The sequence below is a fragment of the Protomyctophum parallelum genome (assembly GCF_964188405.1).
Source record: "Protomyctophum parallelum genome assembly, chromosome: 14".
Lineage (NCBI taxonomy): Eukaryota > Metazoa > Chordata > Actinopteri > Myctophiformes > Myctophidae > Protomyctophum > Protomyctophum parallelum.
Genome location: NC_139709.1, coordinates 27,730,911 through 27,795,910, shown reverse-complemented (window position 1 = coordinate 27,795,910; position 65,000 = coordinate 27,730,911). Strand labels below are relative to the sequence as shown.

The following is a 65,000-nucleotide window of genomic DNA, read 5'->3' as shown; positions in this document are numbered from 1 at the left end:
AGGGTACCGCCGTCCAAAATTCAGAAAAGGTAACCGAGGGTCCCGAAAGGGGCTACTGTTAGCCTAATTTATCCTCTGTACTTCCAGAGCCTTCAGGTGCTTTCCTGGTTTAACCACATCCACAGCCACTCCTGTGGATGTGTATACACTCCCTATATTCCCCCCAGATGAATGATGTTTCATTGGAATAAAAGCATCAACCTGTATGAGCAAAGTATCAACTCTATATGAATAGGGCATTATCGGATGGTTTATTTGTCACGCTCCACACAGTGTGTAAAGACCTACTGTGTACAGGTTCAATAAAAGTCTTGACACAGCAGTTGATTTAAAAGAAATGAATGATAGACGGGGTGGTTTGTGTCATCATTTTGCTCAAACTCACCCCACATAAATAAAACTGAGCTTATAGTCGCTTTGTGACAACGCATTTCTGACACTGGTTTCGACACTGTCAACTCTGAAAAACGTTTCCCTTGAAAGTCCAAGGACATACAAACTGCCGTTTTGTGGCACACACCATACAAATGATGCTTGTGACCGTCTAGCAAGCTCGCCGAACAGGAAGGGAGGGGTTGTGAAAGGCCCTGGAAGGTCAGGGGTCACTGATGTCATGCAGACTACCTCAGGGAGCGATGGAGAGTGACGGGGAGTGAGCGGGAGAGGCAGAGAGCAGCGGTGAGCCCACGGGTGAGAAGGAGGTCAGTGGCCACAGGAAGCTGTGGAAAAACGCCCGGAGCCACTATCCTTTAATGAGAGCACAAACCCTGGGGTATATTTCCCAGCAGCCCCTAACCGCCACATGAAAACCTCTATCCAATCCATATAGACTGCTGCAGGCATGAGCAGCCATTTTCATGGTCCATTCCCTAAGCCAGGAGCCATCTTAGGAGGTAAACAAACCCATGTCGGCTACAAAGATTTTTGTCGCTGTCGGGCAGAAACCTTGTATCTCCATATTTATTTCCCCCCCCCCATAAATTAATGCCCCATTTTATAGTTTTTCGTATATGACCGTGACACTCAAAAGTACCAAAGATAGCCTATCTATATCACGATGCAACACAATTTGAGCTTGTAGATTGGCTTCCCCCCCCCTTCTAATTGTTTGTGTTAAAGATTAACAGCCAGGTTTGACGTGGCTAAGTCCGTCTGTGGGTTTTATAAATATTTAAACGATTAAAAGTATTAACAAGAGCTTTAAATAATTCAATTGGAATTGAAAGGTAATGGTTTTGGACATACAGACAGTACAGGTTTCTGCCCGACTGTGACGATTTGCACCTTGAAATGCTGCCCTGTGTTATCTCACATTATGAAGACAAGGGTCTTCCGTTTGACAGATCATGAATCCTTGTGTACGGTAGCTAGTCCCAGTGGAAGCCTCGCCAATGCAATCATAATTGTTTTATTAATAAAGGCTGTGTGCTGTCGAAAAACATTAAGCAAATAAATAAATAAATGTAAGGTGCACGGGGGGTGAGTGGGAGAAACACATTTGAAAATAAACTTTCAGTTACTCATTAGGTTAAGAAAATTATAAGAATAATAACCCTGAGCACTGCCTGGGGAAGGAAATCTCATTAACAGGTTTTTCGATTCCTTCTTTCAATACATTTGTTAGAAGTGCCAGGGAGCGTTCAATTATCACCCGCCCTCTCACCTCCGAGACATGGGGTGACAAGAAGCCCCGGAGGGCCCTGCAGGGCCAGGCAGGGGCCACACTCTGTATGCACATATGCACATACAAACACAAACAAACACGCACACACACATACACATACGCACTCTAAATTCGCCCCCCATGAGATATGGGCTTTCTGACCATTTGTTTAATACTGTCAACAAACAAGGGAAGAGCTTGAGGGCTACTCAGGAAAAGCAATCTTGCTTTCACACATGAGCGCACCCAAACTCACATGAAGACACATGTACGCTGACACGCACACGTGTACATGTTCATGTGCTCAAAAAGCTTTTGGTTTGGCATTGCTTATTATTGGCAGATATAGCTTTAACAGATCTATCTATAAACATTTAATATGATTCGGTTCTATGAGAATTGTGTTCAGAAGACTGGGTTTCATAAAAGGTTGCTATTTTCGCCGGTGCCTTATTATCGCTTATCCCTAAACTTCTTTGCCTTAGCCGATCTACAAGCTCACAACGTGTCGGTGTAAATCGGCTAGTTGGACAATTTTACAATATTTTTCAAAATGGTGAAAAGGAAAGGCAAAGACGTTTAGGGATAAAGGCACTGGCGAAAATAGGCCCCCAAGGATACAGTTCCTGCCGCTCAACCCCCCCCCCCCCACACACACCACCACCACCCATCTCCTATCTTCAGCCCTTCCCCTCTCTTATTTTCTTTCTTTCATCTGTTTCCAATCCACCGATTGGGTATGGCCTTTAGGCTACAACCTTAAGGCAAGAGTTTTGAAAGGCTGTGTTTGTTCTGGAACAGATCACTAGGGTCTCCTCCTTCTCAAGACATGACACACAGTGCCAGGGGGGGGGGGGGGGGTGTATGGCTTGGCCCACCTGCAGAGCCTTGTCTCCATGCATTGCCCCCTGGTGACAGGCGCAGGACTGTGCAGCCCTGCAGGCCTCCAACTAATGCTTAATTTATGCTCCAATGGTGTTTTGCGAAAGGAAAATGGCCGATCTATAAGCTCACAATGCCTTGAGGATACGATGTGTTGTGAGCTCTGTAGATCAGCTATTTTCGGTCTCTGACGTCATCGTACAACAAACTAACAAAATAGAAATCCAGCTTAAAGCAACTCCTATAGGAATGACATCACCTCTCTGGAGACCCAGTATTAGAGACCCAAGTTTAGAGAATGGAAATGCTGTAGTGTGCCTCAGTACGTACAAAATGGACCACACTATATTGCTGCTATTGCCATCCAGAAACTATTTTGATTTTTGTAATTTTTGTAGCCCTGCTAGCGGCAAGGCCGCAATAATGGCAATGCTGGTCAGTCTGTACGTCTGCCTAATAACTTGGTCCCAAAAAAGATAACTCGTAGCCTAGTGGCTGGATATCCATGGATTTTACTCTGCACCTTCATGCTTTTCAGATGAACCCTACGGTTTTGATAACCTGGTGGCGTTTCCTATAAAAACCAACCGTAGGCCAGAATTTCCACAATCACAAGGTATAGCCAAATCTGATGGGCAGATTGAAAGGAAATGCTTCCCAAAAGTTTAACCGTTACAGTGACGCTGTATTCTTTCTATAGTCTCGTGCCATGATCAGGCCAAAATGTTAAATTAGCATACATGAAATCTTAACCTAATTGCAGATTGCGTGAAGAACTACAACACGCTTTGCAGTTGTTAGGGGTGACCAGTGGACGCAGGGATTGTGGGGACTAAGATTTGGGTGCTCCATCAAACACAAATACTCCTTTGTTTTCACATAAACTCCTCACAAAAATTTGATTATTTCTCTCCTTCAATAATAGAAATTGGTATTGCCATGTGTTTTAAATATGTTTTTATTGTTGATTAGTCACCTTTACAACTTGTAAGGTCACACACACACACACACACACACACACACACACACACACACACACACACACACACACTTGCAGGTAGGTGTGTGCCAGTCGAGTTTCAAGCCTCAGCACTAACCCCTTGAAAGATGCCACATAGGGCAAGTGGAAGAAGCTGGTGTTCAGTTATGCAGAGTTGGAGCAATGCATTATTTGGTGTCAGCCCTGATACCATTTCCAAACATATTAGGACCCAATTAAGACTTGTTCCTCACCCTTGATTCATTGAGGATTCTGAGGAACCATGGGTATTCTTCCAGAGATTTACATGCAAGATTTGCACAATCGTACCACAGACAGACCATGTTTTTTTGTTCTTGCTTACTGTAAATCGCTCTGGATTAAACGTCTGCTAAACGACTAAATTGCACAGATGCCAAACATGCAGGACCCAATGCTCAGGTGCCAGTCACACACCTGTGCTGGCTGGTCGCTCAAAACAAGAGCGATTACCAACAGAAGCATATTGGGGGATTTTGGCAGATTCTTTGGGTCCGCTAAACACACGTTTAGCTGTGTTGCTCATTCCACGATTCCATAATCCTTACAAGTTATGTCGTTCTAAAGGTGACTATAATCAACCATCAAAATGATAGTTTGTTTCCTAGCCGGCTGAGATGGCCACACAGTCATGGACGAATACCACCTGGCAATACTCAAATGAATAATGATGGTCAAGTGCAATATGTTTGCAGTAGGGTAGTAGGATAAATGTGTACTATTATTATAGTTTGACTATTGAATGCTATGCCTTCCAATGTGATTGGGCTGGACCATAGATTGATGTCCATTGGAAGCTGCTAAGGATATGGTTACATTGTTAGTGTGAATAAGTTATATTTACTGTACATACCTGTAGTTCATGGATTTCTTTTTAATATATTTGTTCTAACTTCTGCCTTTATTGATAGTAGATAGTGGAGATAGACGTAAAGAGAGAGACGGGGAGTGACACAGAACAAGGGTCTTTTCATTAGAGCCTGTGGTATGTGCCTGGCTTGCTAGACCAGCGGGCGCCTGTTCATGGAGGTTTTTAATATAATTTAGGGTTAAAGCTATATGTATTTGTGTATTCTTTAATATAAATGCAGACATGGAGTCCAGACTAATTGCATCCAGCTGAGTATAAAATGTGCAGCATGGTGATAGGACACGAGAGCTGCATGGACACCACCATATCACTCCTGTCTTTTTGTCCTTATTTCATTTGTGTCATGGTGAAATAGAAATACACCTTCTGGGGTGCACCCTACCATTCCCCTGTAATAAGTCCAGCCTGATGGGCCATTGAAACATTGGCACTTTGTGTTTCTGCAAACAACTCAATTCATTGAATAACTACATTTCTGGGAGAAAAAAAGGTTTCACTTAACATTTCTTAATGTCAGGAATACCGACATATTGCGTCAGTTTGTAGAGGAGTTTATTATGCCTGAAGGTAATCAGGCAACCCAAGAAAGCTTAGGTAAAACCCCCTATCCAGATCTCCAAACTGAACATTAGAAGGAATAGGAAAGTGGACGATAAAGAAGATGACCATATGTGATCACAGATGTATGGCTTTTAAGTGCATTTCCATGGTCATGGAGTGACTTGTAGCCAAAACTCGAACTTGAGCATATCTCATTACCAGATTCAAATCTGCCATCTTTGAACTTCCAGTCCTGAAAAGAAACCGGAAACTACTGCTATTGCCTGCAACCGCCTTCACTTGGTAGAACCAGTAACATACCCACATTATGTCTGAGTCATAATGATCAAGATGTATTCACTGGCTATGTTTATATGGAGAGTCCCCTTTCCATTCAGAATAAAAGTTCAATCCTATTAAAGTTGTCATGTAAACACGACTACGTTTTATTTTATTTCTAATTCTATTCAGATTTTTTATGGGCCCTTGCAGGCAACCTTTCTATTTTGACACTGCTTTGGCCTTATTCTGGGAGATCTTGATCACAATGTGACTTTCTGGTTAACTACAGTATATATAATACACGTCTCATTAAGACCTGAGTCCTTCTAAATCAGTGGTTCTCAACCAGTGGTTCATGGACCACCAGTGGTCCTTGAGGGGGTTCCAGGTGGTCAGTTAAACGTAAATGATGGGAGAGTTTGTAACCAAATGGACCCTTATAGAACTTTAACTCTTGAGAGCGTAACATACCCTTATTCTTGGGTCATTTTGGTTTAATTTATTGTTAAACATCTTCATTACTTAATTTGCAAGAAGTCTACACAACTAGAGAATGTAGAAGAATTGTTATTTTGATCAATGTTTGCCTGTTATCTCTCCTATGGTAGGCGACGTACCACATCAACGTTTTTGGTCTGAGAGGCTAAATGTCATAAAATGGTGGTCCGTGGCTTAAATGCAGAATAAATAATGGACCTTGAAATGAAAACTCCCTGAGACTGACACTAGTATACTGGTGCTCTTTAAAATCCTCCGGTAGCCACGCCCCTCCCCCCTCCATACACACCTGATGCAAACAAACACGAGCTCCTTGTGTTTGGTAGTAAAAAGAGTGAAATAAATAACAATGTATGTTACACCTCATGGAAGTTGAGTGGAGTAGTCTGGGTTGTTAGGAAGTGAAAGCTGCTCCGTCACAAGTGTGTGTCAGTTTGAAAGAGAAGTTAATTTCATAACAAACTGCTTGGGCGATTTGTTTTTATTCTGCAGGTGAGTTGGCTACCTATGCTATGCATTAACATGTGCGTGTGCGCGTGTGTGAGTGAGAGGGAGGGAGGGTGAAGGTGAATGAACAAACATAGGTGCTGTGTGCATGGATCCTACGATTCCTACAGTAGGCTATATACATTTATAAAATCAATATAGTCTACAGACAATGTTTTGTTTGGGGTCTCACTCACAGCACCAAATTCTTGTATGAAACTTCATTCTTAACTGATGGTTTGATTGAAAGTGATATTGAACCAAGTGTTACAACCTGAATTTCACATCTAGATTTCTATCTCTCAAATTATTTTCAAGGCATACCCTAGTCCAGGCCAGGGCATGTCCAAAGTCCACCCAGCTTCCTTCCTAACATGTATTATCCAGTGGGGTAGTGGGGCACCATCCCTGTGACAGGACAGGGTACAGTAGGCCTACAGTGTACAGTAGTGGCTCTTGGTTAGCTCACTTTTTGAGTGGTACAACCACTCCTATAGACAGCTATGTGGGTCCCTGGGTCTGTCCCTGGCTGGCTGGTCTTTTGCTTGGTTTTCACAACCACTGTTGCACAGCCTATAACACACACACACACACACACACACACACACACACACACACACACACACACACACACACACACACACACACACACACACACACACACACAGTATATATGATGATTTCGGGTGTGACAGTACAGTACAGTATAGGGACACCCTGGTGATCCCCACACGGTAACTGTAATTTCTCAACCATTTCGGACACGGGGTGGCTCACTGGAACCGGGCCGGCCCCCTGGCCGCGTTCTTGGGGGTCTGGATGTTCCGGGGACCCCCACACGGTAACTCTGTCATTTCACGACCGTTTCGGACGCGGGGCGGCTCGCCTGGAATCGGGCCGGCACCCTGGCCGCGTTCCTCTGGGTCTGGAACTTCCGGGGACCCCCCGGAGACCCCCACACAGAGTTGCACCACTCATTTCACACAGGTGTGATTTTTCTTTCTACCTTACTTACTTATACTCAAAGCTGATGGTGTCTCTCTCAACCTGCTCCACAGGTACATGAACCAGAGTGATGACCCAGCCCAGAGTAGACCCCCAAGCCCCTCAGCTTCTTCTCAGCCCTGAGTCCATTCTCCAGTGACATGCTGTGAATGCCGGACCCTAGAGCCTGCCCTAAATCCCTGACCACTGCACTACACCAGAATGTGCAGTACTAAACATCCAAGGCTGAGTGAGAAGACGGCAGCCAGGAGAATGAGGCTGGTCCGTGCCATTGATACTGGGAGGAAAGTACTGGCCAGCTGGGGCAGATGTATGGAGGATGGAGACACCGCTGGAGGGCTCATCATGAACTAGAGAGAGAGCAGTCAAGTAGAAGACGGCTCAAGGTAGGAACTTTGTTTTTTGGTTATTTTTCTTCTTTTGCGGTTTGTGTTGTATGCTGTGTGTGTAGGCCTACTGTGTATATAACGGTGTGAATCAAGCTGTCATTTTGGGACCCAATGACTGGGTGGCAATGAAACATGTTACAGTGAGGACAATGGGTGGAGCCTGCCTTTATACCACCAAGCTGGAGGGGGTGGTCAAGGCTCCCATTGGTCCCAAACCCAGTCAATCATTTGCCTGTGAGTGTATAATGTAATGCTTCTGTGATTATGACGAAGTCAGAATCTCCTAAAGCCAGTTTCCTTGGGAGTCTAAATTATAATAAACTGTTTGTGGCTCTGGAATTGAATGCTGATGGGAATGTTGTGTTGTATCTGCCGTTGATGGTATGCTAGTTGTAACAGGGAGTGTATGTGGCTCTTGATCACTTCAATCCTATGAGTGAATTTGCTTTCGGTTCGAGGCTCGAGCTAGAGGTTTCGGGCTTTGACATAACAGCCAACATTTCCAAATGTTCATTTTCAATTGAAGACTGATAAACAGTAGGTTATGTCACGTGTGTTGTGTTGTGGTTGCTGAGGTTCGGTGTGAGTTATATAACTCACAGTGACAGGGTGGCTGTTGGTTCATGACTGGCATGGTGGCAAAGAATGTCTATGTAGGCCTATTCTTCTTTCTTTCTTTCTCACGTTCTTTCTTTCTCACTTTCTTTCTTTCTTTCTTTCTTTCTTTCTTTCTTTCTTTCTTTCTTTCTTTCTTTCTTTCTTTCTTTCTTTCTTTCTTTCTTTCTTTCTTTGTCCCGTTTGGTCCAGGGAAAAATACTTTCAAAAATAGTTGATGCATTCAAATGTGGCTGTATCCAACAAAAATGTTGTGCCTTTGAAAACTATAGATTTTTAATCTATTTTAAAAGGAAGAAACCCCCACCACTATTGTGCCGGTAGGTCTATGATGGACTCACCCGACAATGATGGACCCACCCGACACAATAGTGGTTGTGCCGAGGTTTCTCTAGTCAGTATGGTCAAAATCAGTTGAAAACCCCTGTTCTAAATCAACACTTTCAAGAGTTTTCATGAGCTTGCATATCTGCTATTTTTGAATAGTCAAAATTCAAATAGCAAAAAATGTAAATGCCACGGATGCTTTCCCGGTTTGAATGGGTTCATGGCCCATGTGTCACTTGTACAAGAGATCTTTGATCCAAATGTGACTTCCTGGTTAAATAAGGTTATAAGGTCATACTATACCATAACCTATTCTTATGTAAATAAATAAATAAAACATCAATTTGCATTTTATAGATAGGTAAAATGGATACACAATATCTATCTTGGCTGAAGGCAAAATAGTAGTAATTTCATTTCTAGCCCTGTAGCCACGAACCTGGCCTCATTTCCATTTATCTGTTCTCGCCTGTTGAAACTAAAGCATCCGTTTGGTCGGTTTCACTTTATATCCACTGGATTGGCTTTTAGAGTGAGATTGCGGAAAACATCAATTTATTAAAAATGGGTTTGTATTCTTTGATTTAGGTTGAAAGAAGATGCATGTTAAAGCGAACTGTGCCTCACATAGTTTCAAAGAGATTGTGAAATGCATGCAATGTGAAATTATCCCCCAACTGAGAAAATGGATTTGTTTTTAAGAAAATAATCTAACAAGCCAAGAGAGAGACACAGTGGTATAATTTCAGAAATTCTGCACCGGTAATTTGATGTGCTGCCACGCACGCACCCCTTTATGCACACACAGTGTACACGATGCACACATATGTGCACACTCATACACATCCACACGCACAGTCAAAGTTTTATAGTGCTTAGTTTTGATTCAGCTCTTCATTAGCCACAGGGCCCAACTCCGGTTAGCTCCAGTATTAGGCTCAATTAGAACAAGATCCAATTAGAGGGCTGCTTTCCCCTGGGGCAAGGAGAGGCAGGAAATGGAGACTGAGAAATGTATAAGTCGACAACATGCGGACATAGCCAACGTAAACAAACTTACTTTGTTGATCTCTCTGCTGTTGCTACGCAGGAGTCCTCTGGGAGTTGAAGCCCTGCTAGTCTAAGCTATGAGATAAAACAAAATAGGAAAAAAATAAAAAGCCCTGCAGCAAAACATGAACTCTGTGAACACAAGGGCTCCGACACCATGAAGGGAACGTCTGGGCCCAGAAAATGAAAAGCCCACAGGCGTTTTCCATTTACAGCTAAAAATCCAGCACTAGCTCCTAGCCAGGGTTAGTATCAGACTCTCAAAATGAACACTTACACTACGGGGGGAACAAATGAGTAGCTCTCTATTGTCGCTCTATTAAATCTATCAGTTAATAGACACATACCTTATACTGACAGAAATCAATAATGTTCTATAATCCAAAGGAAATAGTGGAGGGGGAATGAGGGACAAATGAAGAAAGAAAGAAAGAAAGAAAGGAAACCATATTTAGCTGTAATGGTGTGATTGTGTGGTGCATGGTCCTCCCATCCTAACGTCCGTGTGGTTAGAGGTGGCGATGGCCGCCATGTTGAGTGAGCTGTTTGGGCTTGCCCTTGCCTCAGGCCTCCAGTGTTCCTCCCCCAGGCAGTGCATGAGGGAAATGGTGTGTGGTGCGAGGGTAAACCTTGACCTGACTGCCAGGAGGCTGCACACAGAATGAAATGAGCACAAACAAAGCAGGGGTGGGGTGGGCTGGGGGTGGGACTGGCAGACAGCAATGGAGGTGGTATGGCTTCTCCAGCATCACCTAAAGCCTGATTTTATACCTCATCATATGGTGGTGTTGTGCGCCAACAATAGCCGATCTACAAGCTCACGCTGAGTCGTGCATGTGGCATGTTGTGAGCTTGCAGATCTGTTATTTTTGACGAGCGGCAACGAACGGCGGAGCATAAATTTAGCATAACCCCTTTGTTTTGTTCTGATCTGACAGGCAGAATACACATCTCATATCTGTGCCAGGGCATGCATCTCACTGTGGTTGGGAGGGCTCAGGTGTTGTGGGCGGCATCTCTGTGCATAGTGACCGAGAGATTTGCTCCTGGAGGTGGAATGTGGAAATGTTGCGTTTTCCCTTCATGCTTTGCCAAGCCCTGTTTAAGGAAGAGATGGAAATCCCATTACACTGTATGTCATATGTTGAACTTGGCCCCCTGATCTCTGCAGAATTGATTTCAGATCTTAATGAACAGCAAACAGTGGTGGAAAGTAACTAAGTATATTTACTTAATTACTTACTTAAGTTCATGTTTTGAAGTACTTTTACTTTACTTGCTATCGAATACTGCATACTTCTACTCCACTACATCTCAGAGGCAATTATTGTACAATGTATGTACTGGACAAAATATAACATTTTATACTTTTGGGATATCCAAAAATAGCTGATCTGAGTATGATCTACAAGTCAAGCTCATAAAGTTTCACAATGTGAAGCAGTGTGACTGTGAGCTTGTAGATCAGTCTAGACCTTTTGTACTTTTACTTGAGTCAAATGTTGAATGCAGGACTTTTTAGCACAATATTTGCCAATCCCGTGCTTTCTCGGGTTTAAACCTTGAATCCTCCTTTGCCAACCTGAGAAATCTTGTGTTTCTTTAATGTGATTTAATCCAGAATTAATGGTATTTCATTTACCGTCTGTTAGCTATTTTTAGCATCCATCGCTAGCCTCCGGCAGCTCCCATGGTGTGACGTCATCGAATATCCAAAATCTCCATGCACGCGCACGTGATCTAAAGCATTTATAGGGCTCAGATTGAGCTAATGGACGATGTTTAGAGCTTAATAAATCTTTAATCTGACCTCGCGAGTACTCAACCATTGTTTACACTGAGAAAGACGGCACAGACTGAAGCTATGACTCATCACACAAACACTTCCGGTTCAACGAACTAAATTGTAAATTGTAACGAAAGAGTTCACATGCAGATGTCAAAGTTTTGTAGTTTTCTTCAGAATTCTGGCAACACCACCGAGTTTAGCCACGTAATGTAATCGATTAAAATAAAATGTAAGAGGAATTATTAGCTAATAGGTCAGTGATCAGTGGGATGAGTATTGGTCCTGATGCTGTGTAAGGCAAGCTATCTATGCTGGAAATAAGCAGTTAACAATACACATTTTTTTTTATTCCTGGTTCAATTCAATTGATTTCCAGCCAATTAAACTCCAGTCAACTGGACTCCACACAGTGTATTCACCCCTAACAGAAATACAGAATCGATGATGGCATAAGAAAGCAATTCCGTTGTCTCACAATGAGATGTACGTAAAGGAGATAATTGACGAATGACAGATGATTCCCCCAGATGTTTGTACGTCATCTCACGCCACTCACCTGTAAAAAGGAAATAATAATAAATAAATAAAAATAAAGCCCAGTCTAATCCATTACATACTTTGGAGACGACTCGTAAATGGAATAATTAGCACAGCATGCTCTCCACTCGGCTGGAAGTCTCTCTCGATAATGAACAAAAGGAAGGAAATTAGCTTTTGTCTCATAAAGTCACAACTTCAAACATCCCCGCCATTGCATTAATACAGCCACAGCCTGCAGCAGCATGAGGAGAATAAAGCAAGCTCTCTCTCAGGCCTCATTCCATTCAAGGTCTTTCTCAGGACAAACACTGAGCGTTGCTCTCACGGACCACATGCACAAACCAGACCAGATAAGTGATTGACATTGACCGAGAGAGAAAAAATTGCAATTTGCAAATAAACACAAGCCAACTCGAGTGAAAGCTGTCCAGGGTTTCTCCATAGATGGTTTTCTATAGTTGTCTCCACCAGGCCGAAGGCATGTGGGGAGAGTATGTTTTGCACTCCGTCCGTCCGTGTGTCCGTCCGTGTGTCCGTGTGTCCGTGTGTCCGTGTGTCCGTGTGTCCGTGAACAGCTAATCTCGGCCACCGTTAACCCGGTCGATGCCATATTTTGCACACACACTCCCTGGATGCCAACGATGAACCTCTGCCCCAAACTTTCCAGAACGGCCTGTTATAGCGCCACCAGGAGGCCGCTTTGTGCAAAACAAGTTTTTGCACAGTACACCTACAGATTTTGTCCAAACATCACGCAAATTGGTACACAGTCTCTCTAGAGCCATTCAACGAAACGGGTCTTTCAGATTTATCAGACTCCATCCTGATTGGTTAAGATTGGCTTCCAAAGTTCACAGGAGTGCTCAGTTTCAAACAAAATGCTGCAAATCATGAACACATCGCGTGATTCCCGTGAAATTGTGCACCCACATTCCCACTAGGCCCAGGACAAAATGCCACATGAACAATTTCAACTCAGCCTCAAGGTGGCGCTATAACTGGCCGAAAAGTGTTTTTACCTCTAACTGCACGGATCTGTGGATAACCTGGTGGAGACCTGTGCCCGGAAGGGCACTTTTTCTAGTTTTTTCTAAAATCTAAAGAAAAATATGGTTTACATTAGCAGAACTCCTTTTCCAGGTGTGATACCATTACCCATCCTCCATACAGCTGGATTTACTCTTAATCACATCAGGTCGACAGACTGGCCCGGGGGGTTCCCAGCTGTAGCCCAGACTGGGAGACCCGGCCGTCTGCCCTAACCACGGTTCCTGGCAACTGCCCTTTGGAGCCTTGGGAACAGTAATGTTAAGCCATATTTATTGCGAGTTGTTATACAAGTTGTGGGCTTGTAGATCAGCTATTTTCAGTGACATCAATGATATCAGCGGAACTTCCGACACTGGGTAGTTTTAGGTCTTTTTAACATACAACAATGCAGCTGTACGAGGATGGGTGACCCAGCACCAGATCAGTATAATATCAAATGTATGCTCTATCATAGTACCGTACGAAGGTGTCACAAGCCCAATATATACAACCTCAAAATGGGTCTCATCTGCAATACGCTCAGATTGCTCTCAGTATACTCCAAGTGTCTTGTATCCGGTCTGTGTCCTCATATTGTGTATCCCAGATGTGTTTCAAATATGAAAATCTTAGGGAAAATGTTTGTTTTGGAAGTAATGAGTACACAGACCGGATATAAGACACTTGGCGTATACTGTGAGAGTTGTGTTGGAGTTTATGAATTCCTCATTCACTAAGGAAGAAACAAATAAATCTCCATTATTTCCAAGGCTTCGCGGGGTGCAGTAATTGTCAAACGGTCATTGTGGGGGTGAGGTATTCCTTTTAAGAAGTTCTTATGGCACTGTGATTAACAAAAAATGTTCTCATTCAGAAAACCACGGCATTGAATCAGAATCATACAAAGTGCCTTAAATAACAATACTTAAATCATAATCATTATTCTCCTCCTATTTATCATCATCATTATGTCGTCAACTCATCATCATTATCATCATCATCAATCATCATTATCAATGAGTAATGGCACAATCAACTAACAACGAACCAGCCAAGGCGGCACACAGTAAAATCTTCAGTGTTGAATTAAATCAATTTGTAACTCCGAGAGTGTACAAAAAATATAACCAAATGAACCCTTGCGGGTCCATTTGGTTACATTTGTACACTCTCCGAGCCAAATGAACACTACTCCGGATTTTGCCGTGCATTGGGCTGAGCGATTGTGTCCCTGCTTATGTATCTAGTCCTCTATCTATCTGCCAGGATCAGTTTGTTAGTGTGCTGGCAGGTTTCCTGTGCTGTCCTCTGGAGAGAGGTGGCTCTCAGCTGGAGAGAGGAGCCACAGGCGATGCACTGTCTCCATTGTGTGGAGGGACACTCTGAGGACACGGGAGACTTGGTGCAGGTGCATAGAGGCAGAGTGTGAGAGGGAGCTCACCTGAGGGAGGGAGGGGGGGGGGGGGGCTCTTTTTCCCAGCCCCTCACAAAACTATTTTGAGGGGTCTTTTTTTTTAGTGCAGACATTTCTTTGTCAGTGGCCAGTCTAGCTGGAGCCACACCTTTCTGGAGGACAGATCTGTGGAAATGATCCTTGTTTTTCAACCTTCTTTATTTTTAAATAGCCATTTTTATCGTGCGTCCTGGGATGTGCGTTGGCCTGTGGTGTAGTGTACCTTAGCAGCTGCTTCCTGGGAGAAGGTCCTCCCACACAGACAGGTCTGACTGAGGCAAGCCAATGACCTCACCGCAGACGCGGAGGTCTCCTGTGAAAGTGATCCTTTCACCAACTGTTTGTTTAAAAGCTGACAGGGTACAAGAGTCTCCGTGACAGCGCCTATTCATCTCAGAGTGTCAGACAGAGAGAACGAGAGAACGGAGGGAAGGAGAGAAGGAAGAGAGAGAAAGAAAGAAAGGGAGGGAGGGAGGGAGGGGGGTGAAGGGAGGTAACGAGGGAGGAGCTGAGGAAGAGATTTGTAACCCATAGTACAACAGTGTCGAGGCTGATCTACAAGCTCACGTGTTGTGCACTTGTGGGGGGGGGGGGGACACCTTACTATGGCAAAGAATATATCCTGTTTAAAGAAGAGATTGCAGTGCTTCTTTAACAATAGGATAGGCTTACCTTTAGCTTTGAAACATTAACACGCCATCTCCCAAATGCAATTTTCAGAAATGCGTCCAGCGAGCAGCTGATGTTTTCATCATTGTGGTTTTAATTATATGTCTCACTCAGCACTGCCTCCCCCTCCATTCGCCTAATTTAGATTGAGATCCTTCCAGGCTTGCCCCGTATCTTTCATTTCTCTCCTTCTCTGCATCCCATCAGCCCCTTTGTAGGAAAAAAAAGGGGGAAAAAAGAAAAACCCTTCATGTCTGTGACTTTCTTGCCCTCCAGCGCATGAAGCCCTCTTTTATTTTCATCATCGCAAGCACAATGGATTCATGCCATTCTAGCAACTTTATTCAGTATCAGCTCAAATTTACATACTACTTAACAAGTTTGTGCGTGACTGTTGATGCCTCTCTGATCAAAGCGCTTTTGGAAATCTTTCTCATCTGATTTATTTTTCCCTTCCTCCTCCATTCCAGATGCAGACATGCATCTTTTAACTGTGGGGCAAAGAAAGGTAACCTTAGTGCTGCACATGCCTAAATGTCATCCAACAAGGAGGGTTCATGTCCTGAGGATAAAGATAATGTAATCTAAGCAGTATACCGTGTGTGTGTGTGTGTGTGTGTGTGTGTGTGTGTGTGTGGGAGGGGGGGGGTGTTATCCTCAGTGTTTGTTGGAGGCTGTCTGTTCACTGCAGGCTTTGGGGGCGGAGAGACGGGGATGACAAAAGTCAAAGCAGTCATGTGTCATTTTTGGGTGCTGAAGGGCTGGGACCTGCCCTCGGGGCTGTCCTCTCTGTCAGACACACTCAGATATCTGTGCTGAACACACTCACTTGCTCTCTCTCTCTCTTTCTTTCTCACTCCCTCTTTTGCTGTCGCTCCTGCCGTCTCACGCACACTCAATGCCACACACACACACACACACACAGCATCTCTAACTCCAGGCAGTGAAACATTAAATGCAATAACAGAATAGCAACCATTTGTATACAAAGGAAGCAAATTTGAGACCACAACTGTCTGCTTTCGTGTAAACAGCCACAGCCTGTGATTCACTTCAAACAGTTCATTTTGACCACAGGTTTGGCAAAGGGGCGTATGACTGGAAGGTACAAGGTGACTGGTCTGGTTCCATTCAACCCACATTATCATGATGTGAGGGCATGTGTGGGAGTGGGGGGTAAGAGATTTCTGACATCAGCATCAGGTTTTATATCAAGATATCAGAGGCCACACTATGAACCAATGGCCCTTAAAATTCCCATCGGGGAGCGGAGGAGAGGGCTGCGCTGCGTGGAAACTGCCACGGCCGATTGTATAATAAACACAGTAGCCCACATTTGCTGTAATGCATTCATGACTATGCATGGTTACCAGAGCACACAACATGACTGAAAACATTAAATAACGGAGAAGGAAGGAAAAATGGATTCTGGAAATACAATGAAAAGAGGGTGTGGGTGGAAAGGGAGGAATCGTGGGAATGCAAGATTGCACCTCCCTCGGGCAATCAAATTATCCTATGGGCCGATGGTTCCTCCTTATGAGTCGGCTGACATTTTCCTGTAACCCCATCCTGTGTAATGCTATGTGATGTGTGTGACTGGCTTCTGCCACGGCCCCCAAGGGCCACAGAGCCTCAGGGTCATTTGTTACTCACCCCACAGCATCCCGAGGATTGTTTATTTTAGCTTTGTCTGCCCCCCCCCCCACTCTCGCTTTTTTTTAAATACATTTCCCTACTTCCATATTTTTTAGGTCTCCTGCTGTTCTATGCATCGTGGCCTAGTAGTATCCCCTTTCAATTAGAAGAGGATGCACTTGTATTCATCTGAGACAAAACCCCTGACAGGTGACTCCTTGAGGGGTAACAGAAAACCAGCCCTTTAGTCTCTTTACACAAACTGTTAGTATTCCACCTCCATTCAACAGACACAAAGGCAAAACGGCAACCAGTGCTGTTGGCTGTATCCATTACTCAAATGTGTGTGCGGCGCTGTGTGACAGCGATGACAATGATTGAGGAGGGTGTGTTCCAGGATCAATAGTCAAAGATCTACAGTACAAGGGCTGTGTGCGTGTGCGACAGACAGACATGGGGGAGACAGAGAGCAGATGTGCGATCTGAGATATTAGAAATGTATTGAAAATGTATCCCTGAGGGCACAAGTTATAGAGGATATGTAAGTCTACATATCAATGTCCATGCCTTACTTCACTTCTACATTGCCCAGTAGAGTTCTTCGCTGAGGCCAGCAGAATTTGCTATAACAAGAGATAATAGCGTGCATAACAGCCGACATGTGAAAACAGAGAAGGGACAGTGTCGGGAAGGCAGCCTTTTATGACCCAACACACTTTGACAGCTTGGACACTGCTTGAGGACACGAGCATTGTTGCTTTTTCATCTGACAATTTTGAGCAAAACAACTCTCCCTCGATGGATCCAATTGTTCTGATACCCTTTGAGGCTGTGTGTTAAAAACCAGGGACAAAAATACACGTCAGTAGCCAATAGATTGGGCTTGCAATAGCTAGAGGAGTCACAGTGCCTGTCTGTAGGACAAAAAGTAAGATGAAAGTGTAACCGATATGATGGGAGCACTGCTTTTATGCAACACTGCACCCTGCTGGTAGAAGCAAATAAACTACTATAATTCCAGCAGCACGAACTAATATAACCTTAGTTCCCCAGGGAAGTGAGTGCCAATACATTGGGGTTTTTTTGCCCTTGAAGCAATTATACTTGGACCTCAGGACATTCTGCAGACAAAATGTATCTCATGAGGCCTGCTTGGAAATATGGCCACAGGGTGGCACATTAGATTGACAAATGTAAATTATCAAAGTACAATCGGTCTTCTAGGACTTGGAAATCAACCATAAAACTATAATAGCATAATGGATGTCTTGAGATAAAGGGAAATCTGGGTATCAGTGTTATAGATTATAGAAAAACTGTTGGCCTAATGAATAAACATATTTTGTCCTTTTCCCTCAGTATCTTGGCGCTGTTAAATATAATGTCAAAACACATGTAGGCCCTACATGAAAGATTGAAAGGGAGAGAAAAATAGAAAGAAAATAATGAATGAACAAGGGGGGGGGGGGTTTAAGAGATAAAGAAAGATTGTAGGCTATTTTACTGCTAAAATCTGTAATACAGTGTTACAATGTCTGCTATTGGCCTGTGAGCTGTGTGTGTGTGTGTGTGTGTCTGTACACATACACAATGCACTCAGTCTACAGCCTGCAGCAGTGTGCATTCTTGCTCGGAGAGTACATGTCCGCAGGCTTCGTTCCTCCGTCGATGACCTCTGGTGGAGCCATTATTTTCTGCATTAATGACGAGCAGCAGCTAGCGATGAGAGAGAGATGGGCTTTATCCTGAGGCACAGAAGCTCTGATTATGGGCAACAACAACGCTGGCAAAAAGGAAAAAAGAAGAATGGAAAAAAGAAAACAATTCTTCCCACAAGCATTTCAAAACCACTAGAAGCAACAGCAGTAGTGTAGAATAAGCTGCTCTTGGTCTATTGACAAGATGGATCAGATAACCTCTGTGGCTGGCTGCAGAGGATTACCCAGAATGAACTTTGCAAAAGTTTTGAAGTATCTTTTTTTCTTTTCATCCTTTGTATAAAGCATCTCCATATTTCACTACCCAGAGCATTAAAAAAAGCAGCATCTCCAAAAGTAATCTGAAGAGAGTATTTGTACTGCGGTTAGTAACATAGATTAGGAGGAAAGGTACACATACAGATGCCTCATAATTTACTAGCCTTACAGGTTCATCATATACAATAAACCTAGCTCAACTTGTGTAATCACTCCGAGCATAACATTGAATCTGTACAACCCGCAAACAAGACAAATTGCAATTGCACCAGACGAGGCAGTCGTGGTACCCACTCAGGAAATCCTAGCTTGGGGAGATAACTCTAAATGAAGGACTTTACCATTCACCATTATGTCTTTGGTGAGAGTCAGGGGGACCCCCTGGGGCTCCTCAGCTCTGCACAACTTTTCAAAGGGCTTCAGATTAAAGTCACTGAAGTTTCCCACTGGGGTCTGAGGCCAGGATCCCATTAAGCAGCCCTACCCCACCGCCGGCCATAATTGTGTCTTTGAGAATTCAGAGCAGTGGATGCTTGATAAGCGAATTTAGGCTGAAATAAAAGGAGGGAGAGAGGCAAAAAGAAAAAGGCGTCTCATTGGACCACCATTAAGACACTTCCCTCGCTCATCACTAATTCGTTTTAAATGACTGAGGGAAAAGGTGAGCACTTCATAAAGCACTATAGTACTTTTTCTTCTGCATTTTCAGGCGTATGCCACAGAATGCTGATAAATGAAAACATTGCACTTTATGGACACTCCACACCACACTGCCTCCGGTGGAGTGTAAAACTAGTTATCTCTACATCGCACTGGTTCACGTGGTAGTATAATCAATAAAGGAAGCCATTAAATAAAAGCTACTCTGCTTTTGCCGTTTTTAAATCTCTCTCCCCCGTTTCCAATTTGAAGGAACTGGTCGGTGTGACCACTAATGACAATACATTCTTACAGGGTTAGCTTCACATCCAAGTATGACATTAAAGCCAATCACTGCCAAAAAAATAATAATCAGTAATTATATTCAACATTATCAAAGCATCAAACATGACATAAATGAAATAGAGATTGTTACAAACAAGTGGACTTTAATTCAGCCATTATTCAGAATGTTACAATAACCAGTTTATTTTGTGTGTTGATGTAAAGGGAGATAAGAAAGGATGCAGCAACTTTAAACTAAATACAGTAGCATGTCATCTCTGGACATACGTTATCAAACCTATGCTGTTCTCCTCACCCAACATCAGGTGGAAATGATGGAATAAGTTTGCTACTGATGATCGATCACTCATCCAAAATGCATCCAAAGGTTGGGAGGTACGGTAAACCAATAGATCTAAAGTCTCAAATGAAAGTGGTGACTGTAAACCCTCAAACATTCAAAAACGTTTGCAACCAAAATAACATGTCTTCCAAGTGCAACAAAGAGAAAAGTGTTAACATTTACTGATTTAACTGGACTTCTTCTGTTTCTTCTTTTCTGCCTCCTCTTCCTTTTCTTTCTCAATTTCAGCCACAAGGGTCTCAATTTCTTTAGACTCCAATATCTGAAAAGAAAAGAAAATAAAGATTAGCCTGTGCATAATAATGCATGCAAGTCAGTTATCACCAGAAAATAGTTGTTTCAGAACCAGCCAGGTGATAATGGTAGATCACTTCTTGATATTTCTGATTTGCACAGACACCTGAGGCATCAAACACAGCCTGCAGTAGATGACTGTTATAAACAAATGGGATAGTGAAAAGTGATATTACTGTACCTTCAGTGGCTGGTTTCGTCTGATAACGGCAAGTTCAATATTTTTCCCTCCCGACTGCACCACCTATGAAAAAAAGGTTTATTTAACAAAAAGCAACAAACCAGCACTTATGTATCCAAGAGGGCTTTCCCCCACAGCCTGCAGATAGAAATAATATATCTCACAATTACATTTATGAGATAGTTTGGTAAATGCTAGTATGCTTGAAGATTTTGAAGATAGCTTAGGTAGATTTATTCTTTAACCCAGCCTGTCGATGTGTGTATTCTACGTCCACTCTAAAACCATATCTTATTCATTAAGTTTGTATGTGTTGCTAGTGCTACTGTGTTTTGATATCTTGCCAGTGGAGGGTGGCGTTTAACAAAGTTCCTTCTAGTGGACACTTCATTGACTTAAAGACATGAGTCAGTTTCGTTTGCAAAGGATCAATACTTGCCAACTATTACATCTCAATCATAAATAGCCACTATGCATTTTATTAACTGCTCATGTATTTCTAAATCTAACACATACATTTGATGTAGTTTTGTCCCAGTTATTGTTAACTTACGTAGGTCTACAAATTCTATATGTTCTAATTTCTTACTTGTTTGAGTTGCTGGAAATGTTGCCGTTGCGTTTATTTTCCTCTCCATTAGACAGTCATTGCATGGCAATATTGGTCAAACTAATAAAATAGATATGCTAGTATAACAATATTTTAAACAATGTGCCCTTGCATGTCCCTTCAAAGAGTTGTGTTTATGTGTTGCAGAAAAGTCCTAAATTAGATCTCACCTCAAGCAAAGCCTTGATGGCCAGCTTGATTGTCTCGTTGTCTCCAGCAATGGCGTCATCTGTGTAATTCTTCTCCAGGAACTCTCTCACTGTCTTTGCGCTGCGGCCAATTGCATTAGCCTGAAAACAGTTTACTTTAGACCATGTGTGTGAGCCATAGCAAAGTTCTGTTCTACACAATAATTAACTTTCTTATGTTGATTGGACCAAATTAATTGATTATAGTATAGCAACCCGGCGTGGGCGAGGTTTCCGGCAAGCGGCGGGTTATTAGAAATAAATACAAGGAGTAAGTAATAAATCCTTTCTAACAAAGCTCTTGTCACACTCTGTGTGTTGTCTTAGGTCACCTGTATAAGCATAATAAAAATTATATATATATATATATATATATCAACCCGATCTCACCCAAACACGGTGAAATAACACGGATTGAATTCCGTACAGACATTACTAGTAAGTCCAAAAGTCTGTACAAAGGCGTACATACAGTAAGTATTACACTAAACTTCCCTTATAGACTGCGACGGAGGGGCACCATCTCAAGTGAACTTGAGCAACAAGAGCCACCAGCGATTGAGCGTGTTGCCGTGCCGTACATTGCAATGTTCGATTGAGCAGACTCAGCCCTGTCGGAGTTGTAACCCGATAGGCACAGAATTGTAAATAATGCTGTGAGGCGCGCATTTACCCCAACTGAGATAATGGGGTGAAAGACATGCCTCCGTCGGTCAAAACAGTAACAGTGTAATATGTACAGATTTGGGGCTTTTCTAGTAGTGTATGTACGGAATTGCCAATCTGTGTTATTTCACCGTGTTTGGGAAAGACCAGGCTCAGTATAGAAATAGTTGTATAAATAGTGGGTACATAAATCATGGAGTACAGAATCACTGACCTTCCAGGCATGGTAGGTTCCTGAGGGGTCCGTCTGGTACAGCCTGGGAGTCCCATCATAGTCAAACCCAACAATTAAAGCAGAGATGCCAAATGGCCTGCGCCCATTGCTCTGAGTGTAGCGCTATAAAACAAGAACAGGCGTGTCAGAATTATTTTCAGTTATTCCTAAAATTAAGGAAAAGCAGGTAGGTAGTACTCCCTTCAATCTTGAGACTGTTCAAATGTAACTTTGCAACTTAACCTCATTCAATTCTCCTTTACTTTCTGCTATCACCTCTATATTATACTTTTACCTGTGTTTTTATCGTGTTATTTGTATGTGCTCATTTCATAAAGAATTTTGGACAGTAAGCTGACAGGAAATGGGGGGAGAGACACGCAGCAAAGGTCGTCGGGATCGGGAGTCGAACCCTCGACACGCTGCCAGACTGGATTAGCAGCCTAGGTGCCCGGACCACTAGGCTTACCCCTGAATTACCCCTTTATGTGAAAATGTGTAATTTAAATTAAGATTGAGTGATTGATAAACCAGCCAAATCACAGAGAAGGTGAATTTGGGTGCATCATAACATAAGTACCTGTTTCAGTGTAGCAATGTAGCGTGTTATGTATTCCACTGTGACCGGATCTTCAACAGTTAGTCTGTGGCTCTGGCATTCAACACGAGCTCTGTTGATCACGATGCGGGCATCCGCAGTGAGACCTGCCAAAGATCGGGATTTGTGAAATGGTTATTTATCAGATTGCATATAGAAGAAATATGTGACGACTTAGTTTAGAAACACAATTCCATGTGTCTACAAGATTAGAGAACGCACAATTAATATGTAATATCAGTTGTCGTCGGCTGTAGTACCTGCAAATGCCATGCAGACATGCTCATCCAGGGCGCATATCTTGCGTACGGTTCTCTCCTCCTGCAATTTTGCCACCGATTTCTTCTCAACGCCAAGGACAACAATGTCTTTACCTCGGATTCCCACCTGTAAACATTAGGAAGCCTATTAAGTTATATGTACAAAACCATGTAAAGGTTACAAGTCCTGGGGCTGACAACTTAAAGCCCTAACCACACCAAAGGGTCGAGACGGTTTTAGCGTTGTCCCAGCGGTGTGATGTCCTGTAGCACTTTGACCCACGTCGTCCCAAGTGATTCAATGCATGGAATTCAATGGACCACACACCACACCAAAGGGTCACCATGCAACTCCTTGCAACCTGGTGTTGTGATTTGGCCTTAGAGTGTGATGTATTTGGTCATGGGGTAGTAGCGGAACCACCAAGTGGAAAATACCATGAAATTCGTAAACCAGCTCGTCAAAATTTGAATCAGACACTGCTTACTAGTCAAGTAAGTTTGCAAAGCAGTGCACATTGTGAGGAATTTGAGTTAGGTTGTTTTGTTTTAGTGCACGCGCGCACACACGCGCGCACACACACACACAAAATAATAAGCATGGAAACATACATTAAAGTAATAAATACTAGTTGAAGTGGTAGATTATATATGTGTTGAGTATTTACAGCATCAGAGTCCTAGACTCAGGGTGATCTCCCAGCATTGCATATTTGCATTACAGACCGTGACTGTATCACACAATCTGCATTAGACACTACTACCACCTCACCACCAATGGTTACTCTCACAAAGAGGGCAAGCAAATCAACAACACACTCTTATATAATCGCTACTCGCTGTGTAGCACACTAGCACTTCCAAGTTCAACCCTGTTTGCTGAATCAGAAACTCTCAGGAGTGACACAGCGACAATGCTCGCCTAGCAGTAGCTAGCCGCTAGTTAGCTGACTCGTTAGCTAATCAGTTTAGCCTTCTATGTAGTTTGCGTTTTTACACTTACCGCCGTGGAGCCTTTCTTCACGGCTTCTTGTGCGTATTCTACCTGGAACAGATGGCCGTCAGGAGAAAACACAGTGATGGCTCTGTCGTATCTGGCTGCCATTATTGTGCTGCAGTTACAAGAAGAGAAGGAAAAGAAGCAGATGAATCAGCTAACCAACAACCCGCTCTAGCTTCTGCTGCCGTGCTCTGCTCTCTGATGATCAGCGCATGCGCGTCACCTCTGAACTCTACAATAATGATGCAAAGGATTTGTCAGTGACGTCATAACGAGTCGACTTGATAAATGCGTTGATAAATTATAACGGATTGATTGATTGCAAATGTTATTAACAGATTGCAGAATGGGTACAGTTAACTGTAGGCATGCTTTCCATTCTTTCACATTACAATTTTTCGCCTACAAGTTTCTTAATCCATTTTTGTAAGTCTTGTTTAATATATTTTTTATTTTTCTACAAAACTATTCTCCCCCAGGGATGGCTGGGTGGGTATTTTAAAATTGAAAAAACGCAATAAAACTTTTTTTTTTAATGCATTGGAATAATAATATATTATTTTGTCGACTGTTATCAGTTAATTACTAAATGGTTTACACGCACACCTTCCGATTGTTTATGACGTCAACTATTTATCCTTGGTGAATGTGTTCTAGGGAGGAACCACAAATAAAACTACGGGCTGTCAAAAATAAATCCAGACATTGATATAAATCTATCTATGGAAGGTAGAAAGATCACTGATTTTATGTTGTGTAAATGTATGTGCTTCTTAGTTGATCAAATGTCAAATTCACTTTTTATTCATAGCTGTGGCCTATGATGTAAATCATGTATTCTTTTGGGTTGCGTATTCTTTGTATCCAGGACGCACTGACGCAGTCATTTTTATTCAAGGCCATGAGTGCTGTATATTTTAAATAATAGAATAGAATATAAATATATGAACGAAAACACTGTATGATTCGTTCAAACAAAGCGAAAAGCCGCGCTACTTAAATATCTTTCATTTCTCTACGGTCACTTGCCCCTTTTTTAATAGAGCAGTCCATTTCCCGTGGCCTTTTGGACTGAGATTGTTCCACTGCGCGAAAATGGGGGAGTTTGAAGATTTGTCATCGCAAAAATAGTCAATTTGTTCTCTATATATGAATTATTATCTCAAAGAAATCTTATATGGGTATTTAAATTAAACTAGTATTTAACACTTTCCCAAATGCTCAACTAACACCGTGTCTAAAAATGTAAAGAATTGCACTCTTCCCCCTGTCGTGGATCGCCGCATTACAAAATAGCATCCTATTCTAAGCCGTCTGGCTGCTCTGTGACTGAGCGAGAGTTCTACCCATTAGTGTGAAGCGTGTGGCTACTACACCTTTATGCTTTAGTTTGTTGTAGTCGCTACATTTTAGAACACCATGTCGGTGGCGTTTGCACCTCACAGACAGCGAGGAAAGGGCGACATTACCCCCGCTGGGATCCAGAAGGTAAATTAATGTTTCTCTCTCTGCATCACCACAGAATGGAGGCTGCAAGCAAGCAGCAGCTGCTGTTAGCCACACATAGCTGCAGCTGAATGAGAACCGTTGCCGTTAGCAGCATGATTGGACCGGGGGCAATACGTTGGTAACAATGTTGTGGGGTCAAAGCGCGCTCAATATGAACCTTGCGGGAAGGAAAGCGGTGAGGCGCGTGTTGTTCAACTATATGAGTGGAACGACCCGGGCGAATTGAAACACACCGTATTAGCGAAATGAACGTGGGCCTGCCTGGGGTTTTGTTAGCTGTAGACTGCTAGCAAGACGCGTCTTTTGTTAGCCTATCCATGCCCCCCTCACACTCACTCACACACAAACGTCCCCCTGGTTTTAAAACGTTCCCCCCCGCGTTTTAAAACACCCGCTCTGCTTTAGAAATGTCTCCCCTTTAAAAAAAACAAAAACGTCCCCTGCTCTGTTATTAAAACGTCCTCTGAGGTTGTAAAATGTTCTCTCGGGTTTTAAAAAAGCAGGGCGGGAGGTGCAGCACCGTCACTATCGCACATAATGTATGCCTTCTTTACTGTATGTCTATGGCCAATTTAACTCTCAGATTGATAACACTGAGAGGACTTGACTCTGTTTTTTCCCCCCTGTTCCAGTTGCTTGATGAGAATAACCAGCTGATCCAGTGTATAATGGACTTCCAAAGCAAAGGCAAAACGGCAGAATGCTCACAGTAAGGGGCCCAAAAGTTGCTGTTGAACCATCATGTCCTTGAAGCTTATATCAGTTGTCCACATTTCCATGTCTTGTTTTTGTTTGCTGCCACTATGCTGAAAACAAACAATGGTCTCTCTCTCCTGTCTGGATAGTAAAATAGTGCATCTTATATAATATAGACCTTAGATCAGATGTCATAAATAACATTCAGATTTATCCAGTGATAATATTGATAACATTACCTTTTCCCCTACAGGTATCAACAGATGCTTCACAGAAACTTAGTGTATTTGGCCACGATAGCAGACTCCAATCAGAACATGCAATCACTTCTCCCAGCAGTGAGTATTATTGGATCTAGTTTGTTTTGGACTCTGTATAACCTTCAGCCCTACATACTGCTCTATATGTCACTCCCTCCCTGATAATAGTGTCAAGTTTTCTTTCTGTGCAGGAATAAAAAGCTTACTTGGTCAAGTACATTTTATTTACAGTGGCAAATCATATCACAAGCGCTAACAAAAGATGTCAACTTAAAAAAAAAGAAACCTTGAACCACACAAAGCCAGAATTATTGGAGATCTCTGTATAGTGTGTACTGACACGTCTTGTGACAGTGGCGAGAACAGACGCTAACAATCCTATGCCTACTGCTTTAGGAAACCAATCATCACCATTCCAATATGAAGGACTGCCCTAACAACTTGGTTTGATTGATTGAATACTTTATTGGCATAAATGTGAACCAGTACAGAGTAAGGTCAAACACGGGTCCAAAGGGATCACCGAAAAAAGTCCATTCAGGTCCTGAATTAGCAGAATCCTGAATCCTGGTTTGCTGTTAAATTGTTTCCACCTATTTGTTTATCCACTACATAGTTTAGATGTCACTAAACATATTGGTAGGGGGAGATCTCCAATCGCCTGGTTACATGACACCAATACTAACTAACAAAATGTCGTAAAATGTGTGACTGCAAGATTGTTTTATCCTGACTGTGTATGCACATGCATACAGCTAAAAGTTAAAACCATATATCAGTACGCCAGTTTTAGCCAAGGCTGATTGGTATTTTGATGATGTTCAATACACTTTATTTTTTAGGGACGCTAGCCCCTCCTATGCTCAGCTTTGTGTGTCTGTGTGTACCACGGAATGTTATGATTTGATTGGCTGAGCACGGAATGTGGGGATGTATGATGATAAGACCGCTCCTCACTTCACACAAGTGTGATTTTATTTTTTATTCCCTTTCACCATACAGTACACAGTCACACGTTTTCAAGTTCAAATTCTCCTACAACCTTAGTCAACAGGTTGTGGGGGTCATCTTAACCAATCACAGTAGCTGGATTTCACATCCAGTGTCTGTTCTCATTCTTGTCTCGCTGTATTTTTATATCAACCTGTGCCATTTTAATTCACTGTGGAATTATTTGTCAGCAAGCCATAAAAATGCGAATCTTTACTTGCCCGTAGCTTATTGAGCTACATCACACCTACGTTTGTCAGGCTTTACAGAATGATTCCACTTTTATGTAATCCTGATTGATTCATCACAAGCTTGTCCTCATGCGTGGCTCAGATGTGCGTGTCTCTCTGTTCTGTTCCGTTATGTGTGCAGCCGCCCACACAGAACATGCCAATGGGTCCTGGTGGAATGAACCAGAGCGGAGCCCCTCCTCAGCCTCCTCACGGTCACAACATCCCCTCGGAGGGGATGGTCAGTGGTGGTCCCCCAGCTCCACACATGCAGAACCAGATGAACGGACAGATGCCTGGTAAATGACCACCCCTCTCTCTCTCTCTCTCATCTTTCTCTCTTTTCCCCGCTTTTCCCATCTCCCCTGGTCCCTGTCTCACTTGGGTTGCCTAGCAACACCACAGAGCTGCGAGGGAGGTCGCTCTGCTGAAGGATGATGTCACCCATTTGCCAGCTCTGGTGGTCTTGGGACTTTTCTTCGTCTGTGTCTGGGGTTATTTTCTTCTGTTTGTCTTTGTTTGTACTTTTGTGGCTTTGTTTTATTTACATATTTGCTGATTTAAGTGTTTCAGTGTGTTAAGTGGCGTGAGCATTTTAAGGCGACCAACATTTTCCATTTCTAAATACTGTTCTAATTACTGTAAATACATTCTATACTACCCATTTTGGGCGGGAACCCATTTTGGTGTTTTAAACATAGTTATAATTTAGCTATTGAAAAATAGCAGATCTACAAGCTCATAGCGCGCCACCGAGTGGTGCGCTACGAGCTTGTATAGGTCTGCTATTTTTGAAAAATCGTGAAAATATTTATTTCAGAAAACTGGAGGATTTAAAAGATTTTTTTTTAATGGGTTAATTATGTATGCTGAATTAATATTCATTTTTCAGGACGGGTGGAAAGAATGAGTAATCTGTGCCCTTGCTTTCCAGGTCCTAATCACATGCCCATGCAAGGGCCTGGCCCAGGAGGCCCCAACCAGCCCCCAAACATACCCAGTGGCTCCATGAATATGCCCCCCAGCGGCCATGGCACTATGGGTGGCTACAACCACGCAGCCCCTTCCGCCCAGGGCATGCCAGCCCAGAGCCAAATGAACATGACCCAGGGAGGTCAGCCCATGGGAAATTACGGTCCACGGCCCAATATGAACATGCAACCCAACCAAGGTAAAAACAGCCATCCATTTATTTTTTCTTTAAATAATCTTTCCCCAGTAGTCGCCTATATTTTTTTGCTTATAGGTACATCCTTTGAGTTTGTATTGAAAACTTAAAATGTTCTCTTGTTTATATTAATGATAGTGTCAAAGTGTCATTTATATATTGCTACACCGGCAGGCCCTTTGATGCACCAGCAGCCTCCATCCCAGCAGTATAACATGCCCCCTGGTGGTGGCGGGCAGCACTACCAAGGGCAACAGACCCCCATGGGCATGATGGGCCAAGTGAACCAAGGGAACCATGTCATGGGGCAGAGGCCTATGCCACCCTACAGACCCCCTCAGCAAGGTATGCCCCTCGGAGCAGAGTGGGCAAGGTGTCAAGAAGCACAGTGCTTAAGCTTTTCCTCTAACCCACCCTTCTGCATTTCTTTCTCTCTCTCTCTCCCTCCCTCTCTTTTCAAAACTATTTTCACATTTATTGCTCACAAACACCTTGGTGACTTCAATTTTTCAATTTGCAGCCCCCCCACACATCCTTAAAATATGAATCAAAATCAACAGAATAGTTGGGTGAGCACAATGAAGATTTCTCCTGAGAAAGTAGTGGTTTAGGGCCTCCATCCATCCTCACTCCCCTTCCCTGGCAAAGAAGCAGCCCTCACCAGCAGCAACACCTTGAATCTACTTGTGTGTATGTTGTGTGTGTATGTGTATGTAGGACCCCCTCAGCAGTACCCAGGGCAGGAAGACTACTATGGAGACCAATACAGTCACGCAGGACAGGGAGCCTCAGAAGGTAGGAGAATTCTCCAGACCACTCCTAGAAAACCAACCCCCCTCCCCAAAAAGTATAACATCCAGGAGCTGTGTTGAGACATGGAGTAGGAAAGGCCATTTGGGACCAATTGTCTTCAGTTTAATACATCACCCATCTCCCCCACCCGGGGAATAAAAGTTGCTCAAGGGAAAGCACTACAGTACCTTACAGTGAGGTCATCCCGAGGCTCTTAAAAAGAGCTTAAAAAGTTTCATCGAGAAAACATCTTGCTGCATCTGAGAATATAAGGAATTCAAGTCTACTATTAGCTCAAATTAGACTGCCTTATCTTTAGCATAGGTCTATGCTTAAATTAAATTAAATCAACATCACCTAAGGTAAATCCTTGGCATTTTCTGAAGAAACAAAAATCATGTGTCGTAGCTTAGGCTAGCTGAACTTCAGCGGGGAGTTCAGTTCAGGCTTTACCGTCGAATCAATACAGAGGCTGATTACTGGAATCACAATAAACAACTCTCTCTCTGTGTCCATTAACATTTACTTTTCTCTTGTGTTTTTGTCTAATGACTGCATCATCTCTCTCTACCTTTCACAGACTAGTTCCTTCCCCAAGACAAAGTGGGTTTGTTTAAATAGTAAGGACGTAGATCAGCAGTGGCTAAGAACATGAGAATGTGTAAAACATGATTGCCCCAGAGGCTGTTGTCCAAAAGCTTTTTGCACAGGATATGTTAAAGCCATTTACTCAATAATAGTGTAATTAACTTTGAAATATATATAAATATTTTTCTTCTTCTTTGAATTTATAATACCAAATGTCCCGTTTGAATTGAGGGCATTAACTTATCTCCCCGTCTCTTTGTTGAGCTGATGTAGGTCATTATGATTACAGTTCGCAACAGCCATTGTATCCTGATCAAGGCTTTGATAAGTCTTCCTCAGACAACATTACTACAATGAAGGTATCTTGTGCCTTCACATAAATGTATGGCACATATTGGGGGAAGTTAGTGAAGACATGGATTTGATACCTTTTTATTTTTTTATGAGACATCTTTGGTATTGTTTTCCAAAAGAGAGAATTTAATGGAAAATAAAATGTGCTCAAAGAAGAGCTTCATTACTTTTTACACCTTCCGACGGTAAATCTTGCTGGGTTTGTACTAGTCAAATTTCTTATCTCCTTTCCCCTGATTTTCTTCACTTCTGTCACTTCTGTCTTTTTTTTATTACATGTCATTCTGTTATTTATTTTTTTACAGCTATAGATATACGGTAAGGTTATTGTAATAAGAGGCTCGCCCAATATCACATAAGATGATATCTGTTTCATCATGCACCATAAATGAGCTGAATGGTTCCTTTTTAAATCTTGAGTTATTGTCTGCTTGTTGCCAGTCTGCTATGCCTCTTGTAGTCATCACAAAGTTACGTCCTAAACTTGTTCCCATTGCAGGTAATGCCCAGTATGGCCAGCAGCAGGAGGCATACCAACAAGGGCCTCCCCAGCAGCAGGGCTACCCACCACAGCAGCAGTACCCCGGCCAGCAGGGCTATCCTCCACAGCAACAAGGCTATGGTGAGTGGATGGTAGTAGTCGTTTCTTTGGTTACTTTAGCATGTTGAAGGATATTCTGTTGGATGGTCTTCACAATATCTATCTTTTGTTTTTGCCAATTGCATGTCAATACACCAATCAACACCAGGGAATTAATGTACCACCGTAATGAATGTTGACCAGCTCAGTGGCTTTGTGGTTAGGGTGTCCGCCCTGAGACTGGGAGGACGGGGCTCGATCCCCGGCCGGTTCATACCAAAGACTCTAAAAGTGGGACCCAGTGCCTCCCTGCTTGGTACTCTGCATCAAGGGTTGGATTGGGGGTAAGTCCCTGCGACATACTAGCGTCATATCCAGGGGATGTCCAAGTGGTGTACTTGTACATCAAGCTGCCTCACCCTACATAAACAGGAGATAGGCTCCTGCCCATACCTATCTCCTGTTTCTGTAGTGTAAGGCAGCTCATCGTCTATTGACTATATTCACACAGTGGCCATTTTGATCTCATGTCACATTTGCGGTTTGGTAGAAATGACACCCCCATCGGGGTGGCATTTCATTAACTTAATAGCAAAATGGTCACTGTGTGAATATGTTTAATGGAATGTGAACTCTTGACTGTTAAACAAATCAGCAGTGGTACTAGTTGGCAGCCCCGCATTAGAATTCCTCATGATGCTGTGTTTGAGGCATCAGAGAGAAGGAGGGCTAGCTGACAGGTATAGACCCTTGGCTATGTGTACCAGTCTAGAAGCTCCTGCACTTCTTTGCTGTCTTTCTGTCTCTCACTCCCTCGTACCATCTTTCCCTGTAACTTTCCACCCCTCTCTGAGCCAGAGGCCTTTATCTCATGTCAGTAATGAGCTATCGGAGAGAGGCAGAGGCTGTGAGGTGGGGATCCATCTGGCACTTTCTTTTTTCTCTCTCTCTCTTTTTCTCGCGGGCCTTCACAAGGTTATGCTCGCCAGCGATCATCGGGCAATGCAAGTCCTTAACGATGCTGCGTGGGCCTTGTTTGACTCCAACTCAGTTAAGCTTCTGCTCAGTCCCGTCAGAGCTCCGGCATGGTTACAGTGTATACAAGGACTGATGAAGTGATTTTTAATGAGATCTGCACCCCTCTAATGAAGAGCCTCGGAATCTCCTTGATGTCTCCTTGCTCTAGAGATGCTGTGGCTCTGGCCTAGACATGATCATTTTCACTCATTACAGAATCCAAACGATGGCGGAGCCATCCTGAACAACCTAGGGTTATGGACTGGCTTGTCCACCAGCGCCACTCTACCATGGCTGTGCTTAAGCAGTGATGCGCATAACAGTGCTTCCCTGGAGCACTCACAGTTAACAAGATCAAGGATATGGTTAAAGACTTATTTGCATACCACCGGACTCCAGAAGTTGAAGATCCCCTATAAGGATAGGTGAAGATGTTGAGGTTAATGCTGGTGTCAAAATTACACAACTCTTAAGCTGAGTTCAAACCTGGACAGTTAGAGAGAAGCGATTTCATACAAGGTCAATGCAAAGACGAGAAGTTGCGCGAACGGGCACCAGGTATCTTCGCCCCGGGTGGAAAAATCCAACTGAAGTGGAAAGGGATTATGTTAAATATATTGAACCGAGCTGTCTTGTGTGAATGAGCGGGTCCATTTGGTTACACTGCCAAAGTTAAATTACGGTGTCTACAGCCAATCAGGGACTTATTTTTTGTATCAACGCTGAGCTGGGCGACCAAAGTGAAGCGATTGGAAACTATTTAAATATATATCTTCAAGTTTGAATGCACCCTAACCTGACCTGAGATCTCATTCTGTTGTTCCAGGCCCCTCCCAAAGTGCCCCCGGGCAGTATCCCAACTATCCCCAGGGGCAGGGGCAGCAGTATGGGGCCTATCGCCCTCCTCAACCAGGACCCCCACAGCAGGGGCAGCAGCGTCCTTATGGTTACGACCAGGTGAGTATGGCACCAACACTAGATAGACATTAACACTTGTCTGTATATCAGTCTTAGTGTGTCTCTTTTTATGTTTATTGCAAGCCTTAGAGCAATCAATTTATTATACTTCCATCATACAACCATGTTGCTCGCTGGAAATCCGTTATTTTTCCACAAGCAATGTGGTCGTACAATGAAGTATGAATTAGGCTTTACTGTTTATAATTTGTGTAGCTCACACTGAAACCAGGGTTCAAGAAGAAAGTGTCAGTGATGTTTTACATATAAGATCTGTGAGGGGGTATTTTGTGCATGCTGTCATTGTGTTGGAGGGGGCGGGGAGGTGTACAGTTTGAGTTAAACTCGGCTATATATTTTACATTTTAGTTCCAAGTTTTTACTTAGCTGTCTTAGGAGGGCTATAGTAATATGTCCTGACTAATAAGGCATGCCACTCCAGGGCAGAGGAATATGAGGGCTTTTAAGCAGATTCTCTCGTTGAACGTAATGCACTGCTCTAGTGTTGACAGGGAGATCTACTTGTTGCCCTGTATTTCCTGTGGTCTTTCTGTGGGGGTCACAGCTACACTTTGATATCTTTATCTTTGAATATTCAGGGACACATGAGGAAATAAAGACCCGGGGATTTGAACCCCTCTGACTAGCTCTGTAAGAAGCAAAGGTAATGGTTGCTGTGAAGACCTCAACGTCCAATCTAGACGTTTGACCACCTAGCCTTGATTTGCATTTGTTATGTTTCTTCTTCTGTCTCTTTTGTCTTAATCTTTTTTCCATCTTTTTCTTCCTTTTTTCCCCCTTTTTGTTTTGTAACCAGGGGTCGAATCTAAAGTCATGAGGTCCCAAAAACACAACAGCATGCATAGTCTGTACTTTAAACAGCAAAAAAAAGTTCATATTCTTTGGTTCTGTGTCCTTTTTTTCCATGCAGTTATCCACAAAATGGTTTTAATGAGTATGCCTATGTGCTTTTGATACAAATTCAAAGTTTTTGTATTGATTATTGATGTTAAATAAGAATTGCATCCAAGTTTACAATCATGTTTCCTATGCATTTTTACAGCTCTTCGTCAAGCATACTTCGACCCCTGTTTAGAAATGCATTGACTACTGTTGTTGCACTTTAGCCATAATAGCCAACTTACCACTCTGTTAGTCAATATGGAGTAGTGTCATCATCAGCCATGCTGCAGAAATCTAAGGTGTCAAGCTGCATTTCAGTTCTCACAAGTTGTGATGCCATGCTGCCACCTGCTGGTCAAACCCAGCAAGTGCAGTCAAGTAGTAGCTTGTTTGCATCCTATTAAGATTTATGGATATTAGATTTTCCACCGCCAGTGTGTGTTTTGTTAAGACGAAAGATCGATAAGACAAGCACATTTATGCCGTCTTTTCTCTTCACAGGGTCAATATGGAAATTACCAGCAATGAGAGATGGTCACAGCAACGCACACAGCCCTGCTCTGACCTCTGTCTGAGCTTTGACCTCTGGTCAACTGTTAAGTAGACTTTAATGATGGCTGCAGCGCTCTGAGATACTCATGAGATTCTCTCGGATATATACACAAACATTCAAATCCAATCACAAAAGACACTTTCTCTCTGTTCCCCTCATGTTTGGGCTATTATCCTTACCTGTACAAATTCATTCTCGTGAATATTGACTCCAATGTGTCAAATTCCATGATCCACCCTCTGGTCCAGTATGTCTCAAAAAGTAGCAATGCCTTAAAAAAAAGTGAGAAAACGGAGCTGCCTTATGTTTTAGCATTGCAGATTGTGAATTGGGCAAACACACTAAACCTTTTGGTTATCACATATGACATAAACGTGCAGATGTCAGTCCAGTGTGGTGCATTGATTGTCAATATTCCCTGTCCATAATGTAAGAAGCAATAATGCCAGCAGTAGGGAAAGATGAGATGAGACGTTGCACCATGCAGACACAGACTAACTTCCTGCTTTGGCCATGGTACACGTCATAATGGTCAAATTATGTGATGTAAAAATATATATATTTTATGCTTTTTAGATGGAGCTAACTTTGTAAGACTTTGGAGACTAGTACTAAATACTGTGTTGGTAATTTCCTGTATGTGTATGTGTCAATGAATTTTGTATTCTTTTAGTTTTTTTTTTTTTTTTTTTTTTTCAGCCAGCACATTGTTTATTTTTGTCCCCTTCTTTGTACTATGTTGAACTGAATTGTCTAATTTCTCAGCTCTAACTGCTACTTCTGTGAACTTGTACACCACGTGACTGCTTTGGGTAATAATGAAACCTCAATTGAGTTGCAAAAAAAAGCCCTGAAGGTCTAATAGAAATACTACATCTGGAATTGAAGCATTTATTCAGTTAAAATATATGAATTGGCATAAGTTAGCACAGGTGTAATGTCTTATTTTGTGAATATCGACAGTCTGTGCCACTAGAAACGTCTACAGTCTTTCTGTCATAATAATTGGGTTTATTAGACCAATATGTGCCTGAAACGGGTGACATATTTAATAGACACCACTACAAATCACAAGGCCCTGCTTCAGTTTCCTAGAGGCGCTTATTTTTTACCTTTAGCAGCCCCAACAGGGGATTGTCCATTGACTGCAAACGGGTATGGGAGAGATCGAACGTGTAGTAAAATATTTCTCAAATACTGTTTTGTTAGTCTTGAGTGACGATGCTGGAAAACTTCCTTTTGAATAATAAACTTCTAAGTTGATGTCATTCAAATAGTAGTGTATGTGAATAATAAACATTGTTACTTTCAAATAATGTAACATAGGGATGTGAAAATAAATGTTCTGACATGGATTCCATAACTTCACAGTAAAGACTGAGTGTGTTTTATATCACTGGCTATCTGTATATTGCACACTTTATTGATCCCATTATGTATAAAGGCATTGAGGATGAACTGTCTTTGCCATCCTCTGATTTAATATTTTCATCCTGCACCCTACAACGGTGGTCACAGTTGTCATTGCAATGTAAAACTGTACAATATAATAAAATGCAAGAATTTTAATATATTTTGACTCATTACATTTGTAGTGCTACATAAAAGGCTTTCTTTATTTTTCCCCATTTTGTTATTACTTGGATATGCAAGCCATGTGAATTAACACTGCACACTTTTCCTGCTGCCGTCCAATCTGACAGCATGATATACTTGTTTGGCTTTAAGTGCTATCAGGTAGCCCACTTCCAACTGGTAATGGCCTTACCCGACTCAGCAGCATGTCTGCTCTGTCCAGATGCATCCAGAGAGGTCCAGGGCACATTTACACCCAAAATTACCTTCCACGTGCCTCTCTCCCCCTCTGCTCCCCCCAGAGAGGGAGAGGGACTACCTGTCACATTGTGGGGAGTGATACAGATGGTGCGCCAGATGTGTGGCCGAAGCACGTGATGGGAGTGTGGCGATGGTGTTAAGAGGGCCACGGCTTGGTTTGCTTCGGCTCTGATGATGAGTGGCTGTGTTTGTGGACACGGGCAGGTGATTGAGGTACAGTAGCTGCCTGATTCCATCTCTGTTTCAGTGTCGGACAGAGTGCGAGAGGTGGCACTGTCGTGGTTAAGTTTCCTTGTCTTCTATGTGTTTGTAAAAGAGTGCTCACGTGGAATATATGTGTATCTTCTTTTGTACGTATGTACACCGCTCAGGTCTAGTGGCATCTCCCAGTCACCCCACCATCCTGCTGCTCCACAGCTGGCCGCCCCACCCTTCCCAGCTGCCACTGGGGCTCCCCCCCCCCGGCCCCTCCGCTTGGCAGAGCTGGCGTTTTGGGCGCTCCCCCACCAGTCCTCCCTGGCAGCTGCCGCCCTCAGCTGCGCTCTCGCAGACGGTATTGGGGTCGGACAAAGTCACTCCTCCTGTGACTGTGTCTGGGGCCGTTGGGGGAGTGGGAGGGGGCAGCAATAGCACGTCTCATCATCAAATAGGCTATATATTTTAAGCACCCAAGAAACATACAAGAAAGTCTATGGACACTTGTCAACCAAAATTTGAATAAAATGGAGTTGAAGATGAATTATTACTATTCAAACTCAAACTATTCACATTTATTTGGGTGATTGTAGGCTACTGTAAATGTATATTTAGTCTCCTATCTAAAGTAGCCTAGAGCTGGAACACTGATAATATGCAAAAGGAGTTTTCTTTGACCCTTTTTGTTAATTCTTTAACAGCATTCTTTTTTAACATTCTTTTTTATGAAAGAAAATGCAATCACTATAACTGCACCACTTTAGTTGTGACAGCAAGACAAACATTAAGGTGTCAGTATCATTTCAGAGGATGATTATCTTGTTCAATATTTTGATAATTATAATTCAGGGCACCTTTCAGTGAGGGGGTTCTAACCACTGAGGGGGAAATGACATTGTGATCATAGCTGGCAGGCAAGATGTAATCTCTCTTGCTTTCAAACTCTCTCTTCCACTCTCTCTGTCTAACCCCCCTCCCCTCGAACTCCCTCACTCGTGTGTGCACGCACGCACACACATACACACACCCTCGGTGTGACAGAAAGTCTATGGGGAGGTATAAGAGGTAGTTATGGGGGAAATGCAGCAGCCTCCACAGTTTAATTGGAGATGTGTCACACTAAATAAATGGTGCAAAAACAAGCGCTGACTGGAGGCTTGAGGGAGGGGCCCTGGGGATGCAGCCTGCTTTATTGGGCAGGAGCTTTGCACTGCTCCAGGGTGAAACGGGGCTATGCTCTGCTGAGATACCCTCCAACCACCGTCCAAACCACCAGCCGTCCTAAAGCCTTTACAGTGAAAGCAAAGACAAAGCATCCATTTCACTCAAAAGGTGTCTCAATGCATAGAATATACTGGTCTGGAACTCTTTGACCTGAGGGCTCAGCTATTGATTATTCTCCCTACAATCAGGAGTGCATCCTTCATCTGCAATTTCCAATCTTTTCCATGTCTCCAAACAGATCCATAATCATAAAAATTCTTGAGCGAGCAATGTCTGCCATTATGGTGCCTGGATCCTGTGTTATGTCAATTTATGTTCCGAGGAAACAACAACCAATGGCCTACAGCCAACCCAATCTCCCTATCTAATCCATACATGACCTCCAAGTAACCAACAGAATGTATTTTCCAATATTGCTATCAATGTTGATGTAGCTGTTCCCTTCTGTGCTAATCTTGCTGGGCTAACGTGATGTGAGTGAGTGCGTGCATGTGTGCATGCCTGCTTGCATGCGTGTGTTTGTGCCCGCATGTGTGTGTACATATGTGCACACATATGTGTACACCTTAGATTCCAGAGTTCGTAGCATGAGTTTTGATTTACCTCTACAGTGTGCAGTGGTAATTGGATGTGACACCATCCTCTCTGCTCTCCCTAGGGGAAATAACAGGAATCTGACTATTATGGCCTCAGTCATGAATATGTCACAACAGCTGCAAACAAAGGCCTGTGATTTGGATAAGACTGCTCTCTCTCTCAGAGCTGATGTATGACACAAATGCTGTAACGGTAAACGTGCCTCACTTTCTTTAAAGCAATTTGGGCTGTTAACAGTGAGTGATTAATTGCCATTGTCTGAGAAAAGTGTGTTAGAGCGTGCATAGTGTATATAGCATTATTTGTGCATTGTTAATCTTGTTGAAAACATGCTTGGCACACAGATTTATATATAAAAAAAACTATTATATCTAGTTTAACATTTGAAAATATTTCCGGACGAGAGGAACACAATTAAGGTATCTCCTACAAAGGTGTTTAGCATGCATGCATTTGATGGGCTGTGTTTAAATCCCATCATTTGTTGAGAGTCTAGCCATCAAATCAAACTGAGTGTGCTGTTTTGTTTTGTGTGCCATCCCCATAAAAGTAGTCTCTGAGAGAAATAGCAGGTATGCTGATATCAGTATTCCCACAGCCTGCATAATTGCTGTAATTTGCTTTCCCTTTGGGTAATCTGTAAACATGGCTGTTTTGATGTTTTTGGCATCCTCCATTGGCTGGGCTCTCTCCTCCTCCAGTGCAGCCTCCCATCCCAGCCCAGGGTGACACAAATAGATCCTTCCCCAGAAGGCGCACGTAGGTCCACATGGGCACAATCAATATGGCCCAGTCCTCACTGGGACACTGGTCGTATTAAAATCACCTAGTGAGCCTGCTCTCATCACGCTGGCGTTTTAGGGAAATAAAGCTATCGATCCTCCAGGGCCTCTGGCCGAGCATTAACCTGGGCTCACAAATTAGAACGTGTTCATCTGGACACATCTGTCTGCAATGTTCCCAAAAAGCCCATCCTGGTGAGAGGAGGGAGGGCGGGGGCCAGGGCCTGCTGCTTCTGATGATGAGTAAAGCTCTACTTGACGCCCATGCCAGAGCGGGGGAGGCGTATGGACACCCGGGACTTCCATTAGAGACCCAGGATGGTGGCGTGGGTCGATGTGGTCAGCTTTGGTCGGGGGTACTCCATCTCAGATCAGTGTGGTTCCTTCCCCCTGATGTGGGGAGAGAGGGGGCTGACCCACAGCGAACCTGAGCTCCTGACTGGCAGGACAATGAGGGAGACAGACCGCTGCTGTCTCCATAGCTGGCCCCAGCGGAATCAAAGACTCCTTTGGAAACCAACCCATTTTTTGCATTGACTTTTATCACACAAACCCCAGTATACGTACATCATATTTCTTTCAAATTCCACACGGCTGTAGCTCAAGAAAAATCTAACTTTTCACATTTTTCTCACATGTGTCCACATTCTACAATGCATTTAAAACAAATTACAGTATTTATATATATTTATTATTTCATTTAGGAAACATATTGTGCAATACTTGGAATTTAGTAAACTGTCATTTCCATTTTCAGATTGTATTTGTCTGCAAAAGAAAAAGATTAGCTTTCCCTTCATGGATACAAAGAGGCTACGGTATATAAGCCATTGATCCAAATTGTATCACTCACTGGGCTGGAAGTATTATTGCAGAAGTCTGTAATTATATTTGACTACAAGATTAGACTCTGGATATACAGAGACAGAAATACAAACACAAGGAGATGAATCAATGCAGACAAACACTGGCGAAGACAGAACCAGATATAATTTTACTTGAAGACGGAGTATTATATTTATGAGCGCCTTCCATTGTTATTGCAATTCAGTCCTCAGCTTGTCTCTCTATACATTTTTGAGGGGCGCTAGCCAGCTTTGAGTGTTTGTGTAAACACAAATATTGAAGACAAAAGTGAGGACGCAAATTGTGATTCGCTGGCGTTGATTGGGTGGGAGATGTGCCATTGGTTGAGAATGAGATGATGTATGATTTGATGACGTATGATAATAATAACGCCCCTCACTTCACACATGTGTGATTTTTGAGGGGCACTAGCCCCTCCACAGCTTTTGTCCCCACACATCTCAATATTTGCCATTGACAATGAAAGGGGAATTCAGGTCAAATGTCCGCTAAATCTTGTCCCCACACATCTCAAGATTTGCCATTGACAATGAAGGGAGAAATTAGGTCAGAATTCCGCTAACTTTGACGTAAATTAAACATCAAAACATTAAATGCCATTGACATTGAAGGGAAAATTTACGTCATAGTAAACCAGAGTAATCTAGTAAGAGAGTAATGACACTCCCGTTGACTCTCATTGTAACAATGGAATGCGGAAGTGCTCATTCTATCTCAATGGAATAGTTCCAGCCATAGGAGCTATGTTTGGAACCCATAGGCACCAGCTTTGCGGCGAGATCAAAGCGTGTCAACACTCTCTTACTAGATTACTCTGATGTAAACGAGCAAATCAGATAACCAATCACAGGCAATAGGCATTCTGATTGGCCAGTATGAGTATGACCATGATGATGTACGATGATAAGAGCGCCCCTCACTTCACACAGGTGTGATTTTTTATATTCTGAAGCTATTTGTAATATTGATTGATTGATTGATTGCTGTATTAACAGTTTGCAGAATTACTGTTAACTGTGAGTGGACGACACCATAACGCATTACACTTGTTTACAATAGGGTCCACCATTTTCAATTCATCAAAACATTAAGAGACGTACGAATATACACAACTAATAGTCAAAACAGGAAATCATCATAGAGGAGGTAAAAAGGGAAAAGAAACATATAGGCTACAGTGAGGGGGTGGGTGGGGGATTCAGATTCAGATTTTACGGGGACCAGTTTCGAATTGCAATCATCCGTAGGTGCCCTTTGAGAGCAGTTTTGACGGAGTCAAGGGATTTGCATGTCTTGATGACTGTTGGTAGGGCGTTCCACATTTTGGTGGCATAGGATCGGAATGAATTTAGACCCTTGTTTGTGCCGAATCTGGGTTGCACATGGTTTGTTGAACTCCCTCTGGTGTTGTGGGTGTGGACTTCGTTGACACATGATTTGAAAACTGTCAAGTGGCATTTCTTCCTCAGCCTATAGTGGGAATAGGCATGCACGGCTTGTGAAGCCGTGGATATGCACGGCTTGTGAAGCCGTGGATATGCACGGCTTGGAATACACTGCCATGTCTTCCTTCTCAGAATGCATTTCTTTCATGTGGATTCCAAGGGATTCGATTTCCCAAAAGTTGCGCAACTGATCTGACCTGTTCCTCTCCGATCACTTCAATGTCCACAACTTCAGTTATGATATTTAGCGTGGTGACTTCTCCTTGCACCAGCCATCCAAATACACTTTCCATTTTTCCTGTGACCATTTTCCAATATTGGTCTCCGCCAATTAGGACTCCTAATTCCACTGCATCCATCCCTATGATGGGTACATCTGCTATGGGCATTCCTTTTGCTTCCAAGTCCCTCCTTATCTTTCCGTTTGGCGCTTTAAACATAGAAGAGCTCAACTTGGGTGTTTCCAATAAATGGACATCAATGCTTTGATTGTTCTTAATATTTCTCAAACGAGCTGTTAAGTTTACTGATAGGTGGCGCCCTTACTCTATGCTGTGTACAAGGTTTACGCACAGGACGTGAGGTCATTACGTTCTATGCTGCAGAGCGCCAGCCCAGAATATGCCGCTGAAATAAAAAACAACAGCCAGAGGCTGTATGATACAAATTATGCCGGTAGGTAGGCTAATGATAGTAAAAGGACTTGATTATTCTCTATCACGCATTGAGTGCTGTGCATCACAAAGCTTGACACAAGCCTTCACTTTCCTGCAGGTAATTCTCTGGGGTGTTTTGGAACCAAACATACATATTCAACGCAAAATGTTTAAGCCATTCCAGCCTGTCAAAATGGGCAGGGGTGAGGTGGGTTCGGAGAGTGAGGCCAAGTAGTAGCCTGACCAGTTTGTTTTGGGAAGTTTGGAGCCTTAATTGTTTTAAGGGCCTTAGTGGTGCTGTGGTACCAGGAGGTGCATGCATAGTCGAAGGAACCTTCTACATTGTAAATATGTTTTCTTTTCTTTTTGTATGTATTTATTTATTTTGCTTTGACTGCCAATGACTTCTTTTATATTTTATCCCAATTGCACTGGATGGCACTGTTCGCTAACCTACCATCATAGGTCACGTGACACATCGATCACATGACCGGAAAAACAAAGATGGTGGAAATACACCACATAATCATAAGCACATAATGCATTCCTATGGGACAACTCAACTGCAGTGCTCTTTCTACACCAGAGCCTGTAGCTTTCAAAGGGATTGTTGCATGGATCCTTTTTTTTTATCATTTTCTGATAATAGCACATCATATGAGGGTGCCCGTGCGTGGAATGGAGCAGTGCAGAATATTCTATGATGTTTCAAACTAAGGTAGGTGAAAAACACTCTGAATCCTGGCAGTCTATGACCAGTGTCTCAGACACTAAGCTTTGCCTTGCTCATTACCAACACATCAAACCAGCCACGTTCAAACAAACACAGACAGTTTGGAAAGTTTCCCTCTTTTTGCTCAGCCTGCCCTAGCAGTGGGAAGCTTGGAAGTTCTCTGCCCCAGTTCTCCATGTCCTTGAGAGTTGTGCCTTCGGGCCGGGGCTGGTGGGGTCCCGCGGTGCACAATGTGTGCTTCTCGCTCAGGCTCCCGCTGTACTCCGCCGCCCCTGCGTGGCTCTGGAGAGACGCCAAGCTCTGAGGGGTTGTCCGTGCGAGTGGGGGAGCGTGCATGTTAGTGAAGAGCCGCACGGCGCATCTCCTCTCCCCCACATGCCAGTCTACACAGTATAAATCACTATAGTATGGGCAACAAACTTACTACAATAGGATGCTTGGGAATGGGAAGGTGTGGTGTGTGGTTATGAATGATCACGCTAAATAATAAACAGTGTGAAGTGAGTGTTTGTTTGGTGGTGGGGTACATACTTAGTTTAGACTAGTCATTGGTTAGACGTGGGTTAGGTTTAGGTGTGCTGCCCCGTGGGAGTTTAGGTTTAGGGTGAGGGTTTGAGAGATAGGTTGTAGTTGGTTGGTGGTTGTTATGTTGTCTACTTGTCTAGGCTACTTCCCAGGATGTTGGCTTGAATGGAATATGAAGTAGGCTGTATCATGGATGTGGTGGTTATAGTTGCGTGCTCTTGTTATATCTCAGTTTCATTTTGTCATCGAATTAACATGAGAGCAGACAATTAAACCTACAGACCGAGGCCACACAGTTGTAGCTCTATGTCTAACAAATCACTTTATATTTAATTCAGCACATATGAATGTGTGTATCTTTTGTAATTAATATGGATATTGGCCAAGAGCAAAGATAAAGATCCATTTTTCTAATATTTTGTCCTTGGATTTGTGCACTGGGGGAATTCACTCCCCTTTTCTCTTTCTTTTTCCTGGCTATGGCACTGGGAATTGGTGGGATGAGAGGCTATTCCCTAAATAGCCCATGGCAAGAGGTATCCTGATTAGCATGCTGCCTGCTCTCTGGCAGCAGTCCTCCAGGCCACCAGCGCTATCACTTACGTGCTGTTTGTATTTGTAGTTGATAGTGTGTGCTGTTATAATTGGAATGAGCTCGGGAACCTCGTTTGCTTTTGATCCGCTGCCAGCCACTCAGAGTGCTACTGGGCCACAGCTCTCACCTCAACACTCCCAAAGGATTATGGGAAACTGCAACGCTTATGTTCTAAAAAGCGCCTGACAGCATCTCATTCAAGGTCGAACAATACAATGGTATGTGTGGGGATAGAACGAAAAAAGAAAAAAAAAAGATGGAGGGAAAAGTTGAACAGATATTTGATACAGCATGGGGATAGAGCTGTGACCTGGGAAATGGGTATTTCAGACTCCTGAACCTGAGAGGCAAATATCAAAGGACCTGTGTGATTGTTTGGGGTAGTTTCAATAACACACAAGGATATGTTGTATGTATTACCCATCTCTGAAGTCCCTGTGCAAATTTCCCTGAAAACAAGTTGAACTGATGATGCAGTGGCGGCGGCGCTATGCACAATGAAATACCACATCAATACAACAACACAACATGAACATAATACTTCTATTTCTACAACACAGTCAGTTGGCACAGTTCAATTAGTACAGATGGCTTCTTTTCACCAGAATCCATCAAGACCTCGATCAATACACCTTTCAAACTAGTTAAAAGTAAAAAGGATTCTCTATTAGAAAATACGTTTTATTTTTTAGAGGAGACCAGATAATCTCTTTTAAGTTTGAGTTTGATGGTCCATTTTCTCAGACCTTGTAGTAGGCTTATCTGCTTCCTCAGCAGTTTTCCAGTGAGGGCCAACTCCAGGGACTTATGAGAGTTTGATGCTCCCTTGCTGCCAAGTGTCAGCAGGCCAATGAAAAAAGACCTCCAAATCTCCTAAGCTCAATATTTAATCAGGCTCTGGCGTTACATTCGCCGTTTTATTAGGTTAGAGAATTCCACCTCCCTGAGACTTTGATTGCTCCAAAAATGTTTGGCAAAAGAATGCGCCTCTTTGAACTAAATTATAAATTGCATGCATGTTTTTGCAAAAGCAGCACTGAGTGTGGATAATTTTGTTTATCATTATTAGTTATTAGTTGTAGTAATAGCAATTGTATCGGCACATTCGGCAGTGGTAGTAGTATAGTACTGTTGTGGTAGTGGTGGTGGCAGGGTTAGTAGTACTAGTAGTAGTAGTAGTAGTAGTACTAGTAGTTTTAGTTGTGGTGGACGGTGGTTAGCTGTAGCAGCAGTGGTAATATTATTTAGCAGTAATATCATGAGAAGCATTCATTATCCAAATAGTTTGACCATGAGTGAGTCTCTCCAAACCTATTCAGCCAGGACTGGAGAAGAGATTCACCTGAGAATCACCCTGATGAGCTTGTTCCAGGAGGGCATTACTACTGGTTAAGTACAAACACCTGCTAAAATATTGGCAATTAGGACATAATTAGCTGCTAATGCATTTCTAATCCGAAGCGAGCCATAGATTTGTCTTTTTTTGCGTAGACTCCCTTTTTTAATGTTCTCTGTTGTTATTGTTTTCCTCAGGTATTTGTATCCCGAGAACATTGACTAAGTGCCCTAGTTCATCATATGCAAATGGCTTATTAATTACACATGCATTATGCCTGTATTCAGGAGACATCAAAGGGCCTGCGAGTCTTCAGATGGTCCCTCTCTGTACCACACTCAGGTTACAAATGCCTGCGTGTGCACTTTCCAGCCAGTCTTTTCAGGCAAAATAACTACATCCTCAATTAAACATTTTCACAGGAACCCCTCTCTTCTTGCCTGTGTTTGAAAAACATCTCCGGTGGTCTGGATGTTTGTTAATTGGAGAACCGCAAATACACATTATTTGATATTATTCGAAAGCAAAGCAAAACCTACATTTTTAACGTGATAAATTCAAAGTGCCTATGGCTATTCAGTGTATATATGCGGCTATGCCCCAATTAATTTGTAGCCTACTTATGTTTCAGTTGATCAAACTGTCTCCATCAAAACAGTTCTATCACCAGTGACCACCTTCGCATTTCAACATCACTGTGATTCAATTTAAGATCAGGCCATTGCTGTGGTATGTATGTGACTGACTATGCATGTTTGTTCTGTCTATCCCTCCCTGGTGACTTCTGTGTTAACGACCCATACAGCAGGTGTCACAGTGTGATTTATACAACCTATAATGCCTCACATTGATTAGCAATACGGCTCTAATGGGATGCCAGCTCTCAAGCTCAGGTTCAAAAAACATATTGCACAATGCACCCCCCCCCCCCCCCCCAACATCAACCACCTCATGCCATTATGCATTCCACTTTTGCATGAATATCAGCAATTCAACCTGTCCAATGAGGTGGCGTAGAGGGAGTTGTGCAGCGTGTGCAATCACTGTAACCCTGGGCAGTCCTCTGTTATCAGTCTCTGGTGGGCTGCTCTAACTGGGTGCTGGTAGCATAATTAGCACTGCACACGCTTTGATGATAAAATGGGTAATAGAGCATCCCTCTCCTCCCCTGCCTACCTGATTTTTACCACCGCTTATTGATCTAATTAAAAATGATTTAGCCGTTAATGGAGCTTTTAAGTTTTAAGTATTATTTTCTTTCTTCTCTTTGGAGAGGATGCTTTGATTAAAGATGCCTATATAAAGACACGGTCAACTCTCAGAGACGGACATCGATGGTATTATGTTGAACGCTACACTAAGAAGGAAAGATATCTTATCGGAATGTAATCTAATGGTGTTTGCACTTTGCACTGTCAGTGCTTCACACATGTCCTCCTGCCGTTAAAATACATTTATTTTAAATCCACCCATCAGAATTCACGTTTATGTAAACTCAGGAGTCTCATTCACACATCCACAGATTCCACACCATTCACAATATCACAACTATATATTGCTGTTTTTAAGGCTCATTGATAGATGTGCACTGCAATGGAATATTCCCTTCCCTTGTACAGTAACATGCATCAAAAGCCACCAGGTGGGGCTCATTCGTTCAGAAGTTACTCACACTATTTAATTTTGGATGGAGCTGCTATGTGTGTTGCTTTTACTGCCGTTAGGGCTGTATAAATGCTTAAGTGAGGTGTTATTCTATGGCACTTTTGTATGGCACCTCTAGACCTATCATTCCTCATTAGGAGACCAAAGTGTTTGTGGTTGTCCTCATTACTAAAAAGGTAGAGCTCTTCCCCCCAGAGGTAACTTCATCAACACCAGAGACAAATCTATCTTAGGTGCTCTATTTATATTTCTGACTCACTGCCACAAAGATTTATTCCACACTCCTGTCAATCCATCTCTCTAATGGGCAATGGCATCCTTTTTAGTTTAGCTAGCTGGCATACATGTGCGCGTGTGCGTGCATGTGCATGCATGACGTGTGCGTGCACGCACGTGTGTCCATGCACGGGTGTCCATGTGTGTGTGTGTGTGCATATCTCATCTCCCATTATATCCAGTCAGATAATGCTCACAAAAACGAATACCTTGAAGTCACGTAATCCCTCTCGTATCCAAAGTGAGTCATCTTCAGAGAGTGAGCTCAGATGTCATGTAATTAAGATGATAAAAAAACCATTTGCACTTGCATGGGTTATTAATGTGGACTAATGATGCTCAGATCAACTATAAGATGTCTGCTAGTTGTGGGGTTAATCTCCTCGTTCTTGCAGAAGCCATAAAGATAAACATCCCAAACATAAATGGACTCATGGAAATCTCAAGAGAACCAACTTCACAAGAAAAGTTTTTCAGGGCCAAAAATAAACTGTCATCCTCTCTGTAATAATTAGCAATAATTTGTTTTTTAGGAATTATTATTAAGTGATTATTCTTTTTTATGATTCAAAGTTGTATTGCTTTTTCAGTTTAGGCACAAAGGAATCACTGAGAATGTACATAAAAGAATCATACGAACAATTAATACAACTAATGAAACAAAACTAGACAAGAAAATAATAAATACAATACACTACATCTTGCATTAGATCAAATAAAATACATACTAAACAAATCAGAATCTATGGTGTAATACTAAACTTGTGTAATAGTGACATATAACTGTTTATCAAGTTATATGTTTTGTCATTATCGTTTATGACATTGATGCAGATAGTAATGGACAAGAAACAAGAAAGACTTGACATGCTTCTTGATATCAATCTTCATATGAATTTTGTATTTTGTATTATTTCAACGATGACAGCTGATATGATCACTGTCTTATTGTCAGTGAAATGGCACCACTCTTGACTCTGGAGAGATTTGACACTTAAATTGCTATTGACGTGCCCACAATCCCACATTGATAAATCCAGGCAACGCAAATCCAGGGTCCGCTTGTATGGGAGGTGCAGATCGTCTCCCAGTGCAGAGAAACGTGTAACGTGTACATGGCATCTGATGACTTTATCATGAGTCTTCTGATCATTACAATGTCATTAGTTGGCAGACACGGTTTGCACCTCGTTAATGCACACAACACAAAACACAATCCTAGGAGTGGCGGATAATGTTGTGGTGGTGGTGTTGGTGTTTAATGAGGGGATGCATTTGCATACTGGCCTCCACCCCCACTCCCATTTCCCACCCCACCCCTCATTTATAAAAATAAATCACATTAGAAACATCACCAGCTAATAAAGCCGACTCCGGCCCACATCCCACGTCCCAGGGATGGCCAAGTCTCAGCGCAGGAAATACACAATGCCGTCTCATAGGACCAGGGGAAACCTATTATAGAACATATTCTCTTATGGTTATGGAACATTCTTCATATTAAAGATGTGCTGCTCGAATAAATTATTGTTGTTATGCATATTACAATCAGATAATATATCGAGGTGTCTCCCTAAATACAACTCTTCAAGTTTTTAGGTTGATGGTGAAAGTCAAATTATCAAAAAGATTAACAAGTAGCCTAATCGTAAGATTTAATTACATATGTATTTCTTTGGTGAAATAGTTTGATTCTGAAATAGTTTCTAGTCATTATTGCACATAATTGTACAGCTTTATCACCCTAGGTGAGGGGCATTCACTGTGATTATTGAAAGCTTCTATTTACTTTAAGTAAGCATACTTATTTAACTACCCAGACCCTACGGTATGTTTTACTTGCTATTTACAATACGTTGGAGTGCAAAGAGAAGAGTTTAAAAAAAGATATTCATGTACAGTAAGCACACTTTGTCTCGTGTCTGAGTGTCCGGCCGTGTTTGCACACATTTGTGCTCCCAAGTCAAAGCCTCCTAAATAAACAGTGTGTTTCGTGATGCCTAACGGTGTGCACGGCCCATGCACCGCTGATGTCCATCCACCAAGGACTACCACTGGCCCCACTTCGCTCACTTACTTACTCCTTGGCTCACTCCATCCTTCCTTCATGCTCAAATTGACACTTGGTGCAGAGGCAGGCAGACAGGGGGCCTCTCCGCCCCGCGCCTCCAGAGATGTGGCCCAGCTGTCAGCCGTCTAATCCAGTCCAACCTCCCCCTGAGCCAGGCAGGAGCTCCAGGCTGCTCCCCCTCATCCTTGAGCCTATGGCACAGCAAACAACACAGATCTACAGTATACAACACAAAAAACACAGCAGGCCAGGAGGGGAGCACTTTGCCATAGTCAAATCGGTCTCGACAGTTAGTCCTTCGTCAATCATGCGCAGCCATGTGATGCTGGACTTTTTCAATCCACCGTCGCCGTTTCACAGAGATGGCGCTTTATCGCGAGCTGCACTGTCAAACCTTTAAATCAGGTTTTGATGCATACTCGAAATTAAACGAGTGTAAAGAAAATAATCAATTTTCGGACTGAATGATTGTTCTGAGGGTAGCGGGACTTAAATGCACTGCTTGTAACCTACAGTGAGTGTATATTATCTGGAGTTAGAACTTAACTCTGAACGTGTAAAAAACGGACCTTTACACTCTGAGAGTTAAATTAAAACTCCGGACTTTACTGTGCCAAACACTCAGAGAGCGACAGACCTTTTAAACGTTCTTGTTTCCAATCAGCTCTCACAGTCTGAACAAAGACGTCCCCTGGCTCTACAGACTGCTTTTACATCATGGGTGTCACTGTTGGCATTGTTACTATGGAAACTATTGTACAGTCAAAAAAGCACATTGACAAAATCAGATGTAACGGGCACTAAATGAGACACAATCTTTTTGACAACGTCTTTTTTCTTTTTTGCTTTAATTTGCCTTAACCGTCTTAGCAAAAAAATACTTTCCCCTTTGAGTATAGGAATATGTATTATCATAATTAACGCTAAGCGAAAGGAAGAAAAAAGAAAAGGAAATACCGCAGGTTGAAAATCTAGGCTATGGTACTGTATTTGTTTGGGAATGGTTTGTGACTGTGGCACGGCAGTGTGCGTATATGTTTTTGAGGAGTGTGTCTGTATATGTTTCCTAAGGCTCCCTGTGGCATTCCCCAATATCAGTATTCCTGTAGATGTGTTTGATGTGTTTGAAGCCACGTAGCATACCTAGGAACATGACAGTAAACATGGCAGTGGCTCTCCCTCAGTGGAGCAGTGATGCACGTCACCCCTCAGATGTGTGTGACGGGTGTACAAACCAAACCCACCGGGGCACGCTGTCTCCTGGGAGTCTCTCCCTTACTGCGCCGCTCTGACTGGCTGTGTGCTGCTCAATACAAAGCCGCTCGGAATAATCCCAACCCTCCCTTCTGAGAAACAAAGGAAGGGAACCAAAACGGAAGACAAACAAAGCAAGAAAAAAAGGCAAAATATGGACTTAGGCAAAGTGACAAGTTTTTGGAGCCCTACGTGACCCAGCAGTAGTAGATTTCATGATATCTGCTATCCTAATGTTTTCCCCATGTTTCATGCCTTGGAAAATCACTAGTGTATGTTTCTCGCATGCATCCCAGGGGAAATTAAGAGGCGCACTATGTATCTCCTGGGGATTCCACCAAGAATGAGAATAAAGCAGGCAACATGAAAGAGGAGTGTAGGTGTGAGGGAGCTATTGGTCTGGCAAAGGGATTGCCAAACATCAAAATAGAACGGGTGTCGAACAAGACAGCAAAAACCTGCAGCATTTACACATGCCAGCGAGAGCACCCTACTACCGACATGTGAGACATTTTTCCACGTACACATTGTGGGGTGCATGTGTTGTAGACTCATGTCACTCTGAATTCCATGAAGTGACACGCACTGCATACTCACATCACAGAAGGGCTTTGAATGTGGTTTTGGGGTTAGTGAGGGATGCCATTTGTAAACTAAAGGTATATCACAAATTCTAGCACACAAGCAAAAACCTTTGAAGGGATATCCCCATGACCTTGGGCGGTTTAGTCAACAATTATTGTGCATCAATAGTTTCTTCCCAGCATGGAAATATGAGAAAACAAAGCGTGAGCTATGACACTTGTTCTCAACCTTTATAATGTTGATATGCGTTGGGCACGGACCCCCTTTTGATATGTTTGTCTCTGGGACCCCAGTCTACTGTACACTGTAAAATGTACAAATGGAACCAAATGGACCCTTATGGGTCCACTCTTAGAGTTACAGATCTGTAAGGGCGGCTGTGGCTCAGGAGGTAGAGCAGGTCGTCCAATGATCCCTGGGCCGGTGGTTTGAATCCCGGCTCCTCCTGTCCACATGTCGAAGTGTCCTTGGCCAAGACACTGAACCCTACATTGCCTCCAATGAGTCGGTCGGTGTGAGCTTGCCACCATTGGTGTGTGAATGTGGGAAGTAAGGACGCTGGCATCGACTGTTCGCCGCTTCACCTCCCAATGTATGAATGAATGAACCATTGTAAAGCGCTTTGAGCATGTGGAAAAGCGCTATATAAATGCAATTCATTATAAGGATCCATTTGGTTCCTAACTATCCATCATCTAGTTGGGGACCCCCTGGAACCCCCTCAAGCACCCTTTGGTGGACAGCACGTTGTGAATCTAGTCCATGGTATGTGACTTTGCCTGAAGTATTATTTTGTATTATAGCATTAGCGTATCTGTTTACAGAAGCCAGTCAGACTCTCATGAGAATGGAGCGATTTCCAGAAAAATGTGGCCTATTGGGGACATGATTGTTGTTCTCTTTTTAATACTAACATTGGGACTGTTGTTGGTGTTTCGTGAATCTTTAGGTCCAGCATTATTCACACACGGATATATCACACAATCTACTAACACAGTGTGTGAAATCAGGGTTTTATCCCCCAAGAAAGAAAGAAAGAAAGAGAGAAAGAAAGGAGTGTGCGGTGGAGGGGTGGTTCATTGGGGTCAGGATGACAGTAAAGAACAGATGAGATGGGGCTGCCGTGTTTTTTTTATTATTTTTTGTAGGTGGGATATTGTAGGAGGGGTGAAACTAGGCCAGTGTCCAGACTCAGAGCAACAGAGGCCCTGGGTCCCTGGATGCCCCATGTCAGCCCTCTGACAGGAGAGATGGGACCTTAACACAGAGTTTTTTTTTGCCTCCCATCTCCTCTGAAGAGCCACCCCCCTCTCTGTCTCCCCCTCAGCACGCTCACCAGTCAAGAGTTTGAGGAGAGAAATGCACTCGTTACAATAAGGAGGGCACATGGCATGGGACCTGTGGCTTTGAGTGCAGCATCACACACACACACACACACACACACACACACACACACACACACACACACGCTGTAGTATTGGCAAACTTTGCTGCCAGCACTGTGCTTTATTGCACAGTGAGTTGATGCGCAGTAAATAGAATTGTTGAGACAAGTAACATTTAACCGCACACTCACATTGCTGTGGTGTAACATGACAGCACACTGCATTGCTCTTCAGTGACCCTCGCTGTATAGAAAACAACAGGATGATGTGTCAGTGGGATTTTGTCAAGGCAGAAATGTCAAGGCATTTCACTGCCGTGAAATGGAGTATGAATTAAGATGTGGGCCAGAGAATAGAATGAATGCACTTGAACATCCTTTGAATGCCTTTCCACGTGATCTACTCCGCTCACTCCCCGCCTCCACACATTAGTATATGTATGGGTTTTGTTGGGCTTAATCAGGTGGTCTGTTACCTTGGCAATTAAAGCCTTGTTAGAGTTATAAAACCTTGAGAGTCAAACGACGAGCGAGTCCCCAGCGAGTAAAACCACAGAGCAAATCCTTAAACCAAACAGCCTTCCACTGGGAACATTTCTTCTCCGAGGATGCATGTGTAATTATCTCGGCTTGTTTGGGGGGGAAAGGAGGAAAAACGGTTTCACTCCCTCTTGTTTGCCTTAAAAGCTCATAAGTGTTTATTAGAGTTAATTAATGAGGTATTCAGAGCGTTGTGCTTGATTTGCGAGAGATATGACAGGATATAGTTGATTGCAGTGTATTGATATGGGATTCAGAGGGTTAAATTGGATTTGAGGACGGATGACAGAAAGCTTGGCAAAAAAAAAAAGAACTTAAAAAACCTACCTGGGATAATTAAGTTAAGTAATTTCCAGGGAACACACTACGCTGTGAAAGTGAAATACCAAAATATAGACATTACATCTCGATTCTATGTTTTGTACAATGGGCTGCACGGTGTAACACAGTTAATATTAATCAAATTAGGTGCTCTTAATTAACTTTTATAAATTAATCTTAAAAATATCGCTGCTAGGTCTGATCCATTTATCATTTATTCCCAATTGATACAAAACAACCATTGCGACATATGCGGCGCTAAACTAGGCCATCTCTCTCTCCCAAATGGATGTTCTTTTTGAAAATACTGTTACATATTTGGGCAATATGGAGTGATAATTTATCATTATTTAATGATCTCCCACAGACAGTACTTCACACATGGTGCAGTCAGCGACAACAGCTGTACAGGATCTTGATGGGGTAATTCTCCAAGACACATCTCCCCTCAGCGCCCCATCCCACCTGAACCCTGACCTCGTCTTTGGTGTCCAGCAGACAATTTTTGTCTGCTGGACACCTTGTCTCTTTTTTTAAATGACTATTTCAGCTCCTCTCCTAGTTTCCTCCCATCCTTCCCTTGTTGTCTGTTTCTCCTTACCTCCCTGACATTCTCCCCTAAATGGGTCTGGCATACATCCCACTGTTGGACAATAGTGTGTGGGCGGTGTTTGGGGAGGTGAGCCCTTCTCCGGGACACACTAATCAGCTCCACACGAGGCCCAGTCCGCCCCGGCGCTGGACAGGTGAGTGGAACCACTCGCTACACCCCCTGGCTGCTGCTCGGTGCGAGGGTCAAATCAGCCCCTATCCTCAATGCCCCCAGTCACTCCTTCATTCTGGTGTCCCCCATCACCTGGCTCACATCCCCCCCACTCCCCGGTCCGCTCCTGGGGGGCTCGGAGGGAGGGGACTGTGAGCAGTATGTGAGCAGCTGCTCCACCAAGGGAGCGTCCCGAATGCGCCTTCTGCCAGCCCCGTGTGAGTTAACCTTTTCCTTTAATTAACACCATCCCAACTCCCAACCCGCGCCACCGCCGTCCGGAGAGAGGTTCTTCTCGGGGCTTACGCTTCTGTCAGGAAAGTGGGGGAGTCATGGGGGAGCACAAAGTAGGGAGGGGGTGGTGGTAGGAGAGGTGGTGAGGGTGAGGAGGGGTGAGGAGGGAGGAGGTGGGATGAATAATGTGCGCGTGGCCTGGGAGCGAGGGTTCTCCTAATCCTTCAGAGCCCTCTTTAATCCACATGCCTTCACAGAACCACACGGCACACCAGTCATTTTACACAGCTGCTTCTTTTCCAGGGATGATCCAGAACTTAATTGGACACGCTGATGAGAAGATGGCTGTTCATAATTTGTGCCACAGCTCATTACTCTGTATCAGAGTAAAAAAATAAAAAGCCTTTGTGTACAATTTAGCCATCGAATACACATTTGTGACACACAATGGTTTGAGTTAGTTGGTTAAATTATAGATTTTCTTCAACATCCCCTTTTCCCCCCTTTTTACCTGGGTTGTTTGCTATTCAACTTCAATGCGGATGTATCACCAGTAATGCACACACAGCACTACCGTACTGACATGCTCTTGACTGAATAAGTTAAGTTTGTCAATTCAATTCTGGAGAGCATGTTCACCAAGGAATTAAATGAGGTGTGATATAGCTCCAGAGAACGAGGCAGTCAATGGACACTAGTGAGTCAGGCTGATTGTGTTGTGTAGCAGCAAGGTGCATCAGGCTGATAGTGTTGTGTGAGGAGGGGGCAGGGGTCTGATGCATGCTGCATGTTCTGTACCAGCATGTGGAAAGGTGAAGAGGCCAAAAACATACTTGGAATGAGGGCCTCCTAATGAGAACGTGCTACTAATTGAGGAAGAAAATTTGGCTGTTCCTTTCAGTCAAATTGAATATAGCAAGGTTCTCTTTCCTCCTCTTTCATCGTGTGCGCTGTTGCCAATATAGAACATTCTCGTCCTTCCCTGAGAAATGTTTATGTCTGTCTTGGCTCATGGTACTGCCTCCAGGGATCTTCTTTCTTGGCATGTTCATAGTGGTCACCATTTACTGAAGATGGTCTGTGGAGGTCAAAGCCATTGTAAAGGACATAAAAAAGAAAACAGAGTGATTCTGGATCACACTATGAGATCACCCCTTTGTGGTTTAATGGTTTTCTTCATGCCAATAACACGTATTTGAAGATCATTGTCCAAGCAATGAAGGTTAGGCCTAAGCAAATTAATCTGCAATTCAAAGCTGCCCAGGGCAAGGACCATGGTGGGTTTGAGTGAAGATTGTATCAGTGTGTCAGGGTTGATCAGTCAATTATAAAGGTATTTACTCACTGATAATAACAGAGAATGTGGTTAAAAAAATTAGCCCCTGGTTCAATTGATTGAAATATTGAGCACAGAAGTTCCATACTGAATTTAAATTATGCTAAAAGGATAAATCCAAGAAAGCACTATGGCTTGTTTCCATTGGGATCCTGTGTATTAAATTAATCTAAACATTTAAAGACAAACAATAATATACAATAATACACCATATAAATGATTAATAATTTAAAAAAATATGTATGTACAGTACAGTTTCTGGTGATAAGCTTAGACTTTATACAGGGGCCAGTTATGAATTGCATCCGCCTGTAAGGGATCTTTTAGAGTGGTTTTGAAGGAGAATAAGGAGTCAAACATTTTTAGGCCAGTCCACATTTTGGTTGCAAATGTAACCCCTAAGCTTGTTTGAGCCGTATCTGAGTTGAACATGATTTGTGGAGCTCCCTCTGGTGTTGAACCTGCTTGTGAACATCTTTAACGTTTTTGAAGTATAGTTTGACAGGTACATGGGTGTCTTTTTAGCGTAGTAGTGTTAGTGTACCATGTAGACCAGGCCCATTGCAAGTCGCTGTACTCTGCCCTCTACCCTGAGCACCATAGCAAAATGAGCAGGTGTTAGATGAGTTGGAGGTGTGAGGCCAAGGCAACAGCTTTGGGATGTCTGACGCTGGTACCGTGAGTCAAAGTGACATTAGATGAGTGCTACTGCTAAAGTCACCAGTGTATTCCTACTGACCAGTGCATTGTGCCCTGCCCCTCTCAATCACGCTGGCTCACATTTCTAAAATTTAAATAATAAGTGTTGGGGCCAAAATGCTTTTTGTTTACACAGTTATATTGACGTTTTGAGTAATGCTGCAAGAAAGTGGATGTTGTTAATACATGGATTGACATATCCAAAAGAGACTGGATATTGAATTAATCATGCACGCGACGCATCAAACTAAAGTTCAACCCAGTTGCCCTGCTGTTTAGCCTAGAGGTAAAGGCTTTACAATAAGGATTAGAGGGGATCACACTAGCAATGACACCTAACCTGTCCTTGCGTCACCAGACATTCAGCAGTACCTGTGGAAAGTGACGCCAAATTAATGTGCAACTGAACACGACGTGCATTGGAGAAGTGAGTTTGAACAGGTTGACCGTGTCAAGTGGCTAAATCTCGCCAGTTCTACGATTCAGAATAAAACATGGACAAACCAAAATGAGTATTCCAAGAAGTATGAAGAAACATTCTGGAATTCTTGGTCGGAAAAATAACACAACATTTAGCAGTGGAAAGCGAATTGATCCCATGTTTGCTTCTAACTTCCACAAACTATTGAAAGGCTCCATGCTGTAAAATAATTGGTCAACTTTGAATCTAATTTATAGCTTAGCATTGGCAGGTGTGTTCCCTAAAATATGTCCTAATTTATATATATAAAGTATCCACACAAGACCCAAAATACTTTACTCAGAGATAGGTGATAGGCTCAGTCACTGAGCCCTAAAACTGAAAGTACACATTTTATTAGTTACTGGTCAAATAGTTCAAAACTGTTTTGGACAATAACTTGACAATAAATGTACTACTATTGTTTGAGTATCTGTATTTTGAGACTTTACTTGCACTAGGAAGTGAAAGAAGTGCATTATGAATTAATCAGAATAATCACTTAGTTATGTGACTTTATTTCTTCAAATGTCTACTCTACAGCAATGCATCGATGTTAAAAAGAAAATGTAATTTGCAATTTGAATAATTTCTTATTAAGTAGTATAAATTTGGCTGAGCAACTTTCTCTTGTAGTTGAGTAATATTTGACCTGTACTGACTCAAATACAGTAAAGTACTTCAACCAATGGTTGAAAATATATTTTTAAGGGGCACTGGTTACAGAGAAGTGAAGCTTGTTATTAGCATGTTGTAGCAGAGCTAATGCAAACACATGATATGATCAGCTAGCCATAACCTTATATCTCATGACTGCATCTTGCATATTGGTGATGCTATCGTTATTGTTCTGCACAAATTTGTAGTTTGCTGAAAGTGAAATAGCGATGTCTTCCCTGCTAACTGCACGCCGCAACTCTCTACTGCCCACTGTTTTAACTTTGATTATGATGAAATATCTTCAGAACTCTCTGGCGTCAACTCTGTAAAACATCAAACACATGTGCAACAAAGGCTGGCTTGAATTTGGCTATTCTGATTATGCCCACTTTGGCACAGTTTGTCAGTGGTTAAGACCATTCTGCGGAGCCCCGGGGTAACGGTAGGACACTGACTCATTAACTATGAACATAATGATTTACAGCTCATGTACTGGTGTCTGGCTGCATGGTAGCCTGTCCACCGTGTTTGTCACTGTCACCACAGTGGGCTGCTGATATGGGAGGATGTTTTGGAACTGAGGAGGACATCCCTTTTTACCACTAGAGCGGTGCCCATGTTGTGCTGTCAGGCCAGATCCATATACGGAGAATATATAGGGGTGATCTGACAGGTCCATATCGCGGGCAGAGGCTTTTGTGCTTGTTCTGGACCACCGGAAATGCATGGCCCACCCATGCAGTTATTAGTGTGGTTGCCCCAAAAGGGGCAACCAGACTCTAGTAATTGTAACACTTTATTATTATTCTTTTTATTTTTATTATTATTTCACAGTAGTCTTTTTTTTGTCGCTTTATACCTCCCACACTGTACGCTGTACGCACTTGAGCCATATGTCAAATTGACCGGAAAAATCGGGAATCGTGTGCTTGTATTTTGTTAAGAGAAATGTTGTATAGTTTAATTGATATGAATTTATTAGTGAATTAAATTTCCCCATTGACATGAATGGGAAAAGGCAAAAATTCACATTCAAGTATTTGTTCCTCGGAGACTGTAATCACTATAGTTACAAAACTTTTAGGGATATTTCTTAATTATCACTAAAATTAATTAAAATTATAATTTTATAGGTCGGCCTCATGGTGGCGCTATAACAGCCCACTTTACCTTTTGGCTTATAACTCTTGAACCTTAGGTCGTAAAATCAAAATTATTTTTTCCCTGGATTCCTTGGGTCATGACGCATCTCCCCATATAGGCCACGCCCATTTCCGCCATGATGGATTTTCCGCCATTTTGAATTTTGTCCAAAACAAACTTTTTGCTTTTCCTCCTACATATCTTGTCCAAATCTCACAGAAATCGGCACACATGATCTCTGGACATATCCGATTAAAACACCAGATGCAGAATTTTGGTAGTGCGTATCGTTCGGCCGTAATCGTCTTCCGAAGTTAGTAGGAGGGGCCTATATCACAAAAATGCCATAAATCACGAACGGAATGTCCAATCCATCCCAAATTTGAATCACATGTCCGGGGTGGTTCAATCAACCAAGTTCTAAAAGCAATTCCATTTTTATCCATAGGGGGCGCCGCAAATGCGAGAAATGTAACCGTTTGTCGCAAAAACATGAATTTCGGGGGTTAAATCCCCTCTGAATTACTTACGCATGATCTAAGGCGTGACTTGAAATTGTAATTGGCTGGCAATATTAGTGGGAGGGGCATATGTAAGCCACTGCGGCAACCACACTCTGCAATTTTTTAAAATTGCGAATTTTCTAGTTATATATGTGTCACTTTTATGTCCATATATGGCGGTCTTTGTCAAGCATGTCAAATGAGGCTTTTGTGCTGGTTCTGGACAGCCGGAAATGCAGAGCACCCGTTCCATTCCACTCATCTGTCTGTGTCCCTTTTATGCCCATATATGGAGTTTTCGGTATGTGTCTCTGTGTCCCTTTATTCCTATATATGGAGTTCTGTGTCAGGCATGCCCAAATATGGAGTGTTGTGATGTCAGAATGTCAACAGTATACACACTGATGAGATAAAGTAGACCTTTAAAGCATTTACCATGACTTAAAAGAGTGTGCACACTAGCTGTGCTTATCAAGGTCACAGAGAGACAGAAAGTCTTCTATATAGTGTCTGAAAAAGTAAAAACACGTGAGAGCTCTCCAGGACAGACAATGACAGGGCCCTGCGCTTCAAGGGGCGCCCCGACCAACGGACTGATATGGAGCAACAGCCTTTTTATTGGACTTTAGATAATCTGAACCTCAGTACAAACAGATCAACACACACAGACAGACAGACAGACAGACAGAGACATGGTGCATTTATAGATAGATAGATAGTCCCAGTCAGAGTTGGTGTCGAAGTATCCTTGAGCAAGACAGTGAACCCCTAATTGCTCCTGATGAGCAGCTTAGTGCCTTGCATGGTTTCCTCCGCCATCGGTGTATGAATGTGTGTGTGAATGGGTGAATGTAATGCACATTGTAAAGCCCTATATAAGTGCACCATTTACCAACAATATTCTATAAAAATACATAACAGAACAGCCACACATGGGGACAGCTGGAGAAACCTGGAAAGCACTTGTTCGTAGCATAATTTATGCCCAAAATTGGGCTATAGGTGTAAGCTAACTATTGGTTATAATAAGAAAGAAGACTCTCAGTCACCTTACTACTGCTATAATGAGGAAGTCATGAGATAGGACTACATACGGTATGATCCGAGTCAAGAAAAGCCAAGACGAGTCCTGACCGAAACCATGAAAAAGTTGTCTTGGTTGTGGTTTCCAGTACTACTGCCCTGTAGGCCTAGGCCTGTGGTCTATTTAGTTGTATTCATGATCTTGTAGACTGTTTTGGACATTTATCATCAGTTAAATGGCTGCGTAGAACCTACCTGGGGAGAATATTGGGATCATCTTATTAAAGTTTTGGTGTTTCTTAGTCACATAGCATTGCAATAAAACCTGTGTTTACTGTAATGAGCCTTGTTGTTTGCTATTCCTGGTTACACACACTACTGATCGTCTGTGAAGTCAGTGTCCTATAGCTTGAGGCGTGATGTTGCAAGTGAGGCCAGCGTTATTGTAACATCCAATAGCCTGGGTTATATGATGGAGTAAGTAAGGGGAAAGCTGCCAGGACCTTCTCCTCATGAAGACCCAGAGCAAGGGCACTGTCTCCCCAGTCCCATAGATCAGCCAGCCCTGAATGTCAAACCGCACAGCAGCCGCTGCGGTGCCAGGAGTCCCCCTCTTGCTCCCTCTCTGGCCCGTGATCCGCTGTCTGGTGACACCACTGCGCTAATGACCTGGTTTGGGAGTTGCTCCACGGGGCTCCTTGGCTTGGGAAGATGGAAGTTGTGGATATCCAGCTGGAAGGTCACTGTTAGTGTTGACGAGGACCACTCACTACATGTTCCATCTACTTCCTGACATCATTCAGTTTACAAGGGTATATTAAGACGTCACTAGGAACCTGTGGATGACCTTTCCTTAAATAGGTGACAATCGTTATTGGAAAAACGTCTAGCCTCGTTGCCGATAGGGATGATGCTATTGATATGATATGATATTTGTTTTATTGATTATACCTAATTATTAACCAGGTGTTCTTTCCCAGTAATAGTTAGTTTAATTATTTTTTTACCCCATGTGAACTCTGTTAACGTGATAATACATTTGCCTCCATGTTTAATAATGATGTTGTTTAACATTGAGGTAAGCAACAGACTCACCTCTCGTCTGCCAAATATTCTATGATTGTTAACTCTCCATGTACTTTTTGTTCTTTTCATTTTTTAATCAGTTTACTGTCGGAGCATGCCTCACTTCTCAGAGAGGTCAGTGTTTGCAGTCAATCTCCCGTCTCGATTCTCTTTTTCCCGTTCCCAGCCTCAGGAATTTGGCTTGTTGGAGCATAGTGAAAGGTCCCCAGACGGCGTTCCTCTAGTGATGGGGGGGCGCTGCCTCGACCTCACTCATGCCTGGTGTGGGTGGCATCCGACTGGGGAGACAGCAGTGTAGGGGCCAGACATAAGCTGATGATGGTTCTGGCCATCTCTCATAGGACCAAGCCTTATTCTCAGGGTCATGCATTCCAGCAATCTCAGTAATTATAAGCAAGGAAGAAAAAAAGTTGAATCTTCTACATTTCTCAAAATGAACGTATACCCAACTCCTCAAGGGAAACATTCACATCTCTGAGTTGTAGTAGCTGGATGGGTTTTAATGAGGCAAGTCAAGTGCGTGTGTTTAGTGTGCATCTATGTATGTGTATCTTCCCTCATCTAACGAGTGTAATTGACCGACTGTCCTTGTAAGCCGCTGCTTTTCACCATTTGTGGGGCATTCTGCTAAATAGCCCTCAGTGATGATTATTTCTACAGGAGACACTTCTTTGGGATTCAACTTTTTCTGAGTTTGAAAGTAAGTAACTGCTTGTTTTTGGACATTATGTCTTTGGAGCCAGACGGACAGTCAGTGGGCGAGGGGGCGATGGGTCAGGAAGAAAAGCCAGCAGATCCTGCCCGCGAGGGCCACAGATTCCACTAGGGAACATTTCACCCTGCTGAGAGAGGCCGAATGAATTCTCTGATGCTCTGGCATGCATGCTCACTGTGGCGTCTCTGTGTCTAACCAAAAGCTATAGGTGGTGGACAAATCAGCACACAGCTGCTCTTTTTTTTACCACAAATACTTTTATAAGAAGCTTAGGTCTTTTGAAAATAGAATTGTCCGTTTTCCTGACCTACATCATCTCATAGCCTGAGCTTAGAGATAGCAACGTGACTGGCAGTATCAGCTGTGTACGTATAATGATGAACACTAGTGGAAGGTACAGCAGATTCATTTGGTTGAATGAAATGCACCGCAGTGGCGTTCAAAAATAAATATCTGACCCGTTGTTTCTGTGCAGTGTTAAGGTTACTTTAGTTTAAATACATATTCATTATAAGTAAAAGGTTATGTTATATATTACTTTCCGTGCTTAGTGATTGTCTCCACCAGGCCGAAGGCATGGGGAGACCGGGAGAGAGTATGTTTTGCACTGCGTGTGTGTGTGTGTGTGTGTGAGAGTCCTTAAAAATATAAAAGTAATAGTTTCTGAAAGTAATGTGTCATTGACGCTAAATGTAATGATATTATTTGTAAACGTAATCAGTTATTTTATTTTGTTAGACCTGAAAAGAATCTTATTATATAATGCATTAAGCATTCCAAACACAGTTTTTATGAAAGACTTTCAGACAGAATAGTAATCATCATGCAGGGAACAAAGAACCTTTTTTTGCAGGGTGGGGAACATAGAACCTGGGGAACATACTGTAGGTACGGTCCCGTAATCATAGATGCTACTGTGCCATGCTTTGCTTTAAAAGCAAAGCACCTTTTTGGCCATGCACCCCTGTTACCTCCCGACCTAGCTGATGCACCCCCCCCCCCCCACATGGAAATATAAATTGCATAAGCTATATAGAGACATACATTTCCTATTTATCCACATATTTGCACATATATGAACCTGAATATGGCATATATATGCAGCATAGGCTATATTCTGCATATACTTGCCATATATTGGCATAATATGTTAATATATTTAAAATAAAACCATAGCACCACCATTAGCCTTTCATGTCACGCACCCCCTAGAAGGCACTCACGCACCACAAGGGGTGCACGCACCACAGTTTGAGAACCACTGATGTAGTCAATAGGTACTTTTTGGGGGGTTGATTTTCAATGTGCCTATTTATTTCAATATAGTCAATGTAATATTTGATTTTTATTGCTGTACTCATGAGGCTCTCTCTCTCAAGGCTGAGCGATGTCAACCTGTTTTTTTCTGAGCATCACGAACGACACCCTTTAGTACACACATACAAAAACAACTCGTGAGCAGAGTTACTATACTGTAACTAAAGAGTGAACTGTGGCAAGTCGAGCCTTTTCCCAGTTACTTTGTCACTAATGAAAGTAGCAAAGTGCCCTGGAGGGCTTGAGGAGCGCTGTTTGTTTGTGTTTGAGAGAGCATTTGAGAGGTACAGGGGGGAGTGGAGGTGGTAAAACTTTGGGAAGACCGCCTGACAGAGCGCTGAGACTGAGAGGGGGAACTTTGGGAGCGCTGTTAAGATTGAAGTGTAAAGCAGCTGAGACCTCCTGACAGAATCCAAGCTCCTACAAATAGACGTTTCATATGTGTGTGTTTTCCAACTTTACTGTAGTCGGTGAGCTCTTTGAATACACCAAAGCACATCATGTCAATCTTGTGTCATTCTTTCTTTTGTACATATGTGGCAGCAGGTGGGTGGGGAAATGGTTTGTAAAGAAAAGAGGCATGGTTAAGATTATAGATGCAACATATGAGCTAACACAACGAACGACATGTAGGTCACAAATCCCTAAATGCTTGTTTAAGTTCCTCCTGACACACAAACACTGAAATACCATTATTTTCAGTACCTCGATGTATGCATGCAATGCATACTGTTGTCAAATAGGTAGAGGGTTTTTACAGTCAATAGTTTACAGTTCACAGTCAAGAATTAACATGCATGCTTGCATGAGTGTAAAAACCCTCTCCCTATTTTATAGACTTTAGTCAAATGTATACTACTAAATGTTCTACATAAAAGAACATTGAGGCAGAAGCATGGACATACCCACATGTTTATATAATGTAGATAACACACACACATGTGCACCTGCACGCACGCACACACACACACACACCTGTGTCACAGTTGTGACAGAGGTTGGGAAAGCTGCCTGAAAAGGCACTGGCAGAGATGTGAAATGATCAGACTGTGGAACCGCCTTACCCAACTGCCAGAAGAGAGGCTTACAATAATTATATTTAATTGGAATAGAAGATGTAATCATCCATGGATAAGAGAGGTCTATTCAATTTTCTCACTTTATGATTTAAGTGTATATTTTATGAATAACCTTCATTGTAATATAAATACGGTCAAACTTAAATTATCAATGTTACACCAGGATCAATGGAGAAATGGAAAAAAGCAAAGTTAAGAAATTATGTTCAATTCAGGACTAAAGTCACTGAACTGTATGTTGCATTTAATTTAAAAGAGGACAGAGGTCCCTCTGCGCCCAGCTAAATTCTGGTGCGTTACCTCTGGCAGTTGAGGTGTGATCTTTGAGTTGTGGAATGATTTAGTTTTTCACTGTCCACTGTACTGTACAATGATGTAGAAATGATTTGGGAAAAAAATAAAAAGATAAATCCAGGATAATAATCCAGATTTGTTTAGGATGTCTGTATGTATGTTAAATTGGCTGCTCACTAAGGATG

At 42.7% G+C, this 65,000-nt stretch overlaps 2 protein-coding genes across 5 annotated transcripts; one reads left to right on the top strand and one right to left on the bottom strand.

Annotated features, from left to right (window-relative positions):
- Positions 1-19,788: 19,788 nt before the first annotated feature.
- On the bottom strand, positions 19,789-24,232 carry psma8 (proteasome 20S subunit alpha 8). The gene is made up of 7 exons (XM_083781533.1): positions 24,023-24,232; positions 23,020-23,146; positions 22,742-22,866; positions 22,162-22,284; positions 21,264-21,383; positions 20,484-20,546; positions 19,789-20,270 (listed from the first exon to the last, which is right to left on the bottom strand). The coding sequence occupies exons 1-7, from the start codon at positions 24,122-24,124 to the stop codon at positions 20,175-20,177; spliced, it is 756 nt and encodes a 251-aa protein (XP_083637659.1). The 5' UTR covers positions 24,125-24,232; the 3' UTR covers positions 19,789-20,174.
- A 796-nt stretch (positions 24,233-25,028) lies between these two features.
- On the top strand, positions 25,029-36,179 carry ss18 (SS18 subunit of BAF chromatin remodeling complex). Of its 4 annotated transcripts, XM_083782033.1 has the most exons (11): positions 25,034-25,507; positions 26,161-26,237; positions 26,478-26,562; positions 27,847-28,003; positions 28,639-28,875; positions 29,047-29,217; positions 29,590-29,667; positions 31,106-31,228; positions 33,030-33,160; positions 33,760-33,824; positions 34,565-36,179. In XM_083782033.1, the coding sequence occupies exons 1-10, from the start codon at positions 25,439-25,441 to the stop codon at positions 33,775-33,777; spliced, it is 1,146 nt and encodes a 381-aa protein (XP_083638159.1). In that variant the 5' UTR covers positions 25,034-25,438; the 3' UTR covers positions 33,778-33,824; positions 34,565-36,179. The 4 variants fall into 4 exon arrangements, 1 of the variants encoding a protein (XP_083638159.1); XR_014570260.1 differs by having other exon boundaries at positions 25,032-25,507; positions 33,030-33,824; XR_014570259.1 differs by lacking the exon at positions 29,047-29,217 and having other exon boundaries at positions 25,029-25,507; positions 33,030-33,824.
- Positions 36,180-65,000: the final 28,821 nt, after the last annotated feature.

What these genes read in the sequence shown, in the direction of transcription:
- psma8 (XM_083781533.1), bottom strand. Translation starts at nt 24,124, where the DNA reads ATGGCAGCCAGATACGACAGAGCCATCACTGTGTTTTCTCCTGACGGC. An exon ending in ACATTGCTACACTGAAACAG is followed by an intron (nt 22,285 to 22,741) that starts GTACTTATGTTA and finishes CTTGTTTTATAG; the next exon opens with CGCTACACTCAGAGCAATGG. An exon ending in CCATCAAGGCTTTGCTTGAG is followed by an intron (nt 20,547 to 21,263) that starts GTGAGATCTAAT and finishes TTTTTTTCATAG; the next exon opens with GTGGTGCAGTCGGGAGGGAA.
- ss18 (XM_083782033.1), top strand. Translation starts at nt 25,439, where the DNA reads ATGTCGGTGGCGTTTGCACCTCACAGACAGCGAGGAAAGGGCGACATT. An exon ending in GAACATGCAACCCAACCAAG is followed by an intron (nt 28,876 to 29,046) that starts GTAAAAACAGCC and finishes CTACACCGGCAG; the next exon opens with GCCCTTTGATGCACCAGCAG. An exon ending in AGGACAGGGAGCCTCAGAAG is followed by an intron (nt 29,668 to 31,105) that starts GTAGGAGAATTC and finishes TTCCCATTGCAG; the next exon opens with GTAATGCCCAGTATGGCCAG.